Below are 60,948 nucleotides of genomic sequence, written 5' to 3'. Positions count from 1 at the left end.
CATATAAGTCAAAAGAACAATTACAACCTTCCAAGAACAAGCCAAAGCTGGTTCTGCGGTTTGGACAAAAACCAGGACACTACTGAGCCTGCGCCAGATGTGGGGGTAACTAGCAAGACTCGCCTGCCTTCATCCTCAGGACCCCTGACGACCACCACCAGGGGACACTGCGCAAACTCAGTCGAGAAAAAAATACGGAAATGGCTCGCAGAACTAATTTTAATACGAAGCGGGGATAGGTAATGCATATGTATAGGCGCATTACAACACATTATGAATATGTAATGAGATGCCTTATAAAAACAGAGCAAGTTTTCGTGTCAGGCGCGCACGGTTTTGGCGGGACTACCCCCCGTGCTGCGCAGCGCTGAATAAACATACCTACTTCACAATCTTACTGATTGTGGAGTCTGCTTTCCACACATCAATACCATCCTATTTTTGAAGCATCCCTTTGTTGGTATTGTACTAAAACAAGTTCCGGTGAAGAAACTGCTAGCATGAACATCAGTGAAGGAGGAAAAGGTGTCTCAAAGAAAGATGTCTGATGGGATTTTGCACTCATCATAAAGTTAGCTGTTTTAAAAAAGGTCATCCACAGAATGGCTTGGGTTGGAAGGGACCTTAAAGATCATCCAGTTCCACCCCCCCTGCCATGGGCAAGGACACCTTCCACTAGACCGGGTTGCTCCAAGCCCCACCCAGCCTGGCCTTGAGCACTGCCAGGGATGGGGCATCCGCATTAAATTTTACTGAAGAGCTTATTTGGGAGCTTCCTATGCCACAGTATTCTTCATCACAGTTTCTCTTGCAAAAGAGAACTTGCAAAAAAAAACCTGTTACGCAATTCATCATTTAGAACTCAGTATTTTTTGGTCTTTGAGCACTTCTGGAAATTTGTATAACCCTGATAACCAAAAGTCTTCGTTTCTACTACCTAGTTGTGTACTGTTTTGATGAGCAATTTGGTTTAGCATATTAGAGCATATGGTTTGGAACTAGAAATGGATTCTAACTTTAGACTGAAAAGCACAACCTTGCTTACAGATACTCTTCAACACTAGTTGAGAACAGTATTTAAAAACGCTTACCTTAGCCACATAGGCTTCAACTCTGTTTCTTGATGGTAACGTATTCACGGGTGGGGTTAGGAAGCTTCCTCCTAGATTTAGACTTCTATTCAGTGCCAGATTGTTGCTAATATGTCCCAGTTCAGTTGAATACAGAACTGGACCACTGACAGCGCTGCTTGCAATTAAAGGTTTGCTTCTATGGCACTCCTGAAGGAGCTTAGCGTTGGCTTCTGCTAGTCTCTCATTAGCTCTGAAACATTCAGAAGCATACAAAGAATTATCTTTGGTAATAACACTTCCGCAAAGCTACCCTCCAGGTCTTTGACTATTATTTGACTTCTGAAAGTGGAAGGGATTAAGAGAGTCCAAAAAAACCGTCCATAATTTGATCTGAGGTTTTTTGAAGAGCCTAGTTCTAGGTAGCCACACTACCTGCAAGAAGCAGCAAGAGTTAACCAATACTTTGGACTTCTCAGCATTAAGGCCTCAAAGCAGTCTGTGCACACCGTGTGTTTACATAGCTCTTCCTGAAAGGTACATCACCTGCATAAGAACTCTGGGCTACCCTTCCTTTCCCAAAGAAAGCTGAAACCTATGACATGCGGCTAAAATGGAAGCCAAAAGATTTTTGTTGCTGCTTCGCAGCATCAAATGCCACTCTCTGAAGGGCCTATCCTTATTCAAGCAGTAAAGGACACGACATTATCTTTTCTGCCATACTTAGAGTAAGAAGAGGAGATTAGAGACTGGCAAAAAGGCTGCCTGTTAAAACAAACTCCACTTCAAAAATATCCTATTAACGCCCATGATCGGTGGTGTTACTGCTGGAACACTGAAGAGAAATGAAGATAGTTCCAATGAACAGGGGGGAGCCTTAAGGTACTTTCATCACAAATATGCTATCTTACGCATAATGCTGACCAGATGTAGAAAAGGTATTTAACAAAGAAAACTGCTTGAGGAAGAAGTAGTATCTTATTATCACCCCAAAAATGCATGGACTTACCCTTCTAGTTTATTTCCTAGGCATCTTCCATTTTTAACTTCCTCCAGGTACAGGTCTTTGTACTTTTCCGCTTCTGCCTGTGCGGATTCTTTTTGAAAAATACTGTCTCGTTGGGTATTTTTTATCCTGTCCAATTCACGTTCGAGGTCTCCAATTCTGTGTTCTAGCTGGTTTGTCAGCAAAGCATGACGACTGGCTCTGATTTGTTCTAATCTGTCCTGGGAGGCTGCCTGCATCTGAAGTAGATACACACTTTCAACCACCGCAAAGAAAAAGAGAACTCTCCTCGCCAGTCAATTGCGTGCACCCAATTTCAAGGGCCCAGCTCTATTCAGCGAGGCAACTGTGCCTCCTCACTGCCATCAGCGACCAGGGCAGAACCCTGGAACTACCACACTAAATGATTCTTTTCATTCAGAAAGAACCCCCATCTTAGCACTATTACTCATCAAAGCTACTGATGAAGGAACACTATCTCTGTAGGACAGGGCATAGCATTCCTCAAAGAAATCATGGAGATGCCGCACCCCCAGCCCCCACCCTGCAGCTTTGGTGACTTCTTTTCTGAGCGTTGCCCCTTGTGCAATGACTAAGGAAGATGTGTATGCCTGGCTGTGACAACTCTAAGTTGCAATACCCATTCAAGGATAAACAATGAGAACAGACCAGTGGACAGTGATACCCCTCCAAGAACTGCAAAATGAAAATCCACCTTGGGCAAGTTTTTGATTCAGGGCCTGCAGGCACACTGCACGCACATGAAAGCATCTTGCCCAACCATATTCCCTTCTCCCACTGCCCTTCAGGAAAAACAGAAGTACAGCGTAACACATGGAATCAGGCACCACCCCCCGCCCCTAAAAATGACAACCAAAACAGAAGTCTGTAACAGACACACATAAGAAATTAACTTACCTGCAAAATCAGATTGACTTCTTGCAGTTTTTGTCTTATTTCTTGTTCAGCTCACTCTTCCACCTCTTTTGTATTGTTCTATTTGGCTGCGATCCACCGTGTTAGTCTCCATATGGTGTTTGAGGTTAGCCACCTCTTCTTTCAGCTGGCTTTTGCTCTTTTCCAGTTTTTCATGGCTCCCACGCATGGTGGACAACTCTCGCAAATCATGATTTTGTGCTTCTAGCTGCATGCCTTTTTTAGACTATCTCCAGCTGCTGGGAAAGTTCATCAACCTGTAGACAGGAAAGGGGAAAAAAACAGGGAACTCACAGAGATCTAAAATTAGTCAAATCTGTGAAAATTGGTACAGGAGTTGGCCATCAAGACTATTTATTTACCATCTGCTGATTCAGTGTTAAAACAAAAGCGAAACCAGGCTCTTCTTTTAAAACAAGAACAGCTTTCACATCATTTCTGACAGCATTCCTCAGGTTCCCATCCTTCCTCAGTTCTGCAGTGGGTCACAGACCAAGAGGTACCAAACCAGCGGCATTACACCTGCAGGGCTAGGCTGAAAAGCACTAGGGCTATTCTTCTGCGAGATGTTCATACGATCATAGGAAATCAAACACATCCATAGCCAGTTACATCACAGCCACATTCTGGTTTCATCAGAAAAAAACCCCATGTATCATGCTTCAGAGGAACTGTCACATGCTGTCACACGGTCAAAGCTTCGTCACAGAACTGACAAGACAAGAAACGGATACCCTTTCCTTCCATTACGCTAACAGATCTGGAAGTAGTAGTTCAGAACACCGCTTTTACAGCAGTGGTGGCAGAAGACAGTCTCTTTAGGTCAAAGCTACAGTTTGTTTTCAAAAGATTTCCAGGAAATATCAGACTTCCCATAGGTCCCAATGGTCAACTACAGCTTCTATCCCCTTCTTTCCCCCTCCAGAAACATCCATCGTCTATACCTCTTAACCATAAAACATGATATCCCATCATCTTTTATTTTTAAAAAAGAGGGGGAAACCACCAGAGTCAACACTTGAAAGTCTCTAAAATACATAGAAACTTTACACTTATTTAAAATTGCCCAAACGTAATTCCATTCCCTGTCATTCAAAATAACTCTTCCAACAGGAACACAAATATGCTGCTAACCTGTGAACTACAAGTGAGCCACTGTCAAGGCAGTTGACTCGTTCTACAATAATATCTTCTAAAAAGGAGCATAACTTTGAAACACAGCTATCTCAGTAATGAGCGGAGAAGCAGCTAAAAGGTTCCATGCTACCGAACAGCCAGAGCAACCTCAAAAGCATTTGTGGGTCTCCATGACAAGGGAAAGACGGACCGAGTCAGCTACTAGTAAGCAACAAGTTACAGGGTTTTTTCCGCATCACCTCACACTGCATCGTGCCCTGGGAAGCAAAGACACCATTCCGAAAAGCAAACCCCCACCTGCCTCCTGCTCAACTCGTGCCCGAGACAGGCTTCAGGGGGTGACCTTGGGCAAGGCCAACTGCACAGAGTTGTTCCGAGTGATGGTGGCGTTACTCCCCTCTCTTCCGAGAGGGAATGCATCCGTCGGAGCCCGACGATGCTGCCACGGCCTCAAGCTGCAGCCAGGCCTGTGCTGGGCCTTCACTGCTCTCAGCCCTGGCCCTCACCCATGGACGTGACGTCCCAGTAGGACTGCAGACCTGCCCATCCCTATGGACCGGCCTGGTGATCTGCACTCTTGGAGGACTCTGCTTACTGTCCCCAGAACTGTCCCCAGAACTCTTCTGCTCTTCTTGGTGAGGGCCTGTGGGGCTGATCCCTGGCCTGTGTGGTCACAGACCCTGCCAGCCTTGCTGTGGCTCTTGCTTTGCCCTTCCTCTGCAGGACAGCCTACCCCTGATGCGCCCTCGCAGATACTGCTGTGTACGTAACACTTCCATCTTTACCCCTAAGAGCTACATCAGTATTACAGTCGCCTACTACTGTGACCATAGAAGGAACATCAAAAACCAGCCAAATAATTTCAGAAATACAGCCAAGAAAAAAGTAGTCAAAATCAACAACATGAAAAGAAGTATAAAGAAAGAACAAAGGTTACAAAAGAAAAACCACCACAATAACCCAAACAAAATAAAGCTCACCTTTGTTCTTAATCTGCCAATTTCATTGACCATTTTCTTCACTTCTCCCTGCAAATTCAGCTGGGACAGTCCCCCTCTTGCCTCATACACCCTTAGTTCCTTCGTAGCTCTGCTCAGCAGCCTCTTCAACCTGCACAGCAAACTAGTCATGAAAACAATGAAGCAAAAAGGAACAAAACTGGACTTTTTCACATACTCTCATGTAAACAGCACAGACACAGCTTGCTTTATCTTTAATGTACTTGACACACCAGGAATTACCAGGAAAAAACAGTATTCCTGTGCCACATACACTTGGAGAGTCCAGATTTCACCTGAAAAGAGGAATGAAAGACTCCCTTTTTCCCAGGAGAACTGCAGGGCAACCTGCAGCTGCAGTTGTTTTGGCAGCTATTGAAAACCAGGGGCTGGTGTACAGAAGTACCTTGCAAGAACTAACACGAGGCTGGCATCTGCTCACAGTTAGGTACACCTATTTTTACACTGAAGTTTAATAAAACATGACTCCTACGCAGGGATACCTCTTCACCACGCTAAAAAGCCGTACCTCTTACAGTCTTTCTGCAGATCGAGGTTTCTTTTCATTTCTTGGGCCAGACGTAGTTCAACTGGGCGTTTCAACTCTACCAGCTTCTTCACTTCCTTTCTTTCACTCTCGCACTTTCAAAAGAGAAAAGAAAGATGTATCACGCACACAGAGCACAGGAAAAATACCTACGTACAGTCTGTGCATCTAGCGCTCTCCACAGAGAAGCTGCTGGACATCTCTATCCGTTAGCCACGTTCCACAGAATGCCATGGGACGGAATTCCCGAGGCTATTCCATCCATCCCTTCAGGTTTCACATCAAACAGACCAATATGTAACTACAGAAACAGATGCCCTCGCCTGAAGCAAAGGCCATCCTCTTCTAGACATAACAGGTGGAAAAGATGCTGGAGAACACTTTTGGCAGTGCCTCTGCTCATAGTAGGGATTACGTAGGTATGCACTTCATGGGAGAACATCGATCCATCCAAAGCTTTCATGGGATCTTCCACCAACCAGCAGGCAGGGGCTTGTGGAGGAACCTGATCTTTTGGAGTTCTTCAACATTTTATTCCCCTCGGCCATTACCTCCACCTCTTCTGTGTGGGCATTTACTTAGCCACATGCTGGTTTTCCTCCTCTTGGTGTTTTCTCAGCCACACCAGAGGAGAGCTGGCAGCTGTTTTGACTTTGTTCTTCCATTTTCCCTCTACAGAAAAGGAGAAAAGGGGAAGGCTGCCCCTTGGCAACTGGCAGGCGCTGCTTGTTTCCCAAGCACTCGTTCATTTACCCAGCATTCCTTCAGTATGTTTTTCTGCAAGGCTTTTAAGCTCCCGCTACACTGAAAACATACAGCAGCTCCTCCATACACGCACTGGAAACATAAACCTGCCTAGAAACCAAGGGGTCAGAAGATGACCACACAAAATCCAAGGAAGAACTGGGAACTGTGGCCTTGCTCGATGTGCTCAACTGATAGCAAACCACACTGGGAACTCTTCCCAACAGAGCCACTCCAGAACTTACACAAAGATACCCATCTAGCTTTTATTTGCTTCCTCCGTGACCCCCAAACGATAAGGTACTCGCAGCCTGAATGGCAGGGATAACAGAAAGCAATGATATGTAAGAACCTGACCAGAAGGTGCATGTGGTTCTCCTGGGTATTGGCCCGGTGCCTGGAGAATTTTCTGGGCTCACCTGTTGCAACAGTTCAGCCTTCTCCTCGTCCAGCTGAGCAACGCGCTCTTCAAGGTGGGATCTTGACTTCAAGTGCTCCTCCCACGTGCTGTGCAAGTCCTTGGATGTCAGAGCCAGCATGTTCTGCTTCTGCGTCTGTGAAAGCAACAGTGGCAGAAGAAAAAGTAAGGTGGCCGGAAAAGATAAGAGCGCAGGACAATGCAGTAACTTACACAGAAACAGGCCTAAGCTCTCCTCCACCCATCCAAGACCTATGGCCAAGGTTGATGTGGAGTGTAAAACACACCTTAGGAACCATAACCAAGAACAGCAGCTGGAGCTGGTGGGAAGAAGGAATACTCTAGAAGCGACAGGATGAGGTTACAACTTTGGGGCATAAGATGACATGCACACACACACAAAATCACCCTACAGCTTTCCTGCAAAGCTCCTCTGGTTCCCTCTATACTTCAGTTTTCGTAAGAACACTGCAAAAGGTGGTGCAAAAGGACAACATTCGCTCCTACTTTCAACAGCTACACTCAGATTTATTCATATAGTTACAGACATTAAGTACCTTAGTTTTCAACTTTCTTTCCAACTCCTTTTGCAAGCGCAGCTTGTCTCTCTCCAGGTCACTGTGGTAGCGTGTAGTAACTTCAAGTGAAGCTTCTGGCATAGATTGCTTTTTAGGTGCATCAGCAAGCTCCTGCTGCAGTTGTCCAAACATGCCCTAATGAAACAGTTAAATTAGCATGAAGAAAGTTCTAAGAACATGAAATACGCCTTTAACTTATTTTATTATACAATTAGACCTGTCTAGATTGAACCCAAAAGTATGAAATTTTGCCTGCCAGCAGCAGGCATCTGCATGGATGATGACCTCTCGTCATCTTTCTCAGCTGAGAACCTTTGACTATCAGCAGCTGTTCACAAGGATTTCTGTTTCCTAACACATAAAAAAGGCTCAGGTATCGTTCTTCCTTGAACAATACACAGGAACACACTGCAATCAGGTATTTTTTTCCTGACAAAACCCAAAGAAATCTGTTGTGATCTAAGAGCCACAGTTTGACTGCAAATATTACTCTGGTGACTGAAGGCAGGACTTTGTGTTAGATTGTTCTTTCTTCTGTTTCTTCACTATACAAATACAATTAAATGAATACAAATATCTGAAAGCTCCTTTGAGATACACTTTAAGGGTATGTTGAATCACATCCTCTTGCAGTCTTCTTACTCAGCTCGTTTTAGAAGTACTGATAGATTAGGTTTACAAAAATCTGCATAGCTCATATATATATATAGCTATATACATATACACACACTCTCTCACATGATCTTCAAAAGGAACCCATTATTTTGGTAGTAAGAATACAAAGCAAGTCACAGTTTACAATGATTGACAGTACTGCTGGAGTGTGGCTACACATCATAAAAGGGAAAGCTTAAGGTCACCGTCTGACATGAACTTTGAGGAACAGGTAGGCCCCTCAGAACCCTCAAAACACATACAGAAATCAACAGCTGGACATTACTAATACTCTTCAATCTTGATAGCAGCTTACAGAGAACCTATTTTTTCCCTCTATAGAAGCTTCATATAAATCTATCCCCAACCACTTCACTTCTCTGTACCTTCATTTCTCAGCCCTCGTGTATTGGATGGTTCCTCCTTTTATACCACTCTCATTCATGTCATCAGTGCAATACTTACATCAAAACCATCAAATACTTAAGACTATTCTATAGGGCATAACATGGACTAAGGAAAATAGATGAAAAAAAGTTCTAGAGAAGAATCACCTTTCTTGATCAAAGCTTAGACTTGGATACCTTTTTTCTGTTCTCTGCTTAGATCTGAGGACTAATATCCCCGTTGCCAAAACTTTCCGCAATTCCGAGAGAAACATAACAAACCAGAACAAATCAGTATTCTTTGGTCCCATGCATGGAACTTACACCGGATACATTAGGAACAAACTAATTTCAAGAATGGACAAACTTTAAATTGTTCTTTCTATGCATATACTTTACCTGTCTTTCTACTACGTCAGTCTCATATTTAAAGACTTGTTCCCTTAAATCAGTGCACTTGGCATTTAAATCCTTGTTTCGCTCTTCTATTAGATAAACTTGCTTTTCCCTATCAGCTCTAAGTTTGCTGAAAATGTCATTAAAACAGTGCTGCACATAATCCACTATTTTTTCTTTCATGATCCTCTTGTTCTGCATCTCTTCCCATTGCTGATGGAGTAAAAAGGTTTTCACTCTGGAGCTGGGCCAATCGCTCCTGCAAGGACTCCTGTTTTATTACAAGTTTGCTTACTGGATCTTTCTCAAGTTGTCGAGCATGATCACATTCCTTTGCCCGACACTGGCCTTGACTTAATTCTTTTTTGCCATTTCTAAAAGCAAAGCTTTTTCTCTGAGCATTTGCTTCAACTGGTGAAGCTCATTTTCTAGCCTATTAGCTTTGCTTTTAGCTTTACACAGCTGCAGAGACAAGCTCTTGTTGGTTTCTTGCACGTCAGAGAGGTCACGATGGAGCTCGACTTGCAAGCAAAGGCATTCATCACGTTCTCTGTGAAATCTTCGTTCAGCATTGCTTTTTGATGACAAATGAAGTTCAAGTTCTTGAACTGCAGCGTTCAGGGAGGAACGAAATGATTCAATTTCTGTCTCTAGTCTGTCTCTGCTTTTGTTTGTCTGCTCAAGTTTGGAAGTCAGCACTGCAGATTCTGTCTTTAGTAAGTCCAGCTCCGTGTTGAACTGAAAAAACATTTGTCTTAACGCTTCCTTGTTCAGTTTAAGTTCCTTTTTGAGAGCTTCATTTTTTTCTTTCAAGGTCTCATTTTCCTTTAAATATTTTCCTTCTTCCTCCTGGTGCCTAAGTCTTACTTGAGTGAGTTCTAGCCTTAGCATAGCAATCTCATCTTGTAGTAACTGATTCTTGTACAACAGATCCTGTTCTCTGTCAGTGCTGGATTCCTGAAGGACAGGGAACATGAATAAAGAGCCAATTGGGAAATGAATCTACAAAAAACCTGCAGCAATAAACTGCATTTTAACATTTCTAGTACTAAAGCATGACTTCAAAGATGAAGTTTCAGGCAATAAGCTACTCTGTGAACCCATGCACATGTACAACGTACGTACACAACGGAAGTGCAACATATCCTTAAAACCTAAATGAACATCCCAAATATACAGTTACGTTTTTTTCCCCCCTTAAACCAGCAACCAAAGCTTTTAAAATGACAACGCTTTCTTGTATGTGCATGCCTTTATAATACTGCCTTTAAGGTTGAATTAGGTGTGCTACAGATCTGGTAAACACAAGGCTAGAAAGGGTATTTTCCTTCTCAAATGTCTTCTGAACACTTATCCTTTTGTGTTACTGGAAGTTAGCTATGAAACTCAATCACCCCCGGAATGCAATAGTCCTGTATATTTCCTCTTTATTGTATGTATAACTTTTTTCCACTTAAACACATTCACTCTACATTTATTGGGCAGCACAGCCAAGAACAAAAAGGCTTCCAGGCACTGCACATTCTTTAGGAAATTCAGTAAACTCTTTTCAAGATCTTTTTTAATACAGTGCTTATGATTGCTTTTTCTCCTCCAGTTACTCTAACTCTTACAGAGAGTTGAATTCATTGCTGATATTCGATCATAAAATTTTAGTTATGTGGAGGTGGAAAAGAAAGGCATACTTGAAGTAAGTAAGTTCAATAAGGGAATAACTAAAAAAAAAAAAAAGCAATGGAAACACAAACACTGTCAAACAACTTTCTTCCTGGTCAACCTTGCCATAGGTAGCTAGGTGTTTCACTGCTAGAAAGCCTAAAAAGTGATGACAAAATGTCTATGAAATGGAAAATAACAGATAGGTTAAGAAACGGTGTAAACAGTGTCTTCTATTAGTTTCCTACTTGCACAAGTAATTCAGGTACATACAGGAGTGATGCTGCTTTCCAGAACTTTTAGACATAAGAGAAAACAAGAAAGGTATTTACCCAGATAAGTTACACTGGTAAACAGTAAATAAACCATCAAGAAACAGAAAAAGTTATGTAAGATTTATTATGACTTTAAAACAAACATGGTGAAATTTAATTTATTATTAGAAAAAAAAATCTGCTTACCTCTGATTTTTTTCCTATAGATCTTCTTGTCTCTTCTTCTAGTTCCATTTGTCTCCCAAGGTGGTTGTTCAAAATTCCTTCTTGAAGGGCTCTGGCCCTCTTTTCCTGAGAGAGCTGTCTCTGTGTTTCATCACGTTCCTCTTCAACCTACAGTAATACAATAAAACTGCTTGCATCTGAAGAAAAAACAGAGCTAGCAATACATCTTCCCATTCTCCCTTGCATACTTGAAAACATTTTTGATTCCCCACCGTTATGATAATCCACCTATAAATAAATAAATTTAAATTTTCTTATGAAAATTTAAGAAGGCGAAATACAGGATGTTTTGTAGTAATTCAAAAAAAGGTAAGGCTTTGCCTGAAATACAAATGAAACCTAAATTTTGAAAAAGGAAAAAAGGAATAATAAACTGCAAAGCAAAAAAAAAAAAAAAAAGAACAGCCCAATTGTGAACCAACTGTACTCTACTGTTCTCAAAAAATGACAATTGTTATCCAACGCCTCTTCCATGAACAAAGCGCCTCCTTCTCTAGGCATACTGGAATACAATTGAAAAGAAGCAGAAAATAAGACACCTGTTTCAAGAGCTTTCTCAGTGTTCTTAACTCCATTTCTAAATTCCTAGAGTGTAACTCAAGTTTCTGTTTCTCCTCCATCTCTTTACAATATTGATCTTCTTTCCTTCGGAGGTCTTCTCTCATTTTCTCACACAGCACTTCTACTCTGAGCCTCTTTTCTTCTTGTTGTTTCAAAGAACATCTGGGATTTAACGGAGGATTTGAGAAACAAAAGCACTGATATAAAAGTAGATATTCCACATGATGAACTTGCAGAGACAACTCAAACCATAAAAAATGTTAAATGTTTTCAGAGTTCATATTTTTACTGTACTTTTCAACTTTTTAAAGAATTCTAACTTCATTCCGTTGTGCATGGTATCAGTTGTACAAGATAGAGAAAAAAAACTTTGAGTGATTTATCCGTTATTTGTAAGTTTGTATAGGGAAACACACACCAGTGTGCACACTATAATAATAAAATTAAAAAAACCCATCTTCATATTACAGCCATTTTGTTGAAAAAGGAGTTTGTTGTCTCATCAGATCAAAGTATCGTAAACTTTTACTATGGTTAGTATACATTTTCTTAGTATATGAGCATTGCCTACATATTACGGATTCAGTGACCAGAAGTAATACTGGTGAATCAGCACGCCACTTACCTATGGCAGACCCGACAATTTTTCAGCAAGCCTTCTGTAAGTCTAAAACAACTGCTGACCACAGACAGAACAAGCAGCTTCTGTTTACTCAAGAAGGATGTCAGTGTTCAAAACCAGATTCAGAAATGCATGGGGTTTAAGCTGAATACGATTAAAAACAGGTTTAAAACCTCAGTGGATCTACCTCTGGGAGAAACTACAGCAATTTCATTTTGAAGCTGACTTACAAGGAAAGCCTTATGGAAGGTCAGCTTCTTTACCAACTGAAACAATCAGCAATGAGCACTGACATGGTAAAAAACAGTCCACGGTGTGCCCACGGTACCCAAACAAGAAAGCAGCTTTGTATTTGGTCATTATTTTGACTATTTTTTCCCATACATTCACAACAGTGAACAAGAAAAAAAAAAATCAAGTGTCAACGTAAGGAAAGAACTGCCAATTGAAAGCCTGCTTTAGAAATTCTGCAAGACAAGAATCAACCACCACTAAAATTACTTGAAAGACTGACAGAAACATTTGTATTTGAATGGCGTATATTGCAAGGAGAAAGCTTTACATGTAGTTTCTAGTGTAATTTCACAAAAAGTGTAACTTTTGAAAGTATAAATTTAACGCTGCTTGGAGAATTCACTTAGAATGAAAATACTACTTCTTTATACTTGACAGATGTTTGAGGATTTTGAACACCTGCTGAAGTCAAACCCAGGCCAAGCTGGGACCGGCCTCTCTTCCTCGTACCCCCCTCCCCCGCGCTGGGAGGCCCAACTCCCCCAGGCCCAGCTCCCGCAGCCTCCCCTCACAGGGCTGGTGCTCCTGCCCCCGGGCCAGCCCGGCATCTCCCTGCCGACCTCACACGGACTGGGCAAGATCTCCTGGGCTGGGCGGCCAAACACCGGGCCCCGGGCTCGAGACACAGCTCAGCAAGCCCTGCGGAGGGGTGGGCACTCACTGCCCCCAGTGCCCTGGCACTGCTGCCCTCCATACAGCCCAGGCCGCTGCGGGCCGCCCCAGCTGCCAGCTCACGGTGGCTCCTGCTGAGCTCGCTCTCTGCCTGGGCCGCTCCCCAGCCACGCCGTCCCACCGGGGATCACCACAAGGAGATCTCCCCTCCCAGGCCAGGGCTCTGCAGTTGTCCTTGCTGAACTGCCTGCGGTGCCTGCTGGCCACCCCTGTCTGACGTGATGTCAGCAGCGATGAGAAACCTCACGCCTCCGGGTCTAGCTCAGGAGTGTGGGGAAAGGGGCAATCCCAAACTTGACCTTTCCAACAAACAAACAGGTAAGCAAACAAATGCTCTAAGCTCTGGTTTGACTTGCACTGGGTGGAGTTACCAGAAATACTAGTATTATAGGCCAACAGAAGCCGCAAGGACAAAATGAAAAAAAAAAACCACCACCCAACCATCTCTCAAATCTCTCTTATAAATCTGATTTCCCCATACACACTCTCTTGTTCTCTTTTCTTGCTAGAAAACAAAGTTAGAACAACATCCAGAAGACTGTACATGGAGCTGGTATCCGGACGTTTTTCCCCTCTCCCATTATCTACTTCATAGCATAACTGGCCCACGGGATTCAAAAAGCCCAAACCCAAAGACTGGAAACTTCTCATCCTGTTGCCTGCACCATCAGTGTCTTTCGGAACAAAACCACTGACAAGATAATACATTATCAGACCACAATTTACATACTTAAGGCTTTGGATATCCCTTTTCCATTCTGCTTCTTGGTGAGCCAATACGGATTTCAAATCTTGAGTCTTCTCCGCTCTGAACTGTGATTCCTCCCTTTCACCTCCCAATTCCCTTACTTCGAGTGAGAGAGCTGTATACCGATTTGTCCCACGTTCTAGTCTCTGTTCATATTCAAGAAGTATGTTTTGCATTTTCAACAAAGTAGCAGAACCTGCTTTGAGACAGAAAAGACACAAAGCTGCACAAATACTGCCCAATGTATAAGCTGTTCAATGCTTTGCTGCATTAGGTGCAGGTGGCAGGTCTCGGTAGCGGGAAGGTCCCTGTGAGAAGGAGCCAGGGGTCGTCCCGTGCTGGACATGGACGGTTTCGATGGACCCACCGCAGGGCACAGCTGAGCCTCTCAGCCGTGCTGGCAGCTCCTCAGGAAAAACAAACGTAGGAAAGGGCGAAACCACCACACGGGCAGGGAAGGGGAAAAGCATGTGAAAACCAGCCCCGCAAACGAACACCCAGGTCAGCGAAGGAGGAGGGAGAGGTGCTGCTCCAGGTGCCAGAGCAGAGATTCCCCTGCAGCCCCTGAGAGAACCATGCTGGAGCAGATACCCACAGCGCAGTGCTGCGCAGGACCCCGTGCCAGAGCAGGCGGATCCTTCCCGAAGGACCTGCGACCCATGGAGGGCCCAGGCTGGAGGAGATTCTCCCCAAAGGACTGCAGCCTGGGGGAGGACTCACACTGGAGCAGGGAAAAGGGACGAGGAAGGAGCAGCAGAGAGAAACTGCTACGTCCCGACTGCAGACCGCAGCCTCCCCGTGCTGCCTGGGGAGGTGGCAGGGAAGGAGCGCAGCAGAGCTTGAGCAGGGGGGGTGCCGACGTGTCCTTCTCAGGTTTGGGGTCTTTGTTTCTCACTATCCAAATGTATTTGAATCGGTGGAGTCTGTTTGGCCAGTGACAGTCACTGGGAAGTGACAGCCCTGCCTTCACACTGACCCACAAGCTTTTTCACCCCGTTTCGTCAAGGAGGGGCAGTGGCAGCACTGGGCGGGGAGTTTGGCCTTCGGCCAACGTTAACACTTGCCTGATGAAATTTTAGCATAGTTTAAGAGCCCTAGTAAGCGATGCTTATGTTTATATAATGCCTTGTGCATATATGCAAGCATCTTATGACAGTTGAAATTTGTTATATATATGTACTTATTATTTTTAAGCAAAGCCATTATTTTGCTGTACTCTTTCTCATTAGCTGTTGAGGGGTGTGCTGGCTGTGGCTGGGATAGTGTTAATTTTCTTCACAGTCGCTGGTACGGGGCCATGTTTTACAGTTGTGCCGCAAACAGGGTTGGTAGCACGGGGATGTGTTCCTTACGGCCCAGCAGCGCTCACACAGAGCCAAGGCCTTTTCTGCTCCTCACCCCACCCCACCAGCCAGCAGGCTGGGGGTACGCAAGGAGCCGGGCCGGGACACAGCTGGGACAGCTGACCCCAGCTGACCCAAGGGACGAGCCATGCCACGCGGCATCATGCTCAGCATATAAAGCTGGGGGAGGACGAAGGAAGGGAGGGACATCCAGAGTGATGGCACTTTGTCTTCCCAAGTATTTGTTATGCGTGACGGAGCCCTGCTGTCCTGGAGATGGCTGAACACCCGCCTGCCCATGGGACGTGCTGGATGAATTCCTTGCTTTGCTTTGCTTGCGTGCGTGGCTTTTGCTATTAAACTGTTTTCATGCCGACCCATGAGTTTTCTCACTTTTCCCTTTCTGATGCTCTCCCCCACCCCACTGGGGTGGAACAAGTGAGTGGCTGTGTGGTGCTTAGGTGTTTAGGTGTGGCTGGGCTTAAACCACATCAAGGGGATATAAAGAAGAAAAATGATAACGTAAGGCACATCGGCTGGCAATGCAGGCAACATCTCAGGTTAGGTGACAGTTTCACAGCTTTTGAGGGGGATCTCTAGTCACAAAGAGATACTATATCAAAATATGAAATTAACATACTTAGGAGTGCATACAAAGAAATCATGTTTTAAGGGGAACTTGTAACAGCTGAAGACAGAGACTTGAAAACATACCCATATGAACCACACTAAGCTCTTCCAACAGCAGCATAGTCTCCTTGTAGGTTGAAGCTTGTAACCGGACATCCTCTGAAGGTGGGTCAGATGAGTGAGTTAAACCAGGGTCATCAGTTACTTCCACTGGTATGCTGACCTACAAAAAATACAGTACTTTCTGTAATTCCACTGTCTAGTATTACAGACCATTACAAATGCAGGAATGATTCATTCTCTCCTTCACAGCCCACAGATTTGTCTCAAATACAATCAAGCTGCATACCAGCAGCAATTTGTACATCTGGTTGATCACTACATAAACACTGCTCCCACCTAAGTGATTAAAAGCTGATAGAGACTGCTTATCAAGAAACTAGTTTTACAGTACCTCGCTCCTTTCACTCCTGGTTGTTGCTGCAGGTCTAGAAAACAAGAAATATATTTCAGTACCGAAATGCTTACTTTGCATTATGAATAATACCTACAGTTGCTTTGAAAACTTAATTGCAGAACTGAATTAAACTAAAATCTGGTATAGTAACTTTGCTAGATATAGTTCAAGACTGAAACAATTATTGTGTGCTATTAATGTCTACTGGAAGGCTAATTTTTCCGCAAGATATTAAGCAAATAGTTGAAATAACTGTTCCCTAAACTTCACGCAAAGTGACAGAAATCTTACAGCTACAGACATGTAGCTATACGCTTACGTGCATTCCCTGTTTAATACCAGGGGTTTAGCTCCCTTCAGTACCGAGAATCCTTCTCCTACAGGTCAAAGAACTGTAATTTTGGATTCTCTGGTGTCCTGGGTCTGGCTGGGATGCAGTTTATTTTCTTCACAGCAGCCCACACAGGGCTGTGTGTTAGATTTCTGACCAAAACAGTGTTGATAACACACCAGATTTTTAGCTAGGGCTGAACAGTGTCAACAACTTCTCTTTCTCACTTTGCCACAACCCACACAAGTAAGTTCAGGGGGGGCAAGAAGTCAGGAGGGTACACAGCTGCAAGAGAAAAGGTGGAGCGGGGAGCAGGGCAAAAAATCCTGAGATACCTGCAGTGAAAAAACTGAGATACCTCGCCCTTTTTAAACACATGAAATACTTCTATGCCTGTGCACACACTCATGTAATTAATCAGAATTTGTGCACGTGACCTTATTGTTGACTTGGCCAGCATGTTCAAAAGCACTCTAAACAGAAGTGAAGTGTTTGTCAACACAAAGCGCATCAGGTAGTCACAGGAAAGAACAAGAAAGAACAAGAAAGAACATCAGGTGGTCACACGAAAGAACAAGAATCTTCATATGCATCAGGTTTACAAAAAACCTTAAACACACAACAAAAACCCAAACTTGCCTCTAGCTCTCAGGCCAATTTTTATCATTAAGTGAGTTTTATTTTCAACATTCCTTATATGCATACCTTCCTTCATCCTCAGATGTTTCACTGGAAGTGCTATCATCCGGTACTTGACCATGATTGCCACTGGAAGAGCTCATCTGCTGATGAGCCTTCTGCTTTGAAGGCTGTCTTTTACTTTCCTTTGCACCTTTGGCATTCAGGGCAATTTTACTGCATTACACAGAAAGAAAGAAAAAAAAACACCAAGTGAGTAGGTTTATAAAAAAATATTTCTGTGAAACAGACATACTTAAGATGATGTCCAGAAACAACCGAGACAAAAAATAGCTATGATAAAATCACAGACTTGACTGTAAAGATCGTGGAATATGCCCAAGTATTTAAAACCCTTCCCCTAGAGTGAGGGGGACACGTGGAATCTGAGCTGGATCCAGGTTAAGCTGGACTATATCCAATAGCCACGTTACAGAAAGCATCTAGAGCAGAGATTCCTTTGAAGGACAGACAGAAAAAGCTCCTGCTTAGGTCTGCATAAAAATACGTGTGCCTTCTTTAGACTTTTGAGATTGGTTTGGTAATATCATCTTTTCCCCTCTCCTGACGAAGGGCATATTAACTTAATGAAAAGGAAAACACCAACTGCACGGAGATCACTAAAATCACCTAGAAAAGGGAGTAGTAGCAAACCCCAAGTTCCTACTTTTCTTTTCTAGGTGGCCATTTCCTACAAAAATAACTGCTTTTTCCAGTCTTCAGTTCTGGTTTTGAAGATGCATTTTACCTCAGTGTTGACATGGAAATCACAGGAATTTAGGTGGGCGTTTTCTTTTGTTTTCGCCTTTTCTTTTTTTAGAGCAGGCAATAAATTTGAACCTCCATCGTGCGCTTCATTTTGTCTAAAAAGAATTTTTCTTCATTTTTTGAGAAGCAGTGGACTACTCACTATGGCTTTCACCACTAAGGAAACTACTTCAACTACCACAGTATTAGAAAACCTAAGACACTTACATAGTACTACAAACAAGAATTAGAGATCATTTCCTCAGCTTACCCTTTCATTGGCATTTTAATCAATTTTGAGCTCTCCCCAGATGAAAAACTCTTTTTGTCTTTTTCTTCTATCGTGTTTTCATTCTCCATTTTCAAACAGTCATTCTTCCTTACAGTAATCTTTTGTTTCATTTGCCGATTAGTGATGTTATTTAATTTATCCACACATTCCTGTTTTGCCACGGCCTGCACTTTTGAACATCTTTGTTTGCTTTTTTCCTTCTTAACCTATAAAAATAAAGTTAAGCTTCACGTATTTCTAGAAGACAGAAACACCACATCCAAGATTGATTAATTCAGGGTTTACCCCTGAAATAATATAAAATGATCTTTTTTTTAATTCATAGAGAAGCATTTTCACAAAATTACACTACAAAGTGTATTATGCCATTGAAAGTACTTTGAATTCACTCATGATTAAAGATAACAAGAATACAGCCCTTAGAAAGAAAACAATAGTGTCTCTTAAAACATGAACAAGAAAAAAGTGAAAACAGTACTGATGGACAAAGCGTTAGGAGGACTGCACAATGTTCGTTGTAACACCACCAGAAAAAAATCAAGTGGAACTGCGAACAAGGGGAGGAAAGAAAAAAAGATCCCAAACCCACAAACACAACTGGTTTCACAGGAAAGAGGAATTTTAGTGAAAGGCAACGAAGACACACCATGCAGATACCACAGCACATGAATTATTAGTCAAGACCCTGTTTAAAAGCTATTTTCAGTCTTTGATTCAGAATCAAAACTGATAAAATTGTATGGATTTCTTTTTATGGCAATGAAGAGATAACTACTTGCACTGGAACCAAGTGCCACCTACTGTTAAACTGGAACAATAATGCATTCTGTTTTCCAAAAATGGGGAAAAAAGACAACTCTGCACTGCCCTCTTTATTCACAAGTCACCTATTTCCATTAGAACAAACCCCAGTTTGTAGGAAGCATCTTCCCTTCGTGACCAATAGCTAAAGTGAACAGGAAATACTCTGCCTGGCTCCAGAAGGCTGCGGGTCTCCCTAGGCTCTTTTACACACGCTCCATCGCTGCTATCGCTTCAGCAGCGGTTTTACCTAAAAACATATTCTGACTTTCCTGAACAGTGGATTGTATCTCACAGTTTCATTGATTTGGACAGCAGGATCCTGCAGTTTCCATTGAAGCTAACGAACACTGCGTGCTTTCAAAACCAAGCACATTCAGCACCTCCATCATAACTCTGAATTAGAGCTATTGCCTAAACAACTACATGTTGCACACGCTGCCCGTGCCAACCCTGGCTAGCCCAGCCCTGTTTTACCCATTCATCCAGGCACTTGCATCAGTGCGTCTGACTTGGTCAATTTACACATGAGAAACCAGGCATTTCTGACCAACACCCATGCTCTTTAACTGCACCGGTTATTTTTAAATTAATGACACATTTCTAATTAAAGTGACCAAGACAAGTCAGAACTACAGCTTGGTTGTAGTCAAAATCCCATGCGCCGCAGATTTTCCCTGAATTTCTTCACAGCATCACCTATGATTGCTGTTGTCAAACACATGACTGCTTCTTTCTTTACCTGCAGAAAGCTTGGCACAACACGTACAATATTGTACAACATACAGCTCCATCTGACAGTCAGACCAGAATGACCTTCCTGCAGTGCAGGCGGGCTGCGTATCTCCAATAGCACCCACAGCCCCAGCCTGCACTGCTTTAGAGACAGCAAAGATCCGCGCTGATGAGAAACGCTCTCATGCACATGGCATTTCACCTTGTCCACGGATTTGAAACACGGGTTGCTTCACGAAATTTAGTTGTATGGTTTCGTTCCAAGGCAAACCAGACTGTCCAACAACTTTTGACTTACACTAAAACCCATAAATATTCACCTTCCATATGAACGGATACATGCCAGGGTATGTACTGCTGATGAATTTTTTCGCATGTTGCTGGGGAGCAATACCTGCACGTGTTCATCTTTTTGTCCATCTCTTCTGGGATTCCTTCTAGCTGGGTACGTTGCATCTCAGGGTTGTATGGAGGGGATTACCTCCAAGCAGCAGGACAGACCACCCCTGTCGCTCCTAAACTGCCTCTGCTGAGCATCTCAGTGCCTCCCACAGTGGTGGCTTGCTCAGGAAGAGGTGGCCTGTGATGGCTCCTCTCCAGTGCACACGCCCACAGGACCACCGAGCAAAGGACTATCACACACCATCCTTCCCCTCTTTGAGAAAGAAAGCACGTACCTATCTATGGCTAATCTCCCTTCTGAAGCAGTACAGCTCAGCTGAGACCTCAGACTGCTTTTCTGCAGCACCTGGGACTCTTACCAAAACTGTCTCCGTGGACTCTACCCGGACTCAGTTTTGTGCAGAGGAGGTATTTACTGCCGCATGCGCAAGAGCAACGGCAAGGGCAGGCAGTGCAGCGATCTCCTGGTACCGAACGTGCTGCTCTGGGACTCCCAAACAGGCGGTCAGTTATATCCCTGGCAAAGTTCTCCAGCAAAGCCACCCCCGATTTGTATCCACCTCAGCTGTACAAACACGGTGTAAACAGACGCGCAGCGGCTCTTTACCTCCAGCACTGTATGTCCCTTTCCTTCCCATGTCACCACCACCTGCAAAAGCGCCCATGGAAATGAGCAAACCCCACCCGCCAGAAGGAGGCAGGGCTTTCAAAGGAAAGGAGGGTATTCAATGGAAGCTGCAGATGTGCCCTGCCTGAAGAAGGCACCACTGGCAACCCCTCCTCTGTGAGAGCTGGGGAGATGCAGAGGGGGAGGAAGGCAGGTGTCGGGGAGTAACTAGAAGCCCTGGTTTGCTACTGCTGCAGTAGCCCTGGCTGCGGGGACAATAAAGCTCTCCATGAAATGACGATCAACCAAAACATTTCAGAGGGGCACAGCAGGGAGCACAAGCTGCTGGGCGTCAGCAAAGGGCTGTGCTCAGCTTTTCTGCGGCACGTTGTCATAGGCAAGGTGAACGCGAAGCACAGGGAGGATCTGCAGTTCTACCTGCCTGGCAGGGGTTTGGCCTGAGCTCCCCCTTTGCAAACCAAGTCACCCTCCCACCACACCGCACAACCTCTGCTTAATGTATGTCCCAGCAACTGGGGTACCACACGCAGAGAAATCTGAGAGGTCCCCCCTGGTCACAGCTCTAGTCATCAGTGGTTCCAACAACTTCTGATGCTCAGGGTGTCCCCTGAGCCAGTGGTCCTCCCTCCAGGCGCCCCCCCTCCTCTCCATTTGCCCTGGAGTAGACAACTCAACATCACACCCATTCTGGGAGATTTAAGCCCCAAAGAGCTCAGAACTGGCTGAAGCCAGCACAAAAGCCGATCTTCTCTCTGAGAGTTGCAGTGTCCTTACACCCTCCCTGTCCTTCCCGTCTAGATCAGGAACCAAACAGGGGAAGCAGTGCACGCAGATACACAGAGAACACTGAATGGGACACACTGGCTCCTCTTCCAACTCCTTTATTGTCTCAAAGGTGATTTCATTCTGTTGGAGGAAAGAGAGAAATATGTAGAGTCCCCAGGTTTATCCCTGGTAAGCATTTTCACATGTATATTTAGTAAAGCAGATTAGATTGATTCCTCAGATATTTTTTTTTTTGGGGGGGGGGAGGGGATTATAATGAACTCATTCAGTTTTTAAATCAGGCTTAGGAGCCACAACTCACTGGCTGCGACGAGCGAGGGGAAGCAAGCAGCCGACTCAGTGTGAGTGATAGAGCAAGCTTCAATTTATTACGGCGCGATTATGTCTTATATACAGTTCCAGTTAATTTTATGCCTACAAATCATCTGCTAATTGGCTAAGCTCTAAAGGGTTACATTTTCATACGTCCTCCTACTTGCGGTTTCTGCGGATAGCTAGCTACATATATTTTTTTCTCTCTTGTCTACGCAAATTCCTCAAAGTTATTTACAACATTAGGCACAAGGTCAGTGTTTTTCTCAGCTTCCTTATCAGCATGCCTCAGCACAGCTGCAAGGCCTGCTTCAGCTAACTTACACTAACTTTGTTTCACAAAGATCTTTAAGGGAGTCATGGCCGTGATCACACAGCCATTCTGCAACAACTGGCGACAAATACATGTACACACATGCGTGTGCAGGACAGCACAGAATACTCTATTTGCTCATATGCGTCTGAAAAGACATATTTTTTTTTCTATCATTTGTTGTTCTGTGCATCATTTATGGCTGGACTGCATGGACAAGATGGTTTTCTTAATTCTGTGAAAACACTTGCATCTATTGATGCCTGCACCTCTAAACATAGTGATATGGTCATACAGCCAAATTTGCAAAGCGGATTACTGTTCTTACACCATTCTGGGCATAGCAGACATACCCATAGAAACACCCCTAATGGCCTAATGGTCATGCCTATTTACACATTTATTTCTGCTACTTCATCCTCTGTAAAGAACAAGTGCTCCTTTCCTCGACCTGTCTCAGAACAAATCTGAATACTTAAGGAATTAAAACAGATGAGTCGGCCAAAGGAAAATTTAAACATACTTACTTTAACAATGCCAAGGTGTTATTACTCAAATGCAAGCACTTTGACAGCAGGTATCTTATGAGTGCTGTGCAAAGTGACATAGAAAAGCCTCAAGAAACATCTACTAGAGTTTGGGTTAATACACTAAATCCCAGCACAATGGTTCAAGGGTAAGGGCACTTTAAAACAGAATGTGTCCTGAATCACGTTAGGAAGAAGACAAAGAACATATCCTGCTGAGAAGATCGTTAATGATTAGGAAAACTCGACCAGGCTACTATAAATTTGTCCCGGGTTAGAAAAGGCCAAGAATCTTTCAAAGGACACTACAAAAAAATAACATTTAAGACAAAAGGCAGTGTAGCAGCAAACGGAATTAAAAGGAGTCCTAGAAAGTAAATCTTTCAGTAATAAGCAAGCAAGGCTAATAACAATCTAGGGCATAGAAAAGATTAGCTCAGCACCAGGATGCACAGCAGACAGGAGAGCAAATTAGTTCCCTCTTACCAAAATGTAAATGGAGGGGGGGGGGGGGGAATTCAGTACTTAGTGTTTCTCTTTATTTTTCCTGCATCTAATTTTTAACTGTTAAGAGAAATAACACAAAAGCTTTATTTTTGCTAATGCCAGGCAACCAGAATCTGGAATTTAAATTAATCCTTTACACACTGCCATCTGGGGATCATTTCTACCAGATCCAACAAGGATACAAGGGATAGGACAAGAGGAAATGGCCTCAGGTTGCCCCAGGGGAGGTTTAGATTGGACATTAGGAAAAAATTCTTCACTGAAAGGGTTGTCAAGGACTGGAACAGCTGCCCAGGGAAGTTTCAGGGTGGCCTCACCATCCCTGGAGGCATTTCAAAGATGTGTAGATGTGGTGCTCAGGGACACAGTTTAGTGATGGACTTGGCAGTGTCAGGTTAATGGCTGGACTCAATGATCTTAAAGGACTTTTCCAACCTAAATGATTCTATGATTCTATGCTGTTCAAAACGACCTACAGTCTTCCTCCAAAAAAGAGGGGGTATACTGCTGTTTCAATTGTACTGGTTATCGGGTAATCCAGCCTCACAGCACTCTTTAAATTAAAGTTTACAAGCACCGAGATATTCCCCAGTGACTGCACTTTAGCTAGTTTGATATTAAGCTATACATTTTTCTTAACGTGATTAGCAGCATATCTCAAGCTATGTTTGAACATATTCTTAGGTGAATGGGAGATACTACCAGCTTTTCATTAGACAGAATGAACACATGAGCATTTTAAAAAGCCAAACTCTAACAAAATACACAGCACAAGCATGTGTTTCTGCCAAGATATTTTCTATTAAGCAAATCAAAGGCATATGTTCGTTCTCTCCCTCTTCTGTCCATACTTAAAATCCAGGCAAATTTGCAGAACAGCGCAAAGAGCAAGGTGTTAGAACTTACAGAGAAGTCCCACAACTGCTCTCGCACACGCAAAGCTACGTGCTTACCTTTGCACTCCCATTTGTTACACAACACACTTTGGTGCCCGGGGATGTGATTGATTTAGATTCGCCCTGACAGAAGGAAGCCTTTTTTTTTAACCATTTGACCTTCTTTCACTTCTAACTGGAAGATCAGTCCTGCCAGGAAGGAGAGGTGAAACCTCACGACAGCTAGAGGGTGAATAATCTCTCTTCAAACTCTAAAACTCTGCGTATGAAGTTTCCTTTACAATTTGTACTCCACCGGGCTATTAAAGATGTACGAAAAGCACAGCAAGAAATCAAGCCGCCCGTCAGTACAGAAGGTGCCAGCAGCTCCTCCTCGTTTCGCGAAAATCCAGCCCTCACACTGAGGCTGCGAGACCAAATCCTGTGCAGCTGGAAGCGGCAGCGAGCCCTGGCCCCGGGGAAGGGCAGCTCAGCACCCTGCAAGGACGAGGCGCATCGCTCCGCTCCCCGCCACCCCGGGATGCCACACAGCCCCGACGCCGGGCAGCGGCGGCAGCACGGGCTCGCTGACGGTAACGGCGACCCTCCTGCCTCCCCCGAACGCGTAACGAGAGGCGAAAGCACCGTCCGGGCCGGCGGGCAAAGCACCTGGAGCCGCATCTCCCACCCCGGCAGGCCCGCCACCCGCCGCGCCGCCACCCCCCTCGCACCCAGACGGGGGGCGAGCCCCGGGAAGGGACATGTCGCACCGGGACGTTGCGCAGCCCCTCCGAGCGCCGAGCCCGGCCGGGGCTGGCAGCGACCGTCTCCTCGGGACCCGAGGCTCCCGTCGAACGGCCGGATCCCATCGCCCGCCGTGCAACGGATCGAGCACCCGCACGGCCGAGGGACCAGGCACGCGTCTCTGCGGGGATGGGAGCTGGGGGGCAAACCCACAAAGCTAGCACAGCTCGTCGCGACAGGAAAATACTTTATACACCTGGAAAAACCGTTTACGATGACCTTTAGTCACACTTAATCCTCACTGGGTCTTACGAGCCTCGTCCCCATTTAAAGGCACAGCGGTCTTTAGTTTCACTCAAGTGTTCATGCACGGTTCAAGTCATTTCTGTTTGGTCCCATTAACCAACTGGTTCTCCTTGACCTTACCTTATGCCCCAGCTTGACCCATGGCGTCTGTTCCCCCTCCCGAGGCCGTGTGCTGCCAAGCGCCTGCAACACGCTCTGTCCTCCGGACCCTCTCCTGTGCTTCGCTGCAGACACATCTTTTCTCTACGTCGCCACTTAAGGCGCAGAGCTGCCTTCTGCTGACCACCGATGTGCAAGCCGTCGGTCCGCAGCGCCTCCCGGGGCGCCGGGGGCTGCCTGCGGCGCGGCGCGGCGCGGGGCCGGGGGCGGCTCTGCGGGGGCTGCCTGCGGCTGAGGCGGAGCCGCGAGTGCGGAGCCGCAGCGCAGCCCCCGGGCTCGCCCCCTGCGGAGGGCTGCCCGCTCCCTTCCCTGCGCGCTCCCCGGCGCTCGCCGCCTCGCTCCGGCCTCTCCCGGAAAAGGGGTCCGGTCTCCGGCTGGCAAACGCCTGCCCCGAGCCGGGCACGGCCAGCGCCGCCGTCGCAGGAGCGTGCCGGGGCGAGGGGCGGCGGCGAAACGTCTCGAACCTCGGCAGCGACAGCCCCGACCGCGCGGAGACCCGGCAGCGAGCCCGGGCCCCCCGCGGGAGGCGGCTCCGGCTGACCGGCACCTTCACGCCGCACTCGCGGCCTCTGCCGCGGCCGTTCCCGTCCTCCGCAACCGCTCGGGGGGCGCCCGTCACCCGCAGCTCCCCCGGCTCGCCCGCGCCGCTCCCGCAGCCGCCCCCGGGCAGGGCGGGGGGGGACGGCGGAGCCCTTCCCGGCTGCCGTGCGGGGTCTGCGGCCCGGGCACAGCGGCCCCGCCGGCGCACCCCGCAGCGAGCGCACCGCGGCGCGGGGGGGCGGGGGGCGGCCACCGGGTTCCAGCCGCCGGCTGTCCCCGAGGGAGGGGCGGGCGGGGTCGCTCCAGCCCGCGGCACCGCCTGCCGGACCGCCCGCCGGCCGGGAGGGGTGGCCCCCCGCCCCGGGTGTCCCCCCGCCCCCCGAGCCGCCCCCCTCTCGCAGCCCGGGCTGCTGCCGAGCTCCTCTGCCGAGAGCCCGAGGGAGATCGCTGCCCCCCGGGCCCCGCTGCCCACCCGGGGCTGGAAAAGCGCAGCCCCCTGCAGCGTGCTTACAGGCACCGGGGGCTGGGGGCTGCCTCTGCCTGCCTGTGCGGGTATGCACACCGCATAACCTAGCGCTGACCCTCACTGCATGCACACGTGTGTGCGGTGGGCATGCCCGCTCGGCACGCGTGTGCCCACTGGAACACACTTCCTTGGCCGCAGCCGGGGCGGGGGCTGCAGCAGCCTCCCCTCTCTCCTGGGCTGGTACTGTAATAAGTAACTAAAGGTAATTTGCTGATCAACCAAGGTAAGCAAGAGGAACGAACCCATTGTCGTTGTCTTAAGAACTTCCTATTTAACAAGAAGAGACATGTCCACAATGTGATCTTGCTACACCAAACATGGGAACGTCCTGTCTGGCAAGAAACCACCACAACAGAAGCAGCAGAGGGGCTACTGAGGGTGTCAGAAGCGACCTCGGGGAAGACAAAAAGAGCTGCTCAGCTTGCTTGAATTTGCGCGCCGTTGGTGGAGCAGGAGACTCCCCGGCCGCCCAGCGCTGTTTTGCTTACTTGTCGCTTGCTTTAATAAATCACATTTTCTAATTGGCCAGTCTCTGGCATTTCATTGGACAGCTAAACTATAACAATTTTGGTGCCGTGACTCGGATAAAGGCAATCTGCCCTGAGGTCCGTGGCAGGGGAGGCGCCCCGCTGGATAAGCGGCCCTTGTCGGGGTGCTTCTACGCCAAATCCTTTACCGACGAACCTCAAATGTGACAGTGAGCAAATAAAACCGGTTACCCCGTAATCTTTGTGCACGAAGCCCGAATGAAGACGCAGGACGCGTGAGTATAGGCCGGTGAACCGTTCGGTTGGGGTTGGGTATCCTGAAGCGGGCTTGTGTGAGACGCCCAGGGAGGGCGAAGTGAGTGCGGACCCTCAGTAGTGCGCTTTCCAGACCCCGCGGGGGGCTGCGCCAGCAACCAGGGGAAGCGAGTGCGTGAGTGAAAGAAGGCGCCTCGGAAGATGGGACAGAGGAAAAGCAAGCCCTCTGATCCCATGGGTGGTTCTGGGGTCCAGATTAGGCTCCCACAGATACCACCGGAGAGTCTGCTAGGACTAATGATAAAATTTTGGGATGCGTACCCTTCTAGGCAGGGTAAGAGTAAAGTAAGATTGATACACTACTGTATGGAAGTTTGGGGTGGGAAACAAATTAGGGGCGACCACCTCTACTGACCGGTCTTCGGGGCATCTGAAGACTGGATATGCCAGGCTTTGAATATATATGTGAATTCAAAAGACCCGTTTGCCTGGAGGAAAGTGAGTATGCTTCCTTATGGGTAGGGTCTGAAACTAGGGCCCTTTTGTTCCCGTTAAAAGAAAACAAAGGGGGGAAAAGAAGAAGAAGAATAGAAGTGAGGATGAGATCCCTACCTCTCCCCCTCCGTATATACCTCCACCGCCCTCCCCCCCCCCCCCCCCCCAGCCCTTACCACCTCCCTCACTCCCCTCCGGCTGCTATCTAGACCCTGTGAAAGTGTTAAAGTATTGGGGTGAGTTTGTACAAAGCCCCGTATCCCCTCGAAGGTGCGGCTGAGTCACGCTGGATGCATGGCAGGGTGTTTGCTGTTTGCCTGCGAAGGCTGATATGTAATAACACAGACTTAAAGCAACAAGTAGCAGATTTGCATTCAGGGTAAGAAAGAGTTAAAACAGAAGTGCTGCTGCAGAGGCAGGCTTGTGTAACCTGCAGAGCAGGAAGAGCATCTCCTGCCCCGAACCCTTCCGATGGTGAGGAGGAGGGGGTTGCTGTTGCTGACGATTGAGCAGAAGGACCTGACAATGTCACCCCGATTGCTGCAGCATTTGCAGCACAACAGGACCGGTAACGGCCCCTCTAGGGCAGGCAGCGGGTCTGAGGAGAGTAAAGGTGAATCTCTGATGGGGAAATCTAGATGTTGGAAAGTTGGTTGTGAATAGGACTGGATAAAGGTTCGAGTTGATTTTTACCAAGGTAATCGTGATGTAGAAAAGTTGATAGAACGAACAGAGGACGTGTACAGAAGATAAGAGAAGAAGAGCTGGGTCGTGCTGAACTGGTAGAGGAGATGAAGCAGAGACCGAGGAGGAATATCAGGCAGACGTGAATGAGCATATTGTAGGGCAAGTGGACACTGGAAGCGAGATTGCCCTGAGCTAAAGAACCAGCAAGGGGTTCTGGTGAACTAGGGACTAGGAAAAATGAGGTGGAATTTTTAGTGAATACAAAACCAACTTATTTGGTGTTAAACTTCAGTGAAAATAATTTGTTACAGTTGTGGGAGCTGCTGGCCACCAGGAAAACATCCTGAAACCTTTAAAGTACAAACTAAGAAAACAAGTAAGAATGCCAAATTCACCAAAATCTTTAAGTGGAAAAGAGGACCTCCCTGAAGTAAAAGAAATCTTTAACCAGGTATATCTGGAAATAAATTCCAGGTAAGGAAAAAATGCTTTACCTGTTCCAGTAAAAATGATAGGGGAAGGCCTGCCTAGTTCAGGTAAAACAATATCCCTTGGTCAGCAGGGCTATGGGGGATATTGGCAGAAAAACTGAAATAAAATACACTCTGTAGCAGTTCTGCTAATGTAAATCTGTGTGTTTTACCATCACAGTGACTTGTTAGGGGATGTGCAGATGACACTCTGCAGCAGCAGAGGAGGTAGGAAAGGAGGAATCATCCTTAATACCAGATGGTAAAATCCAAACTGTAAGTACAGATCAGGAGCCAAACTATTCTAATGATTCTCGATTACCTGCTAGCCGAAGAAGGAAGTGTTTGTGGTAAATGAAATGTTTCCAATTGTTACTTGAAAATTGATGGCAATGGTGAGGGAGTTAAACAAATCACATCAGAGACAGGGAAGTTAGCCCATGTTCACATCCGAACTTGGAAAGACTGGAATATTGACTTGTTTTCCTGGCTTCTCGGGAGCCCCTGGGTAAAACGAATCCTATTTTATTTGTTATGTGGATTAGCCACCTTATTGTTTTTGCCATGTGCTGTTCCATGTTTTGTAAGATTAATTCAACGCGTTATAACTAACATGCAATTTGCTACTATGATTTCACCCAATGGCATTAAACAAATTTGAGTAGTACGCCAAAATGTACAGTCAACAATACAGATTATATAGTTAACACAATAACAATTTAATAGCAAACAGGAATCTGGGAATAAGTAACTATTAACAATTCATACAACAATGTAGGCCGATTAAGAATACACATAGAATAGCAGAGAAAACAACCATCAGGAACGCACAGACGGGGATGTGGTAACGTCTTTTATACTTTTCCACCTCCACCATAAGTTCTTGATGTGTGACAGTAGAAAAACGCACCCTGTGCCTAAACAACGAGAAAAAAAAAAGGGGTTTGATTCCCCTTTATAATGAACCATACAGGTTAGACGTTTAAAAAACACTCACCTTACGGGATGTTCCGAGGGGGAAATGCGCACTCCAGACCGTTCCTCCCTGGCAGGTGATGTGGCGGTCTGATGGTGAGAAAACATTGCATTGAAAGCAAGGACCTGTCATTTGGCCATAGTGCCATAAATGTTACCATTAACAAACTTACCGGAGTGGTAAGCTCGGGAAATGGGTCCAGGACTTCATCTGGACACTCAGCAGCCATCTTTTATCGTGTATGCCTTTGAACATGCGCATGCGCAATTTTAAACCCCACAGAATGTACTGGAACAATCTGGAAAGACCGCACATGTGAAATCCCTATAGTCTAGCCATGATAGTGACGTATAGATATATATAAAAACAACAAAAAAAGAATGTTTATAGAAACTATAGTATTTATAGTTCATTTATTACTTAAGTGGAATGTATATTTTTAAGTGTTGGTTTTAGGTTTTGTTTTTGTAGGTTATTATTATATGTATTACCCAACCCTTTTGATTTATTTTGAAAACCGTGTGTTAGATGTAAAGTAAATTCAATGAATCATTTGACAGCCAGTAAACAACAAATAACAATTTCTTAACAAACATGAACTAGAAGTTGAATAACAGAGTAACAGTCCAGCAAAGTCTCATGTGAGGTGGAAAACAGGCTTCTTCACTCGTGAGTCCAGCACAGTCCTGAATAATGTCGGGGTGGTAACTCCATCTGTTCCCTCCACGATAGTCTGTGTCTGGTCCTTGGTATTTTTCTTCATGAGGTAACGAAGATGAACAGAAACAAATAACAAGTCACATGGTAACTGCTGGAGGTCAACAGTTTTCTTTTGTTTATATAACAGTCTCTCGCACTCTGCTTTGGTATCCCACGGGTTCCACTTCTCGGGGCGGATTGCGAGGAAGAGATCGCACTCTTCTGTACCGGCGTGACCAAAAACACTCACAAAAGCACATACTGATGGGTACTGTAGTCACGATGGGACAAAGGCTGAACAGCAAAACCGTACAGACTGTGTCATCTCCTGCTCCCATCTTTTCCAAAATGATAAGGATTGTTTGTGGCGAGACAAACAAATTGGTCCGTGACCCTCCTGGTCAAGATTCAGGCTAACGCCCTGACCAAAACTGCACAATGAAAATGCACGCGCAGCCTAACCTTAAAGGGGCATGAAAATTTACCCCTTTAAATGCCCACCTCTTGGCTCTTGATTCTTAACCCCCACAAACAAACCTTATATATGCTAAGAAATGTTTTATTGTGTTTTGTTATGTCATCCTGTTATGATAATGTTTTGAAATTAGCTTATGACATGTTTGAGTTTTGAGTTGTTAGCTAACGTTTGTTAGGGATTTATAGTTCTTGTTAGTCATTTGTAGTTATTGCCTGTTATTGTTTATTGATAATGGTAAATGGGTTTAATGCTTAGATAAAGATTGTTAACCTCCTTTGTATAGTTGGCAGAATCTTTTCTCTCTCTCTATCCATGCCACCCACGGAGCAGCAATGTTGAGCCACGGGGCGGTGTGAAGGACGTTATTGGGACATCGCTATCTGTCTCACCATTGCTGGCTGACCGCAAAACAACACAGAGACGGAGATACCCGAATCACCCAGAATAGGAGATCTCCGGGGAATACCCTGCTTAAAACACCCCACTTCCAGACATGTATGTTGGGTTGTTTGCCGATGTCTAAATTGTAATAGAGATTGGTCCTGTGTTTCATTTAAGAGACAACCTTACTGTATGAAATGTCACAATGATTCGATACGTACCAGGGGACCAGAGGATCAAGTGGAAATTTGTAAATTATTTTGTGGATGGGAACTGTCAGTACCTGAACTTTGGGAAGTACATGAAACAGACTGGTACAGAGTTTTAAGACAGCGTACTATAAGATTCGCCTGGAAATGGACACAACAACCAAACAGGTGGAAATATATTTAAGAGATAACTAACTCTTTAGACCTTGGAAATTATTGACAGGATAACAGCAAAATTCCCCTGAAGACTACCTGCTGCTGCCGAGAAGATATTGATATCCCGTTGCTCTCTGCAAAAGAGTAGACGAGGAAGGCAGAGATGTACTGAACAGTGGGGAAATGAAAGCTGGTATCCTATTAATGGTATTGATTACCATGACTTTAAAAAAAAAAGAAAATGAGCATTGCCCTTCAATTAGACCTTAGGTTGATGGGAAGATTCAATAGAAGTTCGGTATAACGTGACAGCCAGATCCCCAAAATTCCAAGTTAAATTGGAAGATTTAGTCTTTTATGAACTAGACCCACCCAGTTGACGAGAAAGAACAATAAAACCTTTTTATCTCTGCCCCAGTTCGAATCCAGGGAAAAGCTACTGCAATTTCCCTAATCACTATTACTGTGCATATTGGGGATGTGAAACCATAGCTTCAAACTGGGACGTAGCCATTAAAAATAGATTCTTAACTATAACATGGGGACCCAGAGGATGCAATCCGCCAGCTCCTAGCTGGGATAGACACGTAGAGGACCCCCATCTTGGCAACTGTAAGCGTGTTATATACTAGAAATCCTGCAGCCTAATGACCACGGATGGGTATTAGGACGAACCTGGGGAATAAGATATTGGGAACCTGGAGCTGATAGAGGGGTCTTAGTATTTATTCAGAAACATGAACTAAAAGCGCCACAAGCAGTGGGACCCAACAGAGTTATTAAAGAACAAAAAAGGTAACAAGAAAAAGCAAAAGGTAAAGAATTTTACAGCCACAGTCACCCTGGCTGACTACTTTAATTTCTACTTTGGTGGGACCCCTCATAATGTTGTTATTGGTTCTGACTTTCGGACCCTGTATCATTAATAAATTTGTAACTTTTGTGAAAAACAGGTTGGAAAAAGTGCAGGTAATGGTGATGAAGCAATCGGAACTAGAGATGAAAATCATACCAAATGAAAATCCTGAATTAGATGCAGCTTGTGAGGTATTGTCTAGGTTTGATCAGCAAATTACTTACAAATAAAAGAAGGGGGGAATTGTAATAAGTAACTAAAGGTCATTTGCCGATCGACCAAGGTAAGCAAGAGGAATGAACCCATTGTCGTTGTCTTAAGAACTTCCTATTTAACAAGAAGAGACATGTCCACAATGTGATCTTGCTACACCAAACATGGGAACGTTCTGTCTGACAAGAAACCACCACAACAGAAGCAGCAGAGGGGCTACTGAGGGTGTCAGAAGCGACCTCGGGGAAGAGAAAAAGAGCTGCTCAGCTTGCTTGAATTTGCGCGCCGTTGGTGGAGCAGGAGACTCCCCGGCCGCCCAGCGCTGTTTTGCTTACTTGTCGCTTGCTTTAATAAATCACATTTTCTGACTGGCCAGTCTCTGTCATTTCATTGGACAGCTAAACTATAACAATACCTCTGGCACGACAGATTTCCCTCCAACAACGAACACTAAAGGTAATGCTGGGGAGAGGCAAAACGGTTCACCGACTTACACCCAAGCTGGTATTTCTCCTGCAGATGCCTGCTCTGTTTCAATCATGATTTCATGCCATCATACCTCAAAAGCATTATTCTCCGGAAGCCAAATCACGACCAAACACACGCAAAAACTACACTGGCCTTAACGCCGAGCGGCTCTGCCTGCCGGTAGGCAAGCTGTAGCGCTCAGGGCTGTGCCCCCCCGACCCCAGACAGCGCGGTGCCCCCCGAAAGCCGGGCTGCAGGCAGGAGCCGCCCCGGGGCCAGCAGCCACCGGCAGGCGGGCAGGAGCCTCCCTGCCTGCAGAGAGGGGCTGGGGCTCGCCCGCTCAGCGCCTCGGGGGGCAGCCAGGGCAGGGGGAGCTGAGCCCCACCGGCCTGTGAATACGGAGCCTCTGGCAGGGGCCTGCGAGCTGCTGGAAGAAAACGGGCTGCTGAAGGGGTAAGGCTCAAGGACACCGGGGTACAATCACTGTGGTGGGGGAGATCCCGACCTCCTACTCAAATGGCCCCCCGAAGAGAGTGAACCCCCCCGCCCGGGGAGCATGGGGAGGAAATTTAAAATGAACTCTACCTTTAAACTGCAGCGAGAAGGCAACTAACCGATAAGTAGCTCGTAGGTGTAGGCTTTGGGCAGAACTAACCAACTTCACTGTGTAAGTATGTATCGTGAGTAAAACTACGTGTGCAAGTTAGGAGGAGCGACCCCCCTTGCACCCGGCACCGCAATAACCACCCCGCTTTATAACTTACCCCGAGTTACCACACGTCAGACGGAATAAGCAGCCTTTTCACTAAGCAATTAGTTCTTCACCTCCCATTTCCCCAGCTGTTCCCTCACCTGAATACGCTCAAGCATCGACCTGCAGTAAAACTCTCCTGCAGAGCCTCTGTGCCTGCTCTGCAGCCTCAGGATTTCAGGCAGGGAGAGCAGTTCGCTGCCGCTCCTCTCCTGCCCCTCCAGATGCCTTTGCTCCTGCTGCTCACTGCCTGCTGCCCGGGGGGGATGGGGGCGGGGGCGGGGGGGTGGTGATGGCTCACTCCCACCCATTGCCCTGCAGGACAGAGACATCCACCGCATCACAGACAGGGTCGGCCCGGTGAGTCTCTGCCTCCTCTTTCATGAGGGCAAGGGTGTCACACAGTAAGTTTTCACTAGTCTTAACTTGTGAAAACAATATATGAGAAAGACACCAAACCGGAAGATAGCCTTCACATAAAATCACTTTAGGAAATGCTTATTCCGCCTACTCAGATACCAAGACGTGGAGACTGCAGCACTTGCTTGCTTGACTTTGAAGTTGCTTCTGAGGTAAAGATGGTTTTCACGTGGTCCCCTTCTCCCCCCTCAAAAAAATCCCACATCTTATAGCCATGCTCGCTGTCAAGGAACCTTATGGGCATTTCACCCAATATGAACTTTCTGTCAAACCATGGATGCTCTTCAGGCCAGATTATAATGGCACTGACAAAGGATCTTCCTGAACCAACAAATCCTTAGCCGTCTTCTAGCTTCTAATGCAAGATCCTATAACATGCTGATGTACATACCATGGGAACATAATTTGCTTGACTGAAAGAATTCCAAAATAGTTTTCATCAAACTCAGATTATTGGGGCTTGAAAATTTGAAAATTAAAAGGTCAACTTTTTTGATTAGGCTTCTGTATGTGATATTTATGTCTCCCCCATTTCTGGGGGAAGAATTCCCCCCCCCAAATCCCTTTTGTTTATTACCTGTAGTTTTTTACCTCAGTGAGCTACCAGAGATCTTCATAAAACAAATTTTCTGAAACATATTATATCAGAGTCACTTCTGCTTATTAGAGGACAACAGTCCCCGTAACAAGGGCCTCTCTAATCTTCATCTGCCTCCAGTTACTACCTCTGTAGGCAAGAGCTCCGTGTGCTATATATAAGCAGGGAAACAGTAAGGTCACTACCGAAACCAGAATCCAGGTACTCCGGTTCTCTCAGTTATTAGAATTAAAGTAGAAGCTTTACTGGCTGGCAAAGAAAGCCTTTCAACTTTCGTGGCAGACACACACACAATATTGGACTACTGTCAATTTGTATTATTTTTTCCCAATGTTTTTAGTGAGTTTGTAAGCTTCCTATCAGGACTTTCAGCTTTAATACCATGTCACACAGAATTACAGCCTGACATACAAATGTTAATATAACAGCAAGTAACCCTGTAAGCATCTACAAATTCTGATCTACTAATGGCTGTCAACATGAGTCAGTACTAATAGCAAAGTTGGCACAAGAAATATTTTAAATTTTTTCCACAGGTTGCAAAAAATTCCTTTTTCCATCCCTTTTTGGTTTTACGGCTCTAGGTTCCCTCATGCTATTTAAACGTAATTTTGGAAAGTTTCTGTAGGGATTTCCTCTAGAGTTTCTGAGCCTCCTCATTCCCATGGATTAGTTACATCCAATTTTGCACTGTTATAAATCTATAGGATTTGTTGTACATTGAGATCTTATGCAGCTATCCATCTTTACAGCAATATTTGCAAACAGAAAGCAAGATTCTTCTCAACAGATACAGGTGATAGTTTTAGCAAATGACTCAAATATTTGTCAAGCTAAAGTATCCACCCTGCTGGGCGAGACCCAGACAAATCAAGAGTAATGAAGGTGCCAGGCAGAGTTTAGATGGTCTTGCCTATCAGTACATCAATGTCTATAAGATTTCTGCAGGTCTAATGCAATTTTTTCAACAGCCTATTATCCCCCATCCCAAAAAGACAATAGGAATTCCTTATCAGGTTGAAAAATGGGCCTGAGGCCTTCCTCAATGAAGAAAAAAACAGTTTTGAAAATGACCAAAGAGTGCTTCAATCACATTACATTCTTCAAAAACCAGGCTAGTAGATACGGTAGATATACCCCCTATATTTCAACAGAAGAAAAACTCTTATGAATATTTTTGACAAAAATGTGGAATCATTCTTGGAGATGGTTTTCTGTAAGTTTTAGATTTAAGAAAAAAATAATTATAAGGATTGTAAGCATTAGAACATCAGAACTTTCACATGCACAGTTCTTATAGGACAATGAATTTCTACTACACTTTACACAATCGTACTTTCTGTATGTATAGAAAAACTTATATTTTTTTTCTTTAAATACATTCTCTTGATGAAAAAATGCTAGGAACAGAGAATTATTTTTTCATGAGAAAACATGGCTAAGGCCATGACAGGGTCAAACTCTTCCCCTCGAGACCTGCCAGTGTGCCATGATTATTTCCTTGAAGAGCTACCATTTGGAGTCAAATTGTGGAGAAATATTCAATCTCTTTTCCTTGAATGTTCTTCCCTAATGAATACTGAGAAAGTTCTAGTTATCTGTGCAGGAACAGAACCAAACATCTTTAAACACTTTAAAAAATAATTAAACAATCATTTTTCTTGTTATTTTTTCAGTGGCAGATATGTTCTGAAAGCCTCAAAACAAGTTCCACTACTCCAACAAGTACTTCATTTTCTTAAAAGCATCTGAAGGAAAAAATCATAAACCTTTTATCAAAATTGGCAGGGTTTTTTTTCAGTGCCAAAGATCCACAGCAGATATTTAGATATGTCAGAAGAAAAGAGATAAAGGTGTCTTGCTTCAGGCTGTAGGATAGCTTACATTTTCTTCTAATATATATTTTTGAAATAGATTTAAAGTCAAGCCTGCCTTCTAGAAGGACCTATTCAAGATTTATCATAGTTATTAAAGATACTGCAATTAGTAAAAACTATCTGATGACTTCTGAACAGTGAATGCTGTACCACTTATCTAAAGGGTGACGCACCTACGTTTAGTTAAAAGTCGGGAGATGTCCAAGGACCCTTATTGCCACATGACGGATGCACAGACTGCTAAGTCCCTGGGTTGGTTATCTTCAGAAGGGACATTTTGTCTCAGATTCCTGTTGCACACGCAACGTGAGGAAGACAAAGACTTTAAACATGGCCACCGAGGAATAGAGTCTGTGCAGAGACAACTCCTCAAGGACAATTGCGCAGGCACGAGATATGTAAATGAATTCCCAGAATTGTAATGAATATGTAAACAATTTCTTGGAAAACTAATGAATAGGTCTGAGTAGCTTGTATAAAGGGGGGACCGAAAAGTCCCCTCGGGGTGCATGACTTTGGCGGAGCGATCCCCCATGCACCCAGCGCTGCCGAATAAAGATAACCTCCGCTCGCCTGCGTATTGCTGACTGATTCTTCAATTCACCAGGACAATTTAAAGTTGCTCTGCAGCTTTAGCTAAGAGGGCTGGGTTGTCCAACCCGGACAATGGTAACATATGTCCTCGGTCCTTTAAAAATCCCTCTACACAGGAGGGGATATTTTGAGTATTGCAACCGTAGGGAAGCATGTAGGGGTCTCTCTGGGGCAACAGGGCATCCCCCAGGTGGGAAAGGGGGACACCGGTCTGGTTGTCCGATCAGCATCAGGGATGGGAGCAGCGCAAGCAAGAAATTAGGTCTTGCACCTGCAAAAGCGGCCCAAACCTTGTTTTCATCACGTGGCTGGTAAAAACAGATTATTTTGCCCCCCTAAAAGCTGCAGGCTCGGGAGTCATATGTTTGCGGGTGGGCAGGAGGGGGAATTCCCACTTACCAAGTTATCCCTCCTTGTTGCTGCAGGAGATGACCATGAAAGCCAAGGAAAACACAACTCTACAAACACAAAGAAATGCAGCAGGGGAATGAGAGAGGAGCCTGGACTTTTGCCTCCAACAAGCCCGTAAGATTTGAAACCACGTGGATGCTTTTCTCTAAGGTGGGTGCAGGGGGTTTGGTGGTGGTTTAATCCCTCCTCCTTGGCTGGGAAAACCCGGGAGCTGAGAGGAAACAAAAATCTTAATTTGGTTTTGAAAGAGTGCAAGGGTGGGGAATTATCTCTAAATCCTGCCCTCCCCAACGCGTGGGGATTTAACCCCTGCCTCTCCGCTGAAGGAGGGAGCAGAGCTGATTTCTGCAGCCTCCTTGCTCCATCACTCCCCAGCTGGTGGCAGTGGGTGGAAGTTCCCGAGGGAGGCCATGGGACCAAGCCTTGGTGCTGGGGGACACCAAGCAGCCTTGCGTTGGCTCTGGGAGCGTTGCAGCTCGGCTGCATATGGGAGGACACAGGAAGGGGCTGGATCAGCTGGATGCTGAAGGCGGAGAAGGGGTTGCTCCAGGAATCCTGGATGCGTTCCGAGCACGGGCTGGGCAAGGGGGTGCTGGTGTGGGGCAGGCAGAGCCCCGCTGCATTGCCAGGTCCATCGAGGCACACAACAGCCCCCTGCCCCGGGGCTCTGTCCGCACCAAATCCTGAGCCAGAGACTCCAGGTGATGGGCACAGGGAGGGAGGGAGAGACTGACACGGGGTGCCCTGCCTCCCAGCGCAGCGCCAGTCCCTTTACTGGGACCAGTGCAAGGAGCAGAGAGAGGGAGCACCAGTGCCTGCCCTTGCCCTATCCCCATGCACGGGGTTGTGCCACATAGGGGCATGGGGAGACCAGAGCTGCTCCCAGTTCCTGGCTCTTCCCTGGATCAGCACATCTGTCCCAAGAAGGTGGAAAAGGTCTGGAAAGGCTGAGCTCTGTCGGGCAAGAGCTAGCTGACCCCTTTTCCCAAGGGGAAAACCCTGCAGGAATGAAGGAGGCTACTTTTTCCCTTGCACAGATGCCCATAAAAAGAGCACTGGACAGGATTGCCCAGGATTTATCCCAGGGAAACAGCTCAGCACCTTCTTCTTCCCACGTAGGCTCCAGCAGAGCATCCCCATTGCTGCTGAGAGGGATGGAAAAGCATGGCCACGGCAGAGCAAGCACAGGTGAGGGAGAGTCTCTCCTTTGGGGTGGGCCAGTACATTCTGGCTGACCTTAAACATCAGTACCAGGTACCTTTTGCTCAGTCCAGTGGGGCTGTACAAGCTCCTCTGTGAGCGCAGCTGTGAGTTACCACCTTCCTGCAACTCCTTTTGGATCAAGAAGTCCCCATATAGCGGCAGTGGATGGTCAGGATGCAGGAGAGGCGGTGAGGACCAGAGCCTGGCACCCATGGTGGGCATGCTACAGGACAGAGCCTTGGGTGCAGGATGCCCATCTCAGAAACACAAGGAAGGTGGAAAGTCACAGCAGGGCGTGGGGTTTTGTGTCTCCAAGAGACAGGAAAAGGCACAGAGGACAGGCTGGAGAGGTTGAGCCCAGCCTGACTGAGCTCCTTCAGCTCCATCATCCCTGCCAGGCATTTCTGAGCATTTAACAACCCTCAGTATTTTGCAGGGTCTTTGGTTTCCCTCCCCATAAGCTTAGCCAGCTGCTCGCCGAACCTTTACCATCTATGACGTCCCGTGCGTGTGTGTGTGCACGCCCATGGGGAGCCCAGGCACACAAGGAGAGATACCCATGGTGAGAGGACAGGCCCGTGTTGCCCAGTTCTGCAAGATCTGCTGGGGATGAAGGATGCAAAACACAGTCCATTTTCACCTTTCCTAACCTGATCCACAACAGCTTGCAACTCCAGGGTACCAATGAAGAATCCCAAAGTGGCGGGGAGACATCCAAGAGGCAAATAAGGAAAAGCGGTTAATTTGGCTAGGGAATACAAATAGAAAGTAAAACCGAGTTGGTGTTAAATCAACTCGGGGGTTTTACTAGCACCACGAGCATGTAAACATGCATCTTATTTTTTCATCTTTCTCCTAATTTTTCCTTTTAGAGGCGATGACCAAATTGCAGCCAGGGTGGCAGCATGTTGCAGTGTAAATCGGGCTGGTCTGGCTCTTCCCCCCAAATAAATCCTTGCGTTATCCTGAGTGGGCAACAGAGGCTGTGCAGCCGGGGATGGAGCGATGGAGTCAGAGGAGCAGCAAACAGCCAGAAGAGGGTTTTACTGCTGCAAAAAATAAAGTGGTAAATCTGGGGGGCATTCTAAAGGAGGCAGGAAAGGTCAAGTGGAAGGGTTAATTCTTGAGGATGACAAGGGTGAAGAAAACTTCCAACAGTGTCAGGATGGCCGAGTGGTCCAAGGCGCCAGACTCAAGGCTCTGCTGTCCCTGCCTGGGGGTTTCTGGCCCCCGAATGGAGGCGTGGGTTCAAATCCCACTTCTGACCCACCTTTTCTCCTGAAAGCTGAGGTTTTAAATCATTTTTTAAAAAAATAATCCTTCCGTTATGCCCGCACCTGAGTCTGGCAAAACGCCGATTCTCCATTTCCTCTCCCCACCCCACCCCACCTCCCCCGCCCCCAAAGCCACGGTGCGGTACCAATCTCCACTGTTCACCCATCGCCAGCTGCACCCACACGTGGAAGAAAACCACACGGAGGGACAGGCGGTGGCAGCGGGGTGCACGCGGCCCCACAGGTGGTGGTCGGCACCAACACCCACCTGCCGCTTCCCTGGTGGTCTAGTGGTTAGGATTCACCACTCCTGCTGCCATGGCCCAGACTCAATTCCCGGGCCAGGCTGATCTTGCTTCTTTTTAAGAACCACTGCTTTAATTGTCATGGGTAACAAGTTGATGAGGGATGGGTTTAGCGGAACTCAGGTATCACTGTCCTGGGGTAACTTAGACCGGTGGGACTTCTTCCCCAGCTTGCAGCCATTCCCATCACCTGCTGGTAGTTAAAGTATGCATATTCAAGAATCTATAACCGCCTACTTGCAGCATGGGGGCGGTGAAAGCCTGTATTTCTCTAAGGTCAACAAACACTGACAGATTCTCAGTAACAAAACACTGAGCCACAGCCCAGACCCTCACCACCCTTTCCTTCAAGAGAACCCACCACCACCACCACAGGCTTCTGTATATTCGGACTTTATTGCAATGCTACGCTGACTCTTTCATCTGGCAGACTCCCCACTCCACCTGGCGCATTGCTCCGATCTTCCCAAAGTGGTGGTTGCACAGCTCTTGTCAGCAATGGGGAGCCTCGGGGCCTTCATTCCTCTCCCTTGAGCTTTAGAACTTGTTTGCCAGCCAGCCAGAGCTCAAGGGAGGGACGGTGTTGTCTCTAGCGCCTGTTTCTAGAGAGCACGGAGGTGCTGTCTAGGTCCCAGCACATGGCCTTGGCCTGCATGCGCTGCAAGGCAGCTTTGGCTTGCTTGAGGCTGCTGGCAAGGATGTCCCTTGGCCGCTTGCTCTTGGTCAGCCCCTGCCCGTAGGCCATGACAACAAGCCCCTTCCGGTGGAAGAGAAGCCACGTGGCCTTGGCGCTGGTGCGGCGGGCACGTTTCAGCAGAGTGCTTTTCCTCTGCTTCTTTGCAGGCCGACGCTTCACCTGGCTCAAGGGCTTCCCCGCCTTGGACAGGGATCTCTTGTGCTGGAGGCCTCTTCCGCGCTGGGTCTTTCCTCCGCGCTGGGTCCTCCTTCCCCGCTGGGTCCTCCTCTTTCTTTGCGTCGCAGATGCCATAGCTCAGCCTTGCCACCGCGCTGGCCAGATGCCTCAGTGCTGCGGGACACCCCAGCGCCCCAATTTATACCCGCGGGCATGCAAATGAGGGGGGGGTCCGAGCCCTGCCATTGGCCAAGTGACCAGTGGTGACACCCCCCCAAGTCACAATGTAGAGAATCCTGGCCCGCGTCACTGGGGTCCCTCGTGCCCATGGCAACCAGGCAACCGCAAGGGCTGAGGACTGCCACGACCCCTCACTCCTCTGTGACACTCACCCTCCCAACGGAAATCTTCCACCCATCCTAAAAGAACAGCACTTATTTCTTGGAGTTTCACCCCAGTCTCAAAAGTTTTGGCTCACAGTTGCACGACCTTGCCAAGTACACGCCGACACGTGTCCTGGGAGTCTTCTGGGCAAGCAGGTAAAGCATGACAAGAAAACCCTTGGAGAGAGCATCCTTCCTCAACAGAACCTGCCTGCACGTCTTAGACCCGTGTCTGCCAGCTTGAAGACTCATTATAGCTAATTGCTTTGTCAACAAACCCACCCAGGTACACCCCCGGTTTTTCCCTCCTGGCGCTTTACATACATAGCTCATGTCCACATCCACATGTCGACACTCACGCAACCTCGCACCTCCCATGCTTCTTTCGAGCTCCTCCGTGCACTGTCAACACCACAGTTGATGTCCCACACCAACATCTACCAGCTGTCCTTCTGGAGGACCAAACCCTGACTTTTTTCCTCTCCTCCCTTTGTAAAGAAAAAACAACATTAAAGCTAGAAGACAACTACTTAGAAGCAAAAAACGGTCCCTCCTTGCCCCGTCCCATGTGTGCTGGTTCGATCTGGTTTTCATCCCTCCCACTGTCCTTCTCCGAGCCTCATGTCACAGCTGCTTTCAGGTGGAAGGAAACTCCATTTCCAGTAATCTTCAGGGAAGCAGCAGATCGGAGCAGGAACGTGGGAGGAACTTCTTTTGAATCCTTCAGTTTCCCTTCTACCTTCAGATATTTGATGACTAAATTCATAAACCCCCACAGTATTGTTGAGATTTGAGTGGCGTAGAGCATGGTGTTGAGGTTGTCTCTGCACAGGTGACTGCAGCTGTTGCAATAGAAGAATTAAAGGCACTGGTACTGAAAGAAGATATAATAATAACAATAATAATACCACCAAAGCTGCACTGTGCTCTCAGCCTTTCTGTCTGGATGGCCGAGGAAGACATCCAGACATCTAAAGACCAAACTTTTATAGCACAAGGAAATGAGTTTGCTTCTGCTTTGGTGCACGTAGCTCTGGGCTGCAAGGCAAGAACCGAAAGCACTGCAGGAAAAAAAACCCAAACCAACAAACCCCAACTCTCTGTGAGCGTAGCTGTGAGTTACCACCTTCCTGCAACTCCTTTTGGATCAAGAAGTCCCCATATAGCGGCAGTGGATGGTCAGGATGCAGGAGAGGCGGTGAGGACCAGAGCCTGGCACCCATGGTGGGCATGCTACAGGACAGAGCCTTGGGTGCAGGATGCCCATCTCAGAAACACAAGGAAGGTGGAAAGTCACAGCAGGGCGTGGGGTTTTGTGTCTCCAAGAGACAGGAAAAGGCACAGAGGACAGGCTGGAGAGGTTGAGCCCAGCCTGACTGAGCTCCTTCAGCTCCATCATCCCTGCCAGGCATTTCTGAGCATTTAACAACCCTCAGTATTTTGCAGGGTCTTTGGTTTCCCTCCCCATAAGCTTAGCCAGCTGCTCGCCGAACCTTTACCATCTATGACGTCCCGTGCGTGTGTGTGTGCACGCCCATGGGGAGCCCAGGCACACAAGGAGAGATACCCATGGTGAGAGGACAGGCCCGTGTTGCCCAGTTCTGCAAGATCTGCTGGGGATGAAGGATGCAAAACACAGTCCATTTTCACCTTTCCTAACCTGATCCACAACAGCTTGCAACTCCAGGGTACCAATGAAGAATCCCAAAGTGGCGGGGAGACATCCAAGAGGCAAATAAGGAAAAGCGGTTAATTTGGCTAGGGAATACAAATAGAAAGTAAAACCGAGTTGGTGTTAAATCAACTCGGGGGTTTTACTAGCACCACGAGCATGTAAACATGCATCTTATTTTTTCATCTTTCTCCTAATTTTTCCTTTTAGAGGCGATGACCAAATTGCAGCCAGGGTGGCAGCATGTTGCAGTGTAAATCGGGCTGGTCTGGCTCTTCCCCCCAAATAAATCCTTGCGTTATCCTGAGTGGGCAACAGAGGCTGTGCAGCCGGGGATGGAGCGATGGAGTCAGAGGAGCAGCAAACAGCCAGAAGAGGGTTTTACTGCTGCAAAAAATAAAGTGGTAAATCTGGGGGGCATTCTAAAGGAGGCAGGAAAGGTCAAGTGGAAGGGTTAATTCTTGAGGATGACAAGGGTGAAGAAAACTTCCAACAGTGTCAGGATGGCCGAGTGGTCCAAGGCGCCAGACTCAAGGCTCTGCTGTCCCTGCCTGGGGGTTTCTGGCCCCCGAATGGAGGCGTGGGTTCAAATCCCACTTCTGACCCACCTTTTCTCCTGAAAGCTGAGGTTTTAAATCATTTTTTTAAAAAATAATCCTTCCGTTATGCCCGCACCCGAGTCTGGCAAAACGCCGATTCTCCATTTCCTCTCCCCACCCCACCCCACCTCCCCCGCCCCCAAAGCCACGGTGCGGTACCAATCTCCACTGTTCACCCATCGCCAGCTGCACCCACACGTGGAAGAAAACCACACGGAGGGACAGGCGGTGGCAGCGGGGTGCACGCGGCCCCACAGGTGGTGGTCGGCACCAACACCCACCTGCCGCTTCCCTGGTGGTCTAGTGGTTAGGATTCACCACTCCTGCTGCCATGGCCCAGACTCAATTCCCGGGCCAGGCTGATCTTGCTTCTTTTTAAGAACCACTGCTTTAATTGTCATGGGTAACAAGTTGATGAGGGATGGGTTTAGCGGAACTCAGGTATCACTGTCCTGGGGTAACTTAGACCGGTGGGACTTCTTCCCCAGCTTGCAGCCATTCCCATCACCTGCTGGTAGTTAAAGTATGCATATTCAAGAATCTATAACCGCCTACTTGCAGCATGGGGGCGGTGAAAGCCTGTATTTCTCTAAGGTCAACAAACACTGACAGATTCTCAGTAACAAAACACTGAGCCACAGCCCAGACCCTCACCACCCTTTCCTTCAAGAGAACCCACCACCACCACCACAGGCTTCTGTATATTCGGACTTTATTGCAATGCTACGCTGACTCTTTCATCTGGCAGACTCCCCACTCCACCTGGCGCATTGCTCCGATCTTCCCAAAGTGGTGGTTGCACAGCTCTTGTCAGCAATGGGGAGCCTCGGGGCCTTCATTCCTCTCCCTTGAGCTTTAGAACTTGTTTGCCAGCCAGCCAGAGCTCAAGGGAGGGACGGTGTTGTCTCTAGCGCCTGTTTCTAGAGCGCACGGAGGTGCTGTCTAGGTCCCAGCACATGGCCTTGGCCTGCATGCGCTGCAAGGCAGCTTTGGCTTGCTTGAGGCTGCTGGCAAGGATGTCCCTTGGCCGCTTGGTCTTGGTCAGCCCCTGCCCGTAGGCCATGACAACAAGCCCCTTCCGGTGGAAGAGAAGCCACGTGGCCTTGGCGCTGGTGCGGCGGGCACGTTTCAGCAGAGTGCTTTTCCTCTGCTTCTTTGCAGGCCGACGCTTCACCTGGCTCAAGGGCTTCCCCGCCTTGGACAGGGATCTCTTGTGCTGGAGGCCTCTTCCGCGCTGGGTCTTTCCTCCGCGCTGGGTCCTCCTTCCCCGCTGGGTCCTCCTCTTTCTTTGCGTCGCAGATGCCATAGCTCAGCCTTGCCACCGCGCTGGCCAGACGCCTCAGTGCTGCGGGACACCCCAGCGCCCCAATTTATACCCGCGGGCATGCAAATGAGGGGGGGGTCCGAGCCCTGCCATTGGCCAAGTGACCAGTGGTGACACCCCCCCAAGTCACAATGTAGAGAATCCTGGCCCGCGTCACTGGGGTCCCTCGTGCCCATGGCAACCAGGCAACCGCAAGGGCTGAGGACTGCCACGACCCCTCACTCCTCTGTGACACTCACCCTCCCAACGGAAATCTTCCACCCATCCTAAAAGAACAGCACTTATTTCTTGGAGTTTCACCCCAGTCTCAAAAGTTTTGGCTCACAGTTGCACGACCTTGCCAAGTACACGCCGACACGTGTCCTGGGAGTCTTCTGGGCAAGCAGGTAAAGCATGACAAGAAAACCCTTGGAGAGAGCATCCTTCCTCAACAGAACCTGCCTGCACGTCTTAGACCCGTGTCTGCCAGCTTGAAGACTCATTATAGCTAATTGCTTTGTCAACAAACCCACCCAGGTACACCCCCGGTTTTTCCCTCCTGGCGCTTTACATACATAGCTCATGTCCACATCCACATGTCGACACTCACGCAACCTCGCACCTCCCATGCTTCTTTCGAGCTCCTCCGTGCACTGTCAACACCACAGTTGATGTCCCACACCAACATCTACCAGCTGTCCTTCTGGAGGACCAAACCCTGACTTTTTTCCTCTCCTCCCTTTGTAAAGAAAAAACAACATTAAAGCTAGAAGACAACTACTTAGAAGCAAAAAACGGTCCCTCCTTGCCCCGTCCCATGTGTGCTGGTTCGATCTGGTTTTCATCCCTCCCACTGTCCTTCTCCGAGCCTCATGTCACAGCTGCTTTCAGGTGGAAGGAAACTCCATTTCCAGTAATCTTCAGGGAAGCAGCAGACCGGAGCAGGAACGTGGGAGGAACTTCTTTTGAATCCTTCAGTTTCCCTTCTGCCTTGAGATATTTGATGACTAAATTCATAAACCCCCACAGTATTGTTGAGATTTGAGTGGCGTAGAGCATGGTGTTGAGGTTGTCTCTGCACAGGTGACTGCAGCTGTTGCAATAGAAGAATTAAAGGCACTGGTACTGAAAGAAGATATAATAATAATAATAACAATAATAATACCACCAAAGCTGCACTGTGCTCTCAGCCTTTCTGTCTGGATGGCCGAGGAAGACATCCAGACATCTAAAGACCAAACTTTTATAGCACAAGGAAATGAGTTTGCTTCTGCTTTGGTGCACGTAGCTCTGGGCTGCAAGGCAAGAACCGAAAGCACTGCAGGAAAAAAAACCCAAACCAACAAACCCCAACTCTCTGTGAGCGTAGCTGTGAGTTACCACCTTCCTGCAACTCCTTTTGGATCAAGAAGTCCCCATATAGCGGCAGTGGATGGTCAGGATGCAGGAGAGGCGGTGAGGACCAGAGCCTGGCACCCATGGTGGGCATGCTACAGGACAGAGCCTTGGGTGCAGGATGCCCATCTCAGAAACACAAGGAAGGTGGAAAGTCACAGCAGGGCGTGGGGTTTTGTGTCTCCAAGAGACAGGAAAAGGCACAGAGGACAGGCTGGAGAGGTTGAGCCCAGCCTGACTGAGCTCCTTCAGCTCCATCATCCCTGCCAGGCATTTCTGAGCATTTAACAACCCTCAGTATTTTGCAGGGTCTTTGGTTTCCCTCCCCATAAGCTTAGTCAGCTGCTCGCCGAACCTTTACCATCTATGACGTCCCGTGCGTGTGTGTGTGCACGCCCATGGGGAGCCCAGGCACACAAGGAGAGATACCCATGGTGAGAGGACAGGCCCGTGTTGCCCAGTTCTGCAAGATCTGCTGGGGATGAAGGATGCAAAACACAGTCCATTTTCACCTTTCCTAACCTGATCCACAACAGCTTGCAACTCCAGGGTACCAATGAAGAATCCCAAAGTGGCGGGGAGACATCCAAGAGGCAAATAAGGAAAAGCGGTTAATTTGGCTAGGGAATACAAATAGAAAGTAAAACCGAGTTGGTGTTAAATTAACTCGGGGGTTTTACTAGCACCACGAGCATGTAAACATGCATCTTATTTTTTCATCTTTCTCCTAATTTTTCCTTTTAGAGGCGATGACCAAATTGCAGCCAGGGTGGCAGCATGTTGCAGTGTAAATCGGGCTGGTCTGGCTCTTCCCCCCAAATAAATCCTTGCGTTATCCTGAGTGGGCAACAGAGGCTGTGCAGCCGGGGATGGAGCGATGGAGTCAGAGGAGCAGCAAACAGCCAGAAGAGGGTTTTACTGCTGCAAAAAATAAAGTGGTAAATCTGGGGGGCATTCTAAAGGAGGCAGGAAAGGTCAAGTGGAAGGGTTAATTCTTGAGGATGACAAGGGTGAAGAAAACTTCCAACAGTGTCAGGATGGCCGAGTGGTCCAAGGCGCCAGACTCAAGGCTCTGCTGTCCCTGCCTGGGGGTTTCTGGCCCCCGAATGGAGGCGTGGGTTCAAATCCCACTTCTGACCCACCTTTTCTCCTGAAAGCTGAGGTTTTAAATCATTTTTTAAAAAAATAATCCTTCCGTTATGCCCGCACCTGAGTCTGGCAAAACGCCGATTCTCCATTTCCTCTCCCCACCCCACCCCACCTCCCCCGCCCCCAAAGCCACGGTGCGGTACCAATCTCCACTGTTCACCCATCGCCAGCTGCACCCACACGTGGAAGAAAACCACACGGAGGGACAGGCGGTGGCAGCGGGGTGCACGCGGCCCCACAGGTGGTGGTCGGCACCAACACCCACCTGCCGCTTCCCTGGTGGTCTAGTGGTTAGGATTCACCACTCCTGCTGCCATGGCCCAGACTCAATTCCCGGGCCAGGCTGATCTTGCTTCTTTTTAAGAACCACTGCTTTAATTGTCATGGGTAACAAGTTGATGAGGGATGGGTTTAGCGGAACTCAGGTATCACTGTCCTGGGGTAACTTAGACCGGTGGGACTTCTTCCCCAGCTTGCAGCCATTCCCATCACCTGCTGGTAGTTAAAGTATGCATATTCAAGAATCTATAACCGCCTACTTGCAGCATGGGGGCGGTGAAAGCCTGTATTTCTCTAAGGTCAACAAACACTGACAGATTCTCAGTAACAAAACACTGAGCCACAGCCCAGACCCTCACCACCCTTTCCTTCAAGAGAACCCACCACCACCACCACAGGCTTCTGTATATTCGGACTTTATTGCAATGCTACGCTGACTCTTTCATCTGGCAGACTCCCCACTCCACCTGGCGCATTGCTCCGATCTTCCCAAAGTGGTGGTTGCACAGCTCTTGTCCGCAATGGGGAGCCTCGGGGCCTTCATTCCTCTCCCTTGAGCTTTAGAACTTGTTTGCCAGCCAGCCAGAGCTCAAGGGAGGGACGGTGTTGTCTCTAGCGCCTGTTTCTAGAGAGCACGGAGGTGCTGTCTAGGTCCCAGCACATGGCCTTGGCCTGCATGCGCTGCAAGGCAGCTTTGGCTTGCTTGAGGCTGCTGGCAAGGATGTCCCTTGGCCGCTTGGTCTTGGTCAGCCCCTGCCCGTAGGCCATGACAACAAGCCCCTTCCGGTGGAAGAGAAGCCACGTGGCCTTGGCGCTGGTGCGGCGGGCACGTTTCAGCAGAGTGCTTTTCCTCTGCTTCTTTGCAGGCCGACGCTTCACCTGGCTCAAGGGCTTCCCCGCCTTGGACAGGGATCTCTTGTGCTGGAGGCCTCTTCCGCGCTGGGTCTTTCCTCCGCGCTGGGTCCTCCTTCCCCGCTGGGTCCTCCTCTTTCTTTGCGTCGCAGATGCCATAGCTCAGCCTTGCCACCGCGCTGGCCAGACGCCTCAGTGCTGCGGGACACCCCAGCGCCCCAATTTATACCCGCGGGCATGCAAATGAGGGTGGGGTCCGAGCCCTGCCATTGGCCAAGTGACCAGTGGTGACACCCCCCCAAGTCACAATGTAGAGAATCCTGGCCCGCGTCACTGGGGTCCCTCGTGCCCATGGCAACCAGGCAACCGCAAGGGCTGAGGACTGCCACGACCCCTCACTCCTCTGTGACACTCACCCTCCCAACGGAAATCTTCCACCCATCCTAAAAGAACAGCACTTATTTCTTGGAGTTTCACCCCAGTCTCAAAAGTTTTGGCTCACAGTTGCACGACCTTGCCAAGTACACGCCGACACGTGTCCTGGGAGTCTTCTGGGCAAGCAGGTAAAGCATGACAAGAAAACCCTTGGAGAGAGCATCCTTCCTCAACAGAACCTGCCTGCACGTCTTAGACCCGTGTCTGCCAGCTTGAAGACTCATTATAGCTAATTGCTTTGTCAACAAACCCACCCAGGTACACCCCCGGTTTTTCCCTCCTGGCGCTTTACATACATAGCTCATGTCCACATCCACATGTCGACACTCACGCAACCTCGCACCTCCCATGCTTCTTTCGAGCTCCTCCGTGCACTGTCAACACCACAGTTGATGTCCCACACCAACATCTACCAGCTGTCCTTCTGGAGGACCAAACCCTGACTTTTTTCCTCTCCTCCCTTTGTAAAGAAAAAACAACATTAAAGCTAGAAGACAACTACTTAGAAGCAAAAAACGGTCCCTCCTTGCCCCGTCCCATGTGTGCTGATTCGATCTGGTTTTCATCCCTCCCACTGTCCTTCTCCGAGCCTCATGTCACAGCTGCTTTCAGGTGGAAGGAAACTCCATTTCCAGTAATCTTCAGGGAAGCAGCAGATCAGAGCAGGAACGTGGGAGGAACTTCTTTTGAATCCTTCAGTTTCCCTTCTACCTTCAGATATTTGATGACTAAATTCATAAACCCCCACAGTATTGTTGAGATTTGAGTGGCGTAGAGCATGGTGTTGAGGTTGTCTCTGCACAGGTGACTGCAGCTGTTGCAATAGAAGAATTAAAGGCACTGGTACTGAAAGAAGATATAATAATAATAATAACAATAATAATACCACCAAAGCTGCACTGTGCTCTCAGCCTTTCTGTCTGGATGGCCGAGGAAGACATCCAGACATCTAAAGACCAAACTTTTATAGCACAAGGAAATGAGTTTGCTTCTGCTTTGGTGCACGTAGCTCTGGGCTGCAAGGCAAGAACCGAAAGCACTGCAGGAAAAAAAACCCAAACCAACAAACCCCAACTCTCTGTGAGCGTAGCTGTGAGTTACCACCTTCCTGCAACTCCTTTTGGATCAAGAAGTCCCCATATAGCGGCAGTGGATGGTCAGGATGCAGGAGAGGCGGTGAGGACCAGAGCCTGGCACCCATGGTGGGCATGCTACAGGACAGAGCCTTGGGTGCAGGATGCCCATCTCAGAAACACAAGGAAGGTGGAAAGTCACAGCAGGGCGTGGGGTTTTGTGTCTCCAAGAGACAGGAAAAGGCACAGAGGACAGGCTGGAGAGGTTGAGCCCAGCCTGACTGAGCTCCTTCAGCTCCATCATCCCTGCCAGGCATTTCTGAGCATTTAACAACCCTCAGTATTTTGCAGGGTCTTTGGTTTCCCTCCCCATAAGCTTAGCCAGCTGCTCGCCGAACCTTTACCATCTATGACGTCCCGTGCGTGTGTGTGTGCACGCCCATGGGGAGCCCAGGCACACAAGGAGAGATACCCATGGTGAGAGGACAGGCCCGTGTTGCCCAGTTCTGCAAGATCTGCTGGGGATGAAGGATGCAAAACACAGTCCATTTTCACCTTTCCTAACCTGATCCACAACAGCTTGCAACTCCAGGGTACCAATGAAGAATCCCAAAGTGGCGGGGAGACATCCAAGAGGCAAATAAGGAAAAGCGGTTAATTTGGCTAGGGAATACAAATAGAAAGTAAAACCGAGTTGGTGTTAAATTAACTCGGGGGTTTTACTAGCACCACGAGCATGTAAACATGCATCTTATTTTTTCATCTTTCTCCTAATTTTTCCTTTTAGAGGCGATGACCAAATTGCAGCCAGGGTGGCAGCATGTTGCAGTGTAAATCGGGCTGGTCTGGCTCTTCCCCCCAAATAAATCCTTGCGTTATCCTGAGTGGGCAACAGAGGCTGTGCAGCCGGGGATGGAGCGATGGAGTCAGAGGAGCAGCAAACAGCCAGAAGAGGGTTTTACTGCTGCAAAAAATAAAGTGGTAAATCTGGGGGGCATTCTAAAGGAGGCAGGAAAGGTCAAGTGGAAGGGTTAATTCTTGAGGATGACAAGGGTGAAGAAAACTTCCAACAGTGTCAGGATGGCCGAGTGGTCCAAGGCGCCAGACTCAAGGCTCTGCTGTCCCTGCCTGGGGGTTTCTGGCCCCCGAATGGAGGCGTGGGTTCAAATCCCACTTCTGACCCACCTTTTCTCCTGAAAGCTGAGGTTTTAAATCATTTTTTAAAAAAATAATCCTTCCGTTATGCCCGCACCTGAGTCTGGCAAAACGCCGATTCTCCATTTCCTCTCCCCACCCCACCCCACCTCCCCCGCCCCCAAAGCCACGGTGCGGTACCAATCTCCACTGTTCACCCATCGCCAGCTGCACCCACACGTGGAAGAAAACCACACGGAGGGACAGGCGGTGGCAGCGGGGTGCACGCGGCCCCACAGGTGGTGGTCGGCACCAACACCCACCTGCCGCTTCCCTGGTGGTCTAGTGGTTAGGATTCACCACTCCTGCTGCCATGGCCCAGACTCAATTCCCGGGCCAGGCTGATCTTGCTTCTTTTTAAGAACCACTGCTTTAATTGTCATGGGTAACAAGTTGATGAGGGATGGGTTTAGCGGAACTCAGGTATCACTGTCCTGGGGTAACTTAGACCGGTGGGACTTCTTCCCCAGCTTGCAGCCATTCCCATCACCTGCTGGTAGTTAAAGTATGCATATTCAAGAATCTATAACCGCCTACTTGCAGCATGGGGGCGGTGAAAGCCTGTATTTCTCTAAGGTCAACAAACACTGACAGATTCTCAGTAACAAAACACTGAGCCACAGCCCAGACCCTCACCACCCTTTCCTTCAAGAGAACCCACCACCACCACCACAGGCTTCTGTATATTCGGACTTTATTGCAATGCTACGCTGACTCTTTCATCTGGCAGACTCCCCACTCCACCTGGCGCATTGCTCCGATCTTCCCAAAGTGGTGGTTGCACAGCTCTTGTCAGCAATGGGGAGCCTCGGGGCCTTCATTCCTCTCCCTTGAGCTTTAGAACTTGTTTGCCAGCCAGCCAGAGCTCAAGGGAGGGACGGTGTTGTCTCTAGCGCCTGTTTCTAGAGAGCACGGAGGTGCTGTCTAGGTCCCAGCACATGGCCTTGGCCTGCATGCGCTGCAAGGCAGCTTTGGCTTGCTTGAGGCTGCTGGCAAGGATGTCCCTTGGCCGCTTGCTCTTGGTCAGCCCCTGCCCGTAGGCCATGACAACAAGCCCCTTCCGGTGGAAGAGAAGCCACGTGGCCTTGGCGCTGGTGCGGCGGGCACGTTTCAGCAGAGTGCTTTTCCTCTGCTTCTTTGCAGGCCGACGCTTCACCTGGCTCAAGGGCTTCCCCGCCTTGGACAGGGATCTCTTGTGCTGGAGGCCTCTTCCGCGCTGGGTCTTTCCTCCGCGCTGGGTCCTCCTTCCCCGCTGGGTCCTCCTCTTTCTTTGCGTCGCAGATGCCATAGCTCAGCCTTGCCACCGCGCTGGCCAGACGCCTCAGTGCTGCGGGACACCCCAGCGCCCCAATTTATACCCGCGGGCATGCAAATGAGGGGGGGGTCCGAGCCCTGCCATTGGCCAAGTGACCAGTGGTGACACCCCCCCAAGTCACAATGTAGAGAATCCTGGCCCGCGTCACTGGGGTCCCTCGTGCCCATGGCAACCAGGCAACCGCAAGGGCTGAGGACTGCCACGACCCCTCACTCCTCTGTGACACTCACCCTCCCAACGGAAATCTTCCACCCATCCTAAAAGAACAGCACTTATTTCTTGGAGTTTCACCCCAGTCTCAAAAGTTTTGGCTCACAGTTGCACGACCTTGCCAAGTACACGCCGACACGTGTCCTGGGAGTCTTCTGGGCAAGCAGGTAAAGCATGACAAGAAAACCCTTGGAGAGAGCATCCTTCCTCAACAGAACCTGCCTGCACGTCTTAGACCCGTGTCTGCCAGCTTGAAGACTCATTATAGCTAATTGCTTTGTCAACAAACCCACCCAGGTACACCCCCGGTTTTTCCCTCCTGGCGCTTTACATACATAGCTCATGTCCACATCCACATGTCGACACTCACGCAACCTCGCACCTCCCATGCTTCTTTCGAGCTCCTCCGTGCACTGTCAACACCACAGTTGATGTCCCACACCAACATCTACCAGCTGTCCTTCTGGAGGACCAAACCCTGACTTTTTTCCTCTCCTCCCTTTGTAAAGAAAAAACAACATTAAAGCTAGAAGACAACTACTTAGAAGCAAAAAACGGTCCCTCCTTGCCCCGTCCCATGTGTGCTGATTCGATCTGGTTTTCATCCCTCCCACTGTCCTTCTCCGAGCCTCATGTCACAGCTGCTTTCAGGTGGAAGGAAACTCCATTTCCAGTAATCTTCAGGGAAGCAGCAGATCAGAGCAGGAACGTGGGAGGAACTTCTTTTGAATCCTTCAGTTTCCCTTCTACCTTCAGATATTTGATGACTAAATTCATAAACCCCCACAGTATTGTTGAGATTTGAGTGGCGTAGAGCATGGTGTTGAGGTTGTCTCTGCACAGGTGACTGCAGCTGTTGCAATAGAAGAATTAAAGGCACTGGTACTGAAAGAAGATATAATAATAATAATAACAATAATAATACCACCAAAGCTGCACTGTGCTCTCAGCCTTTCTGTCTGGATGGCCGAGGAAGACATCCAGACATCTAAAGACCAAACTTTTATAGCACAAGGAAATGAGTTTGCTTCTGCTTTGGTGCACGTAGCTCTGGGCTGCAAGGCAAGAACCGAAAGCACTGCAGGAAAAAAAACCCAAACCAACAAACCCCAACTCTCTGTGAGCGTAGCTGTGAGTTACCACCTTCCTGCAACTCCTTTTGGATCAAGAAGTCCCCATATAGCGGCAGTGGATGGTCAGGATGCAGGAGAGGCGGTGAGGACCAGAGCCTGGCACCCATGGTGGGCATGCTACAGGACAGAGCCTTGGGTGCAGGATGCCCATCTCAGAAACACAAGGAAGGTGGAAAGTCACAGCAGGGCGTGGGGTTTTGTGTCTCCAAGAGACAGGAAAAGGCACAGAGGACAGGCTGGAGAGGTTGAGCCCAGCCTGACTGAGCTCCTTCAGCTCCATCATCCCTGCCAGGCATTTCTGAGCATTTAACAACCCTCAGTATTTTGCAGGGTCTTTGGTTTCCCTCCCCATAAGCTTAGCCAGCTGCTCGCCGAACCTTTACCATCTATGACGTCCCGTGCGTGTGTGTGTGCACGCCCATGGGGAGCCCAGGCACACAAGGAGAGATACCCATGGTGAGAGGACAGGCCCGTGTTGCCCAGTTCTGCAAGATCTGCTGGGGATGAAGGATGCAAAACACAGTCCATTTTCACCTTTCCTAACCTGATCCACAACAGCTTGCAACTCCAGGGTACCAATGAAGAATCCCAAAGTGGCGGGGAGACATCCAAGAGGCAAATAAGGAAAAGCGGTTAATTTGGCTAGGGAATACAAATAGAAAGTAAAACCGAGTTGGTGTTAAATTAACTCGGGGGTTTTACTAGCACCACGAGCATGTAAACATGCATCTTATTTTTTCATCTTTCTCCTAATTTTTCCTTTTAGAGGCGATGACCAAATTGCAGCCAGGGTGGCAGCATGTTGCAGTGTAAATCGGGCTGGTCTGGCTCTTCCCCCCAAATAAATCCTTGCGTTATCCTGAGTGGGCAACAGAGGCTGTGCAGCCGGGGATGGAGCGATGGAGTCAGAGGAGCAGCAAACAGCCAGAAGAGGGTTTTACTGCTGCAAAAAATAAAGTGGTAAATCTGGGGGGCATTCTAAAGGAGGCAGGAAAGGTCAAGTGGAAGGGTTAATTCTTGAGGATGACAAGGGTGAAGAAAACTTCCAACAGTGTCAGGATGGCCGAGTGGTCCAAGGCGCCAGACTCAAGGCTCTGCTGTCCCTGCCTGGGGGTTTCTGGCCCCCGAATGGAGGCGTGGGTTCAAATCCCACTTCTGACCCACCTTTTCTCCTGAAAGCTGAGGTTTTAAATCATTTTTTAAAAAAATAATCCTTCCGTTATGCCCGCACCTGAGTCTGGCAAAACGCCGATTCTCCATTTCCTCTCCCCACCCCACCCCACCTCCCCCGCCCCCAAAGCCACGGTGCGGTACCAATCTCCACTGTTCACCCATCGCCAGCTGCACCCACACGTGGAAGAAAACCACACGGAGGGACAGGCGGTGGCAGCGGGGTGCACGCGGCCCCACAGGTGGTGGTCGGCACCAACACCCACCTGCCGCTTCCCTGGTGGTCTAGTGGTTAGGATTCACCACTCCTGCTGCCATGGCCCAGACTCAATTCCCGGGCCAGGCTGATCTTGCTTCTTTTTAAGAACCACTGCTTTAATTGTCATGGGTAACAAGTTGATGAGGGATGGGTTTAGCGGAACTCAGGTATCACTGTCCTGGGGTAACTTAGACCGGTGGGACTTCTTCCCCAGCTTGCAGCCATTCCCATCACCTGCTGGTAGTTAAAGTATGCATATTCAAGAATCTATAACCGCCTACTTGCAGCATGGGGGCGGTGAAAGCCTGTATTTCTCTAAGGTCAACAAACACTGACAGATTCTCAGTAACAAAACACTGAGCCACAGCCCAGACCCTCACCACCCTTTCCTTCAAGAGAACCCACCACCACCACCACAGGCTTCTGTATATTCGGACTTTATTGCAATGCTACGCTGACTCTTTCATCTGGCAGACTCCCCACTCCACCTGGCGCATTGCTCCGATCTTCCCAAAGTGGTGGTTGCACAGCTCTTGTCAGCAATGGGGAGCCTCGGGGCCTTCATTCCTCTCCCTTGAGCTTTAGAACTTGTTTGCCAGCCAGCCAGAGCTCAAGGGAGGGACGGTGTTGTCTCTAGCGCCTGTTTCTAGAGAGCACGGAGGTGCTGTCTAGGTCCCAGCACATGGCCTTGGCCTGCATGCGCTGCAAGGCAGCTTTGGCTTGCTTGAGGCTGCTGGCAAGGATGTCCCTTGGCCGCTTGCTCTTGGTCAGCCCCTGCCCGTAGGCCATGACAACAAGCCCCTTCCGGTGGAAGAGAAGCCACGTGGCCTTGGCGCTGGTGCGGCGGGCACGTTTCAGCAGAGTGCTTTTCCTCTGCTTCTTTGCAGGCCGACGCTTCACCTGGCTCAAGGGCTTCCCCGCCTTGGACAGGGATCTCTTGTGCTGGAGGCCTCTTCCGCGCTGGGTCTTTCCTCCGCGCTGGGTCCTCCTTCCCCGCTGGGTCCTCCTCTTTCTTTGCGTCGCAGATGCCATAGCTCAGCCTTGCCACCGCGCTGGCCAGATGCCTCAGTGCTGCGGGACACCCCAGCGCCCCAATTTATACCCGCGGGCATGCAAATGAGGGGGGGGTCCGAGCCCTGCCATTGGCCAAGTGACCAGTGGTGACACCCCCCCAAGTCACAATGTAGAGAATCCTGGCCCGCGTCACTGGGGTCCCTCGTGCCCATGGCAACCAGGCAACCGCAAGGGCTGAGGACTGCCACGACCCCTCACTCCTCTGTGACACTCACCCTCCCAACGGAAATCTTCCACCCATCCTAAAAGAACAGCACTTATTTCTTGGAGTTTCACCCCAGTCTCAAAAGTTTTGGCTCACAGTTGCACGACCTTGCCAAGTACACGCCGACACGTGTCCTGGGAGTCTTCTGGGCAAGCAGGTAAAGCATGACAAGAAAACCCTTGGAGAGAGCATCCTTCCTCAACAGAACCTGCCTGCACGTCTTAGACCCGTGTCTGCCAGCTTGAAGACTCATTATAGCTAATTGCTTTGTCAACAAACCCACCCAGGTACACCCCCGGTTTTTCCCTCCTGGCGCTTTACATACATAGCTCATGTCCACATCCACATGTCGACACTCACGCAACCTCGCACCTCCCATGCTTCTTTCGAGCTCCTCCGTGCACTGTCAACACCACAGTTGATGTCCCACACCAACATCTACCAGCTGTCCTTCTGGAGGACCAAACCCTGACTTTTTTCCTCTCCTCCCTTTGTAAAGAAAAAACAACATTAAAGCTAGAAGACAACTACTTAGAAGCAAAAAACGGTCCCTCCTTGCCCCGTCCCATGTGTGCTGGTTCGATCTGGTTTTCATCCCTCCCACTGTCCTTCTCCGAGCCTCATGTCACAGCTGCTTTCAGGTGGAAGGAAACTCCATTTCCAGTAATCTTCAGGGAAGCAGCAGATCGGAGCAGGAACGTGGGAGGAACTTCTTTTGAATCCTTCAGTTTCCCTTCTACCTTCAGATATTTGATGACTAAATTCATAAACCCCCACAGTATTGTTGAGATTTGAGTGGCGTAGAGCATGGTGTTGAGGTTGTCTCTGCACAGGTGACTGCAGCTGTTGCAATAGAAGAATTAAAGGCACTGGTACTGAAAGAAGATATAATAATAACAATAATAATACCACCAAAGCTGCACTGTGCTCTCAGCCTTTCTGTCTGGATGGCCGAGGAAGACATCCAGACATCTAAAGACCAAACTTTTATAGCACAAGGAAATGAGTTTGCTTCTGCTTTGGTGCACGTAGCTCTGGGCTGCAAGGCAAGAACCGAAAGCACTGCAGGAAAAAAAACCCAAACCAACAAACCCCAACTCTCTGTGAGCGTAGCTGTGAGTTACCACCTTCCTGCAACTCCTTTTGGATCAAGAAGTCCCCATATAGCGGCAGTGGATGGTCAGGATGCAGGAGAGGCGGTGAGGACCAGAGCCTGGCACCCATGGTGGGCATGCTACAGGACAGAGCCTTGGGTGCAGGATGCCCATCTCAGAAACACAAGGAAGGTGGAAAGTCACAGCAGGGCGTGGGGTTTTGTGTCTCCAAGAGACAGGAAAAGGCACAGAGGACAGGCTGGAGAGGTTGAGCCCAGCCTGACTGAGCTCCTTCAGCTCCATCATCCCTGCCAGGCATTTCTGAGCATTTAACAACCCTCAGTATTTTGCAGGGTCTTTGGTTTCCCTCCCCATAAGCTTAGCCAGCTGCTCGCCGAACCTTTACCATCTATGACGTCCCGTGCGTGTGTGTGTGCACGCCCATGGGGAGCCCAGGCACACAAGGAGAGATACCCATGGTGAGAGGACAGGCCCGTGTTGCCCAGTTCTGCAAGATCTGCTGGGGATGAAGGATGCAAAACACAGTCCATTTTCACCTTTCCTAACCTGATCCACAACAGCTTGCAACTCCAGGGTACCAATGAAGAATCCCAAAGTGGCGGGGAGACATCCAAGAGGCAAATAAGGAAAAGCGGTTAATTTGGCTAGGGAATACAAATAGAAAGTAAAACCGAGTTGGTGTTAAATTAACTCGGGGGTTTTACTAGCACCACGAGCATGTAAACATGCATCTTATTTTTTCATCTTTCTCCTAATTTTTCCTTTTAGAGGCGATGACCAAATTGCAGCCAGGGTGGCAGCATGTTGCAGTGTAAATCGGGCTGGTCTGGCTCTTCCCCCCAAATAAATCCTTGCGTTATCCTGAGTGGGCAACAGAGGCTGTGCAGCCGGGGATGGAGCGATGGAGTCAGAGGAGCAGCAAACAGCCAGAAGAGGGTTTTACTGCTGCAAAAAATAAAGTGGTAAATCTGGGGGGCATTCTAAAGGAGGCAGGAAAGGTCAAGTGGAAGGGTTAATTCTTGAGGATGACAAGGGTGAAGAAAACTTCCAACAGTGTCAGGATGGCCGAGTGGTCCAAGGCGCCAGACTCAAGGCTCTGCTGTCCCTGCCTGGGGGTTTCTGGCCCCCGAATGGAGGCGTGGGTTCAAATCCCACTTCTGACCCACCTTTTCTCCTGAAAGCTGAGGTTTTAAATCATTTTTTAAAAAAATAATCCTTCCGTTATGCCCGCACCCGAGTCTGGCAAAACGCCGATTCTCCATTTCCTCTCCCCACCCCACCCCACCTCCCCCACCCCCAAAGCCACGGTGCGGTACCAATCTCCACTGTTCACCCATCGCCAGCTGCACCCACACGTGGAAGAAAACCACACGGAGGGACAGGCGGTGGCAGCGGGGTGCACGCGGCCCCACAGGTGGTGGTCGGCACCAACACCCACCTGCCGCTTCCCTGGTGGTCTAGTGGTTAGGATTCACCACTCCTGCTGCCATGGCCCAGACTCAATTCCCGGGCCAGGCTGATCTTGCTTCTTTTTAAGAACCACTGCTTTAATTGTCATGGGTAACAAGTTGATGAGGGATGGGTTTAGCGGAACTCAGGTATCACTGTCCTGGGGTAACTTAGACCGGTGGGACTTCTTCCCCAGCTTGCAGCCATTCCCATCACCTGCTGGTAGTTAAAGTATGCATATTCAAGAATCTATAACCGCCTACTTGCAGCATGGGGGCGGTGAAAGCCTGTATTTCTCTAAGGTCAACAAACACTGACAGATTCTCAGTAACAAAACACTGAGCCACAGCCCAGACCCTCACCACCCTTTCCTTCAAGAGAACCCACCACCACCACCACAGGCTTCTGTATATTCGGACTTTATTGCAATGCTACGCTGACTCTTTCATCTGGCAGACTCCCCACTCCACCTGGCGCATTGCTCCGATCTTCCCAAAGTGGTGGTTGCACAGCTCTTGTCAGCAATGGGGAGCCTCGGGGCCTTCATTCCTCTCCCTTGAGCTTTAGAACTTGTTTGCCAGCCAGCCAGAGCTCAAGGGAGGGACGGTGTTGTCTCTAGCGCCTGTTTCTAGAGAGCACGGAGGTGCTGTCTAGGTCCCAGCACATGGCCTTGGCCTGCATGCGCTGCAAGGCAGCTTTGGCTTGCTTGAGGCTGCTGGCAAGGATGTCCCTTGGCCGCTTGCTCTTGGTCAGCCCCTGCCCGTAGGCCATGACAACAAGCCCCTTCCGGTGGAAGAGAAGCCACGTGGCCTTGGCGCTGGTGCGGCGGGCACGTTTCAGCAGAGTGCTTTTCCTCTGCTTCTTTGCAGGCCGACGCTTCACCTGGCTCAAGGGCTTCCCCGCCTTGGACAGGGATCTCTTGTGCTGGAGGCCTCTTCCGCGCTGGGTCTTTCCTCCGCGCTGGGTCCTCCTTCCCCGCTGGGTCCTCCTCTTTCTTTGCGTCGC

The 60,948-nt window shown here is 48.3% G+C and overlaps 2 protein-coding genes across 3 annotated transcripts; both read right to left on the bottom strand.

Annotated features, from left to right (window-relative positions):
• Positions 1-5,209: 5,209 nt before the first annotated feature.
• On the bottom strand, positions 5,210-7,716 carry LOC308057253 (ankyrin repeat domain-containing protein 26-like). 2 transcript variants are annotated; one of them, XM_080411398.1, is made up of 4 exons: positions 7,414-7,716; positions 6,858-6,992; positions 5,651-5,789; positions 5,210-5,271 (listed from the first exon to the last, which is right to left on the bottom strand). In XM_080411398.1, exons 1-3 carry the CDS (start codon positions 7,564-7,566, stop codon positions 5,655-5,657), a joined length of 423 nt encoding a protein of 140 aa, XP_080267524.1. In that variant the 5' UTR covers positions 7,567-7,716; the 3' UTR covers positions 5,210-5,271; positions 5,651-5,654. The 2 variants fall into 2 exon arrangements, with proteins under 2 accessions (XP_080267524.1, XP_080267523.1); XM_080411397.1 differs by lacking the exon at positions 5,210-5,271 and having other exon boundaries at positions 5,625-5,789.
• Positions 7,717-8,989: 1,273 nt separating this feature from the next.
• LOC308057252 (ankyrin repeat domain-containing protein 26-like) lies at positions 8,990-15,775 on the bottom strand. The gene is made up of 4 exons (XM_080411396.1): positions 13,906-15,775; positions 11,566-11,749; positions 10,988-11,134; positions 8,990-9,827 (listed from the first exon to the last, which is right to left on the bottom strand). The coding sequence occupies exons 1-4, from the start codon at positions 14,097-14,099 to the stop codon at positions 9,225-9,227; spliced, it is 1,128 nt and encodes a 375-aa protein (XP_080267522.1). The 5' UTR covers positions 14,100-15,775; the 3' UTR covers positions 8,990-9,224.
• Positions 15,776-60,948: the final 45,173 nt, after the last annotated feature.

Source organism: Falco punctatus, assembly GCF_963210335.1.
Source record: "Falco punctatus genome assembly, contig: scaffold_110, whole genome shotgun sequence".
NCBI classification, from domain to species: domain Eukaryota; kingdom Metazoa; phylum Chordata; class Aves; order Falconiformes; family Falconidae; genus Falco; species Falco punctatus.
The sequence above is the reverse complement of the archived record's forward strand: the minus strand, read 5'-3'. Positions and strand labels throughout refer to the sequence as shown.

What these genes read in the sequence shown, in the direction of transcription:
- LOC308057252 (XM_080411396.1), bottom strand. Translation starts at nt 14,099, where the DNA reads ATGCAAAACATACTTCTTGAATATGAACAGAGACTAGAACGTGGGACA. An exon ending in TGAGAAAGCTCTTGAAACAG is followed by an intron (nt 11,135 to 11,565) that starts GTGTCTTATTTT and finishes GTATTACTGTAG; the next exon opens with GTTGAAGAGGAACGTGATGA. An exon ending in CTATAGGAAAAAAATCAGAG is followed by an intron (nt 9,828 to 10,987) that starts GTAAGCAGATTT and finishes CCTGTCCTTCAG; the next exon opens with GAATCCAGCACTGACAGAGA.
- LOC308057253 (XM_080411398.1), bottom strand. Translation starts at nt 7,566, where the DNA reads ATGTTTGGACAACTGCAGCAGGAGCTTGCTGATGCACCTAAAAAGCAA. An exon ending in AAAGAAAGTTGAAAACTAAG is followed by an intron (nt 6,993 to 7,413) that starts GTACTTAATGTC and finishes TTGCTTTCACAG; the next exon opens with ACGCAGAAGCAGAACATGCT. An exon ending in AGGCTGAACTGTTGCAACAG is followed by an intron (nt 5,790 to 6,857) that starts GTGAGCCCAGAA and finishes CTCTTTTGAAAG; the next exon opens with TGCGAGAGTGAAAGAAAGGA.